This window comes from Lycium barbarum, chromosome 6 (genome assembly GCF_019175385.1).
Source record: "Lycium barbarum isolate Lr01 chromosome 6, ASM1917538v2, whole genome shotgun sequence".
NCBI classification, from domain to species: domain Eukaryota; kingdom Viridiplantae; phylum Streptophyta; class Magnoliopsida; order Solanales; family Solanaceae; genus Lycium; species Lycium barbarum.
In genome coordinates, this window is record NC_083342.1 from 95,888,751 (window position 1) to 95,960,839 (window position 72,089).

The 72,089-nt window shown below is 38.8% G+C and overlaps 2 protein-coding genes and 2 long non-coding RNA genes across 4 annotated transcripts; 2 read left to right on the top strand and 2 right to left on the bottom strand.

Moving 5' to 3' along the window:
• The first annotated feature begins 866 nt into the window (after positions 1 to 866).
• LOC132644895 (uncharacterized) lies at positions 867 to 9,453 on the top strand. The gene is made up of 3 exons (XR_009583939.1): positions 867 to 1,081; positions 1,519 to 1,578; positions 9,184 to 9,453. It is a non-coding gene; the product is annotated as an uncharacterized LOC132644895 (long non-coding RNA).
• Positions 9,454 to 10,079: 626 nt separating this feature from the next.
• LOC132644896 (uncharacterized) lies at positions 10,080 to 23,075 on the top strand. The gene is made up of 3 exons (XR_009583940.1): positions 10,080 to 10,287; positions 20,908 to 20,954; positions 22,595 to 23,075. It is a non-coding gene; the product is annotated as an uncharacterized LOC132644896 (long non-coding RNA).
• A 25,434-nt stretch (positions 23,076 to 48,509) lies between these two features.
• LOC132644897 (pectinesterase-like) lies at positions 48,510 to 50,766 on the bottom strand. Its single transcript, XM_060361558.1, has 2 exons — positions 49,526 to 50,766; positions 48,510 to 49,426 (listed from the first exon to the last, which is right to left on the bottom strand). Exons 1-2 carry the CDS (start codon positions 50,601 to 50,603, stop codon positions 48,732 to 48,734), a joined length of 1,773 nt encoding a protein of 590 aa, XP_060217541.1. The 5' UTR covers positions 50,604 to 50,766; the 3' UTR covers positions 48,510 to 48,731.
• A 19,432-nt stretch (positions 50,767 to 70,198) lies between these two features.
• LOC132644228 (uncharacterized) lies at positions 70,199 to 71,262 on the bottom strand. Its single transcript, XM_060360806.1, has 2 exons — positions 70,496 to 71,262; positions 70,199 to 70,223 (listed from the first exon to the last, which is right to left on the bottom strand). The coding sequence occupies exons 1-2, from the start codon at positions 71,260 to 71,262 to the stop codon at positions 70,199 to 70,201; spliced, it is 792 nt and encodes a 263-aa protein (XP_060216789.1).
• Between the last annotated feature and the right edge of the window lie 827 nt (positions 71,263 to 72,089).

Consider the following 72,089-nt stretch of genomic DNA (forward strand, 5'->3'; position numbering starts at 1 on the left):
AAAAAAAATTTCAAGCATCATGCTTTTTATTTAGAGAATAATAAATATTTTCAAGATATTTTATGAGATTTTGTTAAACTTAAATTAAAAAGAGGAAAGAGAGAAAGAGGAAGATTTAACCATTTAAAATTAATTTCAAACACTTTTTTCCTTTTATTCTTACCTCTGAAAGCTTGGATTATTTAAATGGTTCAATTAATTAATTATTTAACCTTTTTAACTCCTGATTCTTATAAAATAAGCATAATTGCTCTTTAATGTTTTGATTAGGCTAATTAATTAATTAAGTGATAATTATTACAAAATTTAGCCCTTTTATATAGATAAAGTTTCCTCTTTTTTTTTTTTTTTGCCTTGGTCATAATTAATTTAATTAGTCCTCCATTTAAAGAAATTAGTTTGTTTTGCAAAATCGACTGTTAGTATTTAATTTAAAATAATAGGTTTAGCCTAATTTTTAAAATTTTATTAAAAGGCCATAATTAAAATAAATATATTGGGAAAATTAATAAAAGTCATTTTTTCAGGCCCTTTAACAACATAGACGACTTTTTAAAATTATTTTTTATAAAGAATTTAGCGGCCCAATTTTCCCTGTGATTTAAATTTCCTCTAATTTTTAATTATTAATTGCTAGGAATTAAATATAAGCAGCGTATACACCGCGTATATATATATATATATATATATATATATATATATATATATATATATATATATATATATATGAAATATATGTGTATACACTTGGTATATACATGAAAAAGGCCTTTTTAATAAAAACTCGGATTAGACCGAGTCCAGCCCTATAAGTCCGACCCGGCCCAAGGTCCATCAGAATAAGGGGTAACACCTCCTTTTCATTTTTCATTTTTTCATACCAAACGCTACCCTAACACCCTCTCTCCTCCCCTCCTTTGCCCTTTACCCTAACCCTAGCCACCACCTCATTATGTTTCTCTGTCATGCCAAAAATGACAACGCTAGAGAAGGCACGAGGTTTTTGCATCCTTCATACGACCGTTTATATGATATAATTAATGGTTTTGTCCTTGTTTCTACCTTCCTCATTCCAAACGCGGTATTAATCACTCTCCTTTTAAGTTTTTCTTTAAATTTTGAGTCAAACATATGAGTTTATGCATTTTTATGATTGTATTGTGTTGTATTCACTCGAATCTCATTGGTCGAGTACAAATGGGACACATCGAGCTAACACAAATCTGGCCATGCATTCTTGATTGTAGTTAATCTATACTGTCGATTTTGTTTACAAAGATTATTGAATGAAAATTTGTTCGTCCCTGATTGGTATTCTTAGGTTTCTTCACAATTTTGGGGTTCTATACCTTCATCACAAAAATAAGTTTCAGAAGCCCAAAAAAACTAGAATTTAAGTCCGACTTGAAATTTAAGCTTAAAAGTATAGTTTTAGACTTAAACTCCCCTTTCAATTTTGAGTCCCTCAGTTAGAAATTTTTATTTACTTTGTTCTTTTCCTGTGTGGTTGAGTTCCAGAGTTGGGAGCACAAAGGAGCTTTCGAGTCCCATTCTTGACCAAGGCTATATTTAAAAAAGGTAAACACTTCAATCTTCTAATTTATTTTGTTCATATGATGATATTTGGTCTGTGTTGTTAAGTGTTCTGGGTGTTGATAGGTAGTCTTGTAGAATGATTTTGCCAAAGCATTATTTAAATGAATTTGGAATAAATTACCCCTAAACAGGATACCCTTAGTAATTATGTCCCTAGTCTGATATTTAGATGTGTGTAAATTAAAGCGATCTGGATTCATGTCAATCCTATGCAAAATGTGTGTGAGCTATTATACAACTGAAATGAGCCATGTTGAATAAGTTTTATGGTTTGGTAAGGGTCAACAGTGCACTACCAGTAATGTATTGGAATAAAGAGTTCACTTTGGCTTATTAGGGAACACATAGAGTATTATAGGACTGTTTGAGTATTAATTTAGACTGTATGACCTCTTGATGAAGTTGTCTTGTTCTAGAAATCTACATGACATATTTAGAGGGCCACTACTTTATTATTTGCCCTCTTAATGTAATAATATTTATTTTAAAAGGACTAGTGACTTAAACATATTTTTCAATGTTGTGTTATGATCTTTATTGTGAACTTTGAGTGTGTCTGTAACTTTCATCAGCCTAACCTATGATATTCCCCTTCTAAGGAGGTGAGATTGACATGCTCCCACCCTACTATTCCTAAGTGAGAATCACTTTAAAACTGTGTCTAAAGAATCCTTGTACAAAATGCTATGTTCACTCTTGATGTTTTCCATGATTGATACCGCATCATTGCACAAGTACCATGACTTGACATTCTTTATGATTTATTTCTGTTTTCTTATTGAGTTGTTAAGGTTTATGATGTGCAATAATTGGTTGACCTAGTTAAATATGATCGAGAAAAGGATCAGATATATATGAACTGATCAGGGATGCAGCATTTTAATAAGAGTCTTATGTTCTATTCAGAGCTTAGTCCAGCCTATTACCTCATAATAAAGACAAATCAAGCTAAAATAAGACCTGTAGATAATGGATGCTTTGTTGGGAAACTATAATGCTTAAAATCCCTATTTGGCCATGACTTCTGGACTGAGTTTGAAGAATGCAACTGACTTATTACTGACAACTTAAGTCTTGAATTGATGGGTATTGAATGAACCTAGCCTTAGTAAACTAGTTATTATTAAGTTAGTGTTGAACATCAATCAAGGACATAAACATAATAGGAAATAGTATTAAAAAAGATCTAAGTTAAGGTTGTTAGAGGAAAGGAGGGTGGACTAACAATAAACCCTTAGTTTATTAATAATAAGTTAGTTTGACAATGCTTTACAAAACTGATCTACTTCAGTATTAAAACAGGACGAGGTAAAAGGGAGGGGGTGAAACCATCTAAGCTAGTTTGAATCTTGTGTACATTAGTAAGAAGAACCCTACCTAAACGCAAGTTAGTAAGTGATTTGAGTCAATCTTTTAAAGAGGCTAGCCCTTTAGAACTTAAGTGGAAATCCAAAATGCATGCAATATAACTTTTTTTATGAAAATATCCTGCTATCTTTGCACCTACACCATGCATTTTGGGGATTCGTTTATTTGCCAGTTGAGTCTTTCTTTCTTTTCTTTTTTTCCTTTTCTGTGAATCTGGTTGTGTCAAATAATTAAACGTTTGATCATGATTATGTGTTAGAGTATCAATATTAGGAATCAGGGTTGGTCGAATGCCATTTGGTTGTTTGTTTGCTTAAAATATCTTTGAACCTTGTCTAGAGGTCTTGAATGCCTTAAGGTGAGAATCAAGACTGTGTCCTAATCAACGAATGGGATCATGCCATACCAAGGATTTGTAAGAGAAGTGAATCAGGTTGCTAATTTGAATTTGTATTTTAAATCATGAGATTCCCTGATAGTTCCATCTAGAATAAAACTGGTTCAAGATTCAAAAAATGGAAATTTACCTACTATCCTCCTTTTGAATCATTTGAGTTTGGGTCTGAGTTTTAATACTGCGTCTAGATATTTAGTTATCATCACTTGACTGACTGTCTCACATACATTTTGTATGACTTGGTCAAATGTTGTTTATAGTATGACATGACCTACTAAATGTTCAAGCTAACTTTAAATGGTTCTGTGAAGTTGAAATGAATTAAGGAACTTGCTAGTGACAATTTGACCTGCGCTATGACTCTGTATGAACTTTGTTAGGTCTTAATGGTGAGAAACGTCTCTAGTTCTAGTCTAAATGATCCTGTCTGCCTATGTGCACGTGCCTTTGAACTTGTTAAAACATTGGTTGTGAATAGTTTTAGTGTTCTTTATGATGAGAAGGGATTAAGAGTGAGCTAGAAATCACATGGCCTAGAAGAGCTTTTTTAAAAAGGTGCCTTGAGAGAGGATTAAGGGAGAACCAAGCATTACATAGTTCACAACACCTTTCCTCCACATAAAAGGCACTATGGCACTTTATAAGCCCATAGGGTGTATGCTGACTGTATAAATCTCTTAGAATCATATGGACCCTATTGCCAGAACCCAGAAACCTTGATTAGAATCAGACACACATTAATGAATAACTTATTGAAACCTAGTAATGAACCTAGGTGCATATATACATAACTAAACTAGACACAAAAGGAAGAGCTTAAAGGAAAACATAAAAGCTGAATAGTGTGGGCATTGAAACTGAATCATTAAAGACCATTAAGATCATATGTATACCTCTTTCAAGACTCCACCAATGAAACATGGATGATTTCTATATTCTTTCTATCTCTTCTGAGTAATACCATGTATAAGGCCTGCTTACCTCTCCACATGATGTTTTCACCTTGTTAAACTTGACTGGAGTCTGAACATCCACTTCTGTGCCATCTTTATGTGTCTAGGCCTGCCTGAAACTGATTTCCTTGTGTTGTACCTATTTGCTCAACTTGAATTTTCCCTCTTGCAAACATGACATGGGATGTACTTTCTCTTTAATTGGGCCTGCTCTAGTTTCCTTTTATATATGCAGTGTATATCTTTGACAGAAATTCTTATTAGAATCTGTCCATGTTTGTATATCTTCATGATTGTAACTGTCAAGCTCATTTGCAAAGATTACTTCCAATTTGTAATAATTTATAGTCTAATGAATATATTCCTGCCTCTTTTGTTGCAACTAAGTGGTAGCAATGGTACATAGTATGGTATTGTCCTTTATTTTGAAGTTTCTTTGCCTATTCCTTTATATCTCTGATTTGAAAGGCCAAGTTGCTCAATCATATTTGGTCTTAAGTGCCTCCTTGTGTTTGATTGTGGTAATGTTGAGGATTATTTGGGGTTGGTCTAACCTTCCCCCAGTTCCAGCCATGTCTGGGGTTCGTTGAACCCTTTTTGAATCTTGTGTGACACTAGGAATAAGGATGGTGACAACCACCCTAATTCCCATTCCAAAATACTCAGCCCACATATCACAAAAAAAATGCACTATGGATGAAATATTATGTTAGGAAAGCTTGGCCATTTTCATTATTACTATATATGTATACCTTCTATGTTATATGAAATTTCATAGTATCCAATCTAACTGAATTATGTTTTCTCTTACTTTTTGCACGGCCATTTAGGCCAATGATATAGCTTCCCTATTGGGCCAAAGGCCCAATAGAATAACTCTTTCACACCTTTATCGAGTCCGAGGAAAAGGAAGCTATCATGTATATTTATGAAAGCCCAATCATGAGTGAAAATGATAAGAAGGCCAAGCCATGGGTGAAAATGGTCAAGGCGTTTGGTAAATCCCAATTAATTTATTTACTACGCTTTATGATTATATGTGTTGTATCTGTAAAAATACGCATTATATTGGAACCTAATGGTTAGACTTAGTCGCTAGGAAAATGTTATCTAGGCCGTGTAATTGACTTTACGTCCCATCACGAGTTTTCCCCCAAGTTTCATTTGCCATTTTTACAAGGTTTAAAAGGTAGGTCAAAAAATGAATTTCACCAATAAACTAAGGCTTTTCAACAAAGAAGTACTCATTCTTAGCATGGTATCGATTTTTAACTGGGCACATCGATTATCTTCAACATGGAAAAAAAAAGTATCTTTTACAACCAGTGGTCAAATGAAGATCTTTTTTTTACACGAATCATGATCATAGTTTTAAAACATGTTGCATATTTCTTAGACAAACTGATGGTTGTATTTTCACTAAAGCCCACGCGCATGAAAAATAAAGTTTGGGGCCAACCCCACTTAAATCGACCAAGACACAAGTAAAGATTTTATCCCAGTCCCTATTCCTCTTTTTTTTAAAAAAAAAAAAATACTCCCTCCATTTCAATTCATGTGAACCCATTCGACTGGGCCCGACATTTAAGAAAGAGTGAAGACTTTTGAAACTTGTGGTTCAAAATAAGTCTTGAATATTTGTGTGGTTGTAAATCATTTCATAAAGTGAATCTGTTTCCAAATTAGGAAAGAGGTCATTCATTTTGGCATGGACTAAAAAAAAATAGGTTCACATAAATTGAAACAAAAGGAGGAACAAACAGGACACATATCTTTTACAAAATCCTTGCATAATTTTTTTTAAAACTAAACCAAACTTCCTTTCTATAGTCATAAGTTAATAACCTAGACAGATGTTTTAATATACATTCTCATATAATTGTTGACTAATCTCATGCTTTTACTGGTCCAATGCCAAACCCAAAAAGCAGACTCTTTTCAAAATTAAAATAATGAAAGGTTTTTTCCTTAATAAAAATCAAAAGAGGGAGGGGAGGGACATTCGTAATCGCAGAATAAATAAGGCGTTTTGACGTATACATATGATTAACCCGAATTGAGTGTGGATTAAGGCATGAACTGAATATATATATATATATATATATATGTGTGTGTGTGTGTGTGTGTGTGTACGTTGTTTTTACTACAAGAAGATGACTCTCTTTTTACAAAAACTACTTATCCTCATATATAAGAGGAAATACATTCTTTGGATATGATAAATTCTAAAGACCCATTTGGTCGTTATAGTCCTTCTGTCGTTTTCGCCCGTTCTCGAGCATTGATTAGCTCACTTTTGAACCAAATGGGTTGTTGACACGCTCCCCGAGGTGTGTAGACCGAATTTGGGCAACTTTGGTGAAAATATAGGATTGAGGTAAAAAGGGCTGACCCGAGGTTGACTTTTGGGCAAACAAATCTTCTTTGGAGTTCTATTCATTCTGAGAGGTTTGGATGGTCATTTAGAACCTGTATGTATGTTTGGTTCTGTTCCCAATGCATCTAGATATATGCCGAGACGTTGGATAGGAAATGAAAATTAAGGCATCGGTATTTGACTCAGTCAATGAGACCTCCATTGGGAATTATGAGGCCACAGGCGCATTCATAGCATATTTATATGGGGGACTAGGTATCTGGTATGTGAGTAAATAGCCTCGGGAGTTAGTCAAAAAATCGGATCGAAAGGAAAACTTGGGTCAAGCTTCTGGTGCCTAGTGCCCGTTTTGGCGGCACCAGCATGCAGCAGTGGCACCGCTAGGGCAGTAGACCTGGCACTGAAGTAGTGACCACTAATGCAGTCAGGCGGCTATTGATTCGGCGCCGCTGGGCGATCACAGTACCGCTATAGCGGGTGACAGGCAATTAAATTCATTAAAAGTGTCTTAAATACCCTCATTATTTTATATCTCGATATTGGAGCTTTGGGAAAACTGTTCTTGGAGACAAATTAAAGAAATTCTTGGAGGTAAAACTTTGTCTAATCCTTTACTCTTCCCTAATCACAAACATCTTAGATTTTCCCCTTCCCTTTTCAATCCATTAAAGATGGAATTTAAAGGAGGGTTTTGGGAGACTTTTCCTTAGGATTATATATGATAAATTAATGAATTTAATGTTAAAACTTGATGAATCTAAGTTTAGTAACCTAATATCTTTCACTTTTAATGTTGATTTCAGGTTTTGGAGAATTAGGGTTCATACCCAATTTGGGGGTTTTTATTTGGATCATAAATTGGACTAATCCTTGGGCTAATTCAACAAATTGTTGAGTTATGATTACCTAGGACTCAATTTGGTATTTTTCCTGTGAATTTTCTATTTTGCCCTTATGGGCCCATTTCCCCAATTTATAGGGTTAAAATGGATCGAATTGAAATAGTAACAATATTAATATCAATCTTTATGATTTCTAATATAGAATTCGATTATGCTTAGACTACTTTGGTTTCGAGGTTCAGCGGAAGAAAAAAGCAAAGGAGTGACTTGTTGGTGTTGCGGTGCAGCTGTCCAAGTAGGTTATGGCTTACCTCTAGTGAGACGATGCATAGCGAATCACATATTTAGAATATAATTTCGGAGATAGCATGCGAACCTTCGGGTATGAAGTAGGATTGGATTTTGCCTTTGTTTGGCCCTGGTGTGTATTGGAACTAGCCACCCCCGTTATGTGTGTTTATTATTCCATTTTGATGGTTTGATGCAACGAGTAGTGGTAGATAAAATAATCTGTGTTATTTTCTTGATTGAGATATGGTTGATATACCGTTGTTGGAATTGGCATTATGATACATTGTTGGCATACCTGTTGTTGGTACTAGTGATACTGATATAGTGTTGGCATACCATTGTTGGTATTGTGATATGAACCATTATTGGCGTACCCCTTCTTGGTACTTGTGACATTGAACTTGATTGTTGATACTTGATATACGCATTGCACGCAATCTCACACATTCATGATGCATGGCCGATACCCGATGATTATCCAGTATCATTGATTGAGTAAACTGATATTTGATAAACTTCATATTTGAGTGATTATAAAAAGGTCGATATTCGAAGATCCATTCCAGAATCGTTGATTATATGAAACTGATGTTTGATGAACTCTTTCACTTGAGTGATTGTGAGAAGGCCGACATCAGAGGTTTTCAAAATCGTTGATAAATGCATTGCATACATTCTCTCATATTCATGATGCATGGCCGATAATTGGTAATGATCCGGTATCGTTGATTGAGCGAAACTGATTTTGATAGACTCTTTTACTTGAGTGTTTATGAGATGGCCGATAACCGATGATCTATTTCGACATCGTTGTAACATGACCGATTCCAATGTTATCCCAAAATCATTTTAGTGCATGGACTACGCGTGTCTCCCAAGGTTGTGCCGGTAAGACTCCCCCGTGAGAAATTAGCCAGGGTTACGTCTGTCTATTGGGCAAAGCTCCGGGACGGGTGACTTTGCGAGTCACGCTAGGCTGTGCTATCAAGATGTCGATATTTCCTTTGTGCTACCGAGACATCGATATTTCCGTCCAGAGTACATGTGTACACCCCATTTTCATAGCATTACATCTCATCCATTCCACTATTACATTGCATTGCATTAAATTGATTGTTATTCGTAGTGATTGATTATGATGATTGGATCGGATATATTTTGCACTTGGTGTACTTGGGTCTAGCAGCTTTACATAGGCGATGACGAATCTTTGTTGTGACCATATAATCTAATACTTGTCGGATTCCTTTTTGTCTGCTTATTTTCTAAATTGTATTATCTATGCTTAGTCGCTGATGATTCCTACCACTATTGTGGTTTGTACTGACCTGTACTTGCTGCATTCTTTTATGAATGCAGAGCACCTGGTCGGATCTACTTCTCTGACCTTTCAGCTTCCACTCTAGTTTTCCAAGGTGAGCATGGAGACCGCTGGCCTTGAAGACTCTTTGATTACTTATGTCTTACTTTCTACTCTGAGACATGATTTGAGACTACTTATGTATTATTATTCAGACTTGTAGTATTTGGATTTTGATGCTCTTGTATGACCAAACCGTATACTGGGTTGGATTTCATTTACTTCCACACTAGTTGATATTATATTTTATTAGTGAGACTTACGTTATTTTTACCTTCTCCCGCTATTTCTGTTATTTAGGAATGATAAGTTAATAGTGTGCCAACCGAGGTGGAAAAGGTAGGTGCCCACATGTCCATGTAAAATGAGTCGTGACAAGTTGGTATCAGAGCCCTAGGTTACCCAATTTTTAATACAAAAGTGTGTCTAGTAGAGTCTCATGGACCAGTACAATTGGCTCCGTACTTATCTGCGGGAGGCTATGGAACATTTAGGAAATCTCGCTTTCTTTCTTTTCGTCGTGCTAATTTATTCAAATTGGTATTTGAGATCAAATTGGTATCTGACTCTTATCTCTTCTCTCACAGATGGTGAGGACTCGACCTATTATGGCCCGACTCAGGCCCTAGAGCCCGCAACTATAGCTGATACACTAGGGCGAGCGATGACCTGGGGGTGCAGCAGAGCGAGAGGCTGCCCCATCCAGGAGTAGAGCTCCGGCAGTAGGACAGCGCCGAGAGAGATCTCCGTCCCTCTAGCCTGAGTATGTGGCTCTTTCATCCGAGTCTTTAGCTTTCGTGTTTCAGCACTCAACTCCTCTTACCTGTTTCCCTTGTGGAGAGGTTGGGCATTTTTCCAGGAGATGTCCCCGAAGTAGGCGGGATTATCAGCCATCAAGGATTCCTATATAATCCGGTGGTCGAGGTGGGACTACTCATAGAGGCGGTGCTCAATCAGGCCATGGTGTTCTAGGGGTGGGTCCCAGCCAGCTAGAGGTGGCATTCAAAATACGAGAGGGGGATCCCAGACTGGGCGTGGTGGAGCCCATTATTACTCATTTCCTGGAAGGCCCGAGGCAGAGGCCTCAGATATTGTGATCTCAGGTACCATATCTGTTCGTCATAGAGCACATCTGTGTTATTTGATCCGGGATCCACCTATTCGTATGTATTTGCATTTTATGCTATTGGTTAAGATTTTCCATGTGATTTCATATATATACCTGTTCATGTGTCTACTCCGGTCGGAGATTCTGCGATTGTTGATCGAGTCTACCAGTCTTGTTCGGTTACTTTTTGGGGTATGACACTTGGGTAGATTTGATGATTCTTAACATGACGGACTTTGATATTATATTGAATATGTCCTGGTTTTCTCCTTATCATGCGATCTTAGACTGTCACGCCAAGACAGTCCCCTTAGCCATGCCGGGCATTCCTAGGCATAAGTGGAGAGATACTCCTAGTCCCGCTCCGAAGAAGATCATTTCCTTCCTTCGGGCGAAGAAGCTAGTGAGTAAGGGGTGTTTAGCGTATTTGGCGCATGTTCATAATATGACTGTTGCATCTCCATCCCTTGAGTCTATCCCTATTGTGAGTGAGTTCACGGAGGCATTCCTAACAGGTTTACAGGGTATGCCACCCGATCGCGACATCAATTTCTGTATTGACATGGACTCGGGCCCTCATCCCATTTCCATTCCACCATATCGGATGGCACCTGCCAAGTTGAAGGAGCTTAAGGAACAATTACAGGATCTATTGAGCAAATGGTTCATTAGACCGAGCGTCTCTCTATAGGGTGCTCCCGTGTTATTTGTGAATAAGACGGATGGAACTATGAAGATGTGTACACCACCAGTTGAACAAGGTCACCATTCGAAACAATTGTTCGATGCCTCGTATTGATGACCTGTTCGACCAGCTTCAAGGTGCTTCGGTGTTTTCGAAGATTGATTTGCATTTTGGCTATCACTAGTTAAAGATTAGGGTTGAGGATGTTCAGAAGACAACATTTCAGACGAGATATGGTCACTATGGGTTTTTAGTGATGTCTTTTGAGCTTACCAATGCCCCAGCTGCATTTATAAATTTGATGAATGGCATCTTTAGGTCGTTTCTTGATTCTTTCGTGATTGTGTTTATTGATGACATCTTGATGCACTCCAAAAGTAGAGTGTATCATGAGAGCCATCTCCGTACCATCCTTGGGTTGTTGAAGAAACATAGTTTATTTGCTAAATTTTCTAATGTGAGTTTTGGTTGGAGTCTGTAACATTCTTGGGGCATGTGGTGTCCAAGGAGGGGATAATGATTGGTCCACAGAATATTGAGGCTTTAAGGGGTTGGGCGAGACCCACTACCGTGATCGAAATTCGTAATTTTGTGGATTTGGCCAGCTTTATCGTCGCTTGCTGAAGGGTTTGCCGCCATTGCTTCGTCTTTGACCAGATTGACTCGAAAAATGTTCCCTTCCTGTGGACAGATGATTGTGAGGAGAGCTTTCAAAAGCTCAAGCTTCTTTTAACCACAGCCCCGATCCTAGCCTTGCCTGTGGAAGGCAAGGACTTCGCTGTCTATTATGACGCTTCCCGCATAGGTTTGGGTGTTGTGTAGATGCAGGAGGGTAAAGTGACAGCTTATGCTTCCCATCAGTTGAAAGTTCACAAGAAGAATTACCCTACCCATGATTTGAATTTGTTGGATGTAGTCTTCGCTTTGAAGCTTTAAAGGCATTACATATACGGTGTCCATTGTGAGGTTTTCATCGATCACCGCAGCCTTCAGAGTGTGTTTACCCTGAGAGATCTCAATTCCAGGCAGCGCCGGTGGATGGAGCTCCTGAAGGACTATGACGTCTTTATTCTGTACCACCCTTGTAAATCCAATATGGTAGTTGATGCCTTGAGTCATAATGTCACGACCTGACTGGGGGCCATGACGGGTACCCGGGGCTAACCGCCGAGCATCGCTCATACCATTACCCATCGTATACATCAGCGTTCATTTATTAACCTTGTACTCAAATCATAAGAAAAACCATTTTTCACTTTGAAATATAATAACCTTTATATACATAAGCCCTTCGGCTATCAAAATAATGTACATATAATAAGGACATCGTGAGACCATACTACCCACAAATACGTATCTACGAGCCTCTACTAGAGTACTAGACATATGGACGGGACAATGGCACCTCCTAAACAATGGAGAGCCCTCAAAGTCTGCTAGAAGCTCCTATGAATCTGGGTCGCCTCCCAGTCTACCTGTGGGCATGAACACAATGTCCAAAGAAAACGGACGTTAGTACAAGCAACGTACTGAGTATGTAAGGCGTGGATAATAACATGATAAGAGCATAATGAATAGCATAATATAAAAGAACCATTCATTTCTCATAATACTTTTTAAATGTTACGTACTTACCCCTTTATTCTGATAGAGATGCACTCGTTACATCCACCTGCTTACATATGCACTAACTTACAATGCAGTACATCCACCTACCTAGCCATATAGGCTTGGTATCACCCGTACTCGGCCCTTCGGGGACTCGATAGTATCCGTACTCAGCCCTTTCGGGACTCGATGCTATCTGTACTCGGCCCTTTCGGGACTCGATGCTATCCCTACTCGGCAGTGGGAGTGCTATGCATACATAAATACATATACATAAAAAATACATAAATGAAATCAACATCATCCTTAGCATTACCATACATCTATTATTAAAGCATACATTAGAACATTGAAGGCAACTATAGCGATGTCGGGGTGACATGAGATCTTGGATCCACGATTACACTATGGAGTAATCATAATCATCATATCTCACCTTGAAAGGACTAACGTTTTAAGGTGAATGTACACAAGAAAAAGCACCAATGGAACCATACTTGGAATTATTAACTTCATGGGCATCATATCTCACTTTAGGATTATTTAGACTTAAACTCATCATCATCATCCATTATCATACTCGTGTCTTATCTCTTTTCTTTATCTTATACATATGTAGCTCTTTATAGTCATAGACTCATAATTTCCGTTATGTAGGAAGATCATGGAAAAATGGGAAGATTCATGCCATAGGAGTCATGCCACAGAAGTAAAGGATTAGCCTTACATACCTCTTTCATTTAGCTATTCTATCGTTTGATCGTTCTTCATCGTTGCTCGCATTTCTACCTTCAAGAAAGTTCGTATCAACATTAGCTAATCGATTTTAAGAGTATGCTTACTAAAGCTAGAGAAAATTGGGCAGCATTTCCTTTGTTTATGCAACTTTCCCCATATTCCATATCAACTCCCAACCAACCATAACAACATTCTCAATATTATAAGCAACAATCATCATTCATCTACATTATCCACATTTCACAATTTCACTTCAATTCCTCCATAATCATGGCCATAGTTCACTATTGCATATTCTCACATATAATACTTATCCCATATTCTAAATGTCACTAACAGCATGCTTACAATCACAACATATAAATATTCATGACTCATTCCAAACTACTATTCACAATCTCATTATTCTCATCTTTGTGACCCATTTCCTATATCCTTTCATAATCTAAGTCTTTCAATCTCTCAATATCATAAACAACATGGAATGATCATAAAACTTACCTTAGATAGTGTAGGAATGAGCTTTGAGCGGAAATATTTCACTTGAGCCAAAACCCTAGTTCACTTCCAATGGAATTTCTTGACTTGGATGAACCCTAATAAGTTTCTTACACTTGATTCACTTGGTTTGATGAAGTTGATCATGAATTTCTCTTGTGCTCTTGTGGAAGAAGTGTGGAGAGCCTTCTAGAGTGTTCTTGAAGTGTTGGGTGAAAAATGAAATAAATGGAATGAGGTCTAAGTCCTTATATAAATTTTAAAGTTGTCCCGACTCAATTCTACGGACCAACATACGGTCCGTATCTTTTATATGGACCGTATGTCTGGCGTATCTTTGGGCCAGTGGAGGTCCCATTCTAGGATGAATATACAACCTCACATACGGCCAGTATGTTTTATACGGTCCGTATGTTAGACCGTATGTTGCCCAACTTTCCGGAATTCATTTTTGTCGACTCGTTTGATCTCCAATCCTTATGTAAGCTTCTTAACACATGTTTAACACCTCATTAACTATCTAAGGGACGTTATAACTCTTTTCCAAAATATCATTAGGTCATCATTACTCGGTACTCGTAAATCTTTCTGGATACATAACGTATACCTTGCCTTTCTTGGAAAACTTTCTTCTCTTACTTTGAATGTCTTCGAAATCTCAATTAGGATCATCAAATGCTATTTCTTACTTACTAAAACATCTTATACTTCGTGCCCTTCATTATTCTATTCACTTTATGTTAACGGGAAATTGTCGGGGTGTAACATTCTTCTCCCGTTTTGGAACATTCGTCCTCGAATGTTAAGCACTCGGGAATTCTATGAAAATTTCGCTAGAGTTTTCCCTATAATATGGCACTATAATCCTGTCACAACAGCCCATAATAATAATGCCTGATAGGGCTACAACGTCATAGCATTAATTTATGGCCACACACGACCCAAAACAGAAAGAGAAAGCGTACATACCTCAAAATGTTGACGTCTCATCTTGAGTCTCTTCCGGAGATGGAGATAGACGTATCTTCTTGGGCTTCGTACCCTCTTTCGTTTCCCATTGCATCTCTTCTACTTTGATATTTTTTTCTAATATCTTCATCAAGCTTACCATAGTTCTTCCCTTACCACTTTAAGCCATTTAAAAACAACAAAAAATTATCATAAAATCTTTCAAGAATCTTCTACCTAATTCTCTCGAAATGTATCGGTCTTTAGGTGCTGGTAGAGAACCAAGCATTTTGACAAATCTTCATAGGTATCTTATATGATTCCTTACTCTGCCACGCTTATTTCAGCTCTAAATTCCTCCTCATCCTTGAGCAATACCGCAGAATTGCCTCACACAAGTTTACTCCTTATTTCCTTCTTCATTCCCACTGCTCGCTTTCAATTTCTTGTCTAAATACATCTTACTACATTTACTGCGCTATGCGGCCTTAATTTTCCTTGCGTTTGAGTACCTTAAGCTTAAAATTCTCGCATAATCCATCAACTTTTTCTTCTAAATGACCATACATATATTTTCCTTTGAATGTAGGTTGCTACCTTCTAGTACTTACACGCTTTTAAATAATTCATTTCCATTTTGGCCCTCTCTTATTGCTAGTGCTGCACCTTTCCGTTGGCAAAGGCATTACTAAATTTTGAGTCAAGCACTCCGCCTTTAAGGCTTTCACTGTACAATACTTCCTAAATTGTTATGCGACATTGAAACTTCGCATCCATGTAACTTGCTCGCGGTGACTATTGCACGTGACCTCCCATCTCAATCCATCATCCACTTCCCCCCTTTTAGTCTGAAACTTACCCTAGTCACTTGCAACTTCTCGCTATAAAATCATTCGTATGGGCCCTTATTATATGGAAACACCAGTTTATTCTTGTCTACCTTACGCTTGAGCTAAAGCTGCGATACTCACACGATGTATCTCCTTGGGATTAATGTTGCTCTTCCGTCACATGCACATCTGTTAACTCTACCCCGTAATTTATTTATTATTGTATGATTGCCATGTTGGATTCTCTGCCCGTCTTACGTTCTACGGCCTATATCCTGTGTCATCTCATTCTTATGCCTTCGGCGGCCACATTGCCTCGAATAGTTAGAGGCTACTTCTTTGATGGTCTCTGTTGGTTACCCGTTTATTGCCACCACTATCAACTATAAGGGGATTGCCTTTAGCCCTATATTTCTTTTATTACTTCTATAAACACCCATAGACCATCTTGTATGCTTGCCATTTCCACTAATATAACTCATATCCACTTTATACTCTCTATACCGTATCGTCCTCAACTTAGCCTCTCTTAACTCACCTTTTTCTCAAAAAAATTTCTTTAAAAATTTCACTGCATAACTCACCGAGGACGCGACTCCAGTTTTTGCTGTCTTGACATATATGTAAAGTCAGTTCATTGATCATTCACAATCAAACCTTGTTTCTTCCTTTGTCTTAATTCTCATCATTTTTCTCAAATGATTTCATTCACAGGACAATAGTCCTAAACATTGAGTATCATTGACCCCCTTTTGATAAAGCTGCAACTTAAGATTCAATGTCGCTATTTGCATAATCTCCTCTGATCAATTCACACTGCCATAGAAGTACTATCCTCCACTACCTCAACATATTAATGGCAGGGTAATACATGGTCCTTTTAGAATTCTCCGAAAAGATGTTGTGTAAAGTCTAAGATGTCTTACTCGATAGTTCGTTCCATACCTCGGGTCATAATTTAATTAGCCACACCACTCTCACGGTTTGATTAAAAGTTTCAATTGCTTCACGACACATAATAACATTTCCTCATAGTATTAGGGGATCCGTAGGGTTTGATTCTCTTCCATCCTCCACTTATCGAGTTACTACTCTAGTGGCCTTCCCTCCTATTACCTCACTCTTATCTTTCCTTCCTTGTTTCTAACACTTCTACCACGTCCATCACATATTCCGGGCGTTCATCACTTGTCATCCTTTTGTTTTGCCGATCACTTTTATCTTATTTTCGCTTTTCCTCATATCTATAATAGCAATCCCTGTCGTAATATCACCTGAACCGATTCCTGGAGGTATAACTTAAACTATAACACATGACACAACCGCGATCACAAGGTCAACTAGTTACTAGGCAAAGCGTTTTTGTGAACACATCTCTTCTAGTCTCTTTTCTCAAAGTATCGCCAAGGTTATTAAGGTTAGCTTATAGTCACATGAATGTCTCTCCCACTCTATTCCTTAGGCAAAGCATAGCTTAATAATCTGATTCGATGCATCGTGCATCAGCTTACACACACACATCAAGTTTATCTCATAACTTAATGCTTCCCAAAGGCGAAGGGAACTAGCCAAACTTTCTAACTTACAACTTCTTCTGGAGTGCTTATCCCTTTAGTTCTCCTTAGTATATAAAAATTCTTTCTACCTCAAGCACACCATTTTCCATTTTTATGTTCTTTATTCCATCCTAACCTATTCATCCTTTCCTTAGTACAATACATACTTGCTATGTGTATCCCACATTTTGGTCACTAGCTCTGTCCTTCATCACTCGTTACTGACCTTCTTTTCTTTTCACGGCAATTCTGTATACAGTTCCCACAATTTCCTTTAGATTCTTGGGAGAATTTCGACAGAGTTTCTCTTGTAAACATAACAATCCCAAACCTGCACATAGTCCAGAGAACTTGTCACATGCCTTAATAGGACATATATCGGGACACACATAATATGCAACTCAACAATACAAGATCACTTACCATTAAAGGATATAAATAATAGAGCTTGTCTCATGAGTTTTGCCTGCACATTCGGTCTAGAATTCCAATAGATACACATACACATATTATTATAAATATTGTTTTTCTCAGACTGTCAATCAACTTACTCGTAAATCATAATTTTGTCTATCTCTAGGTCACCAACAAATATAGTCATCTCAAATTGTTGGGTTGGCTCAGATTTTTCACCTCAACACAATCATCACATCAGGAGTAATATATGACAGTGTAGGACCTGAATCAATCGGCACATACATATCATACGAGATTACTGAAAATATACCTGGGACAATATTAGAGGGATAATCAAGATCCTGTCGCCCAGCTAATGCATAGGTATGGCGCTGGGATCCACTCGGACTGGGCACTTCTCTTTGATCTCTATCACAACCTTCTACTATCTGTGGACTCCGCCTAGGAGGGCGTACTGATGAAGAAGAGCCAGCTACCACTCCCATAGATCGAACCTTATCTTTACTACGTAGGTATGGATAATCGCGCCAAAAATGGCCTAGCCGAGCATAGGCATAACAAATATCAGAACCCAAGCGGCACAGTCCAGAATATAAATTTCTGCATTGACTACATCGTGGTATGGGTAATCTCATCTGGCTTGAATCACCCCTAACTTGAGAACTAGGAACTCTGAGGCTTTGGGGTGGCCTAGAATAAGTAGATCCATCAAACCTGCATCCAAGAAACTATGGAGGAGCGCTAGTTGTTGAACGAACTGAGTGCCTGGAGAATTGTTGTCTCGGAGCGCCCCTATACTCATGATCAAACCTTGAAGAATTAACTCTCTTTCTTCGACCCCTGTTACCGTGGCCCACATCCTGCCGTTGAGCATAAGCGGCTACTAACTGAGTCAGTAAAAGAATGGCCTGCCTCATCTCTTGGCCCAAGGCATCTGGGGGAGGGACTGGGGGTGCGGGAGCTAAAGTTGATGCCCCCCTCTGATCCTCTAAAGTGGGCGAGGTACGGGAAAATCGATATAGGGCCTTATTTTGGGTTTCACTCTCCTCCATATCCATAGATGGCACCTGTTCAAGCCCTTCTGCAATCACTGCCTTGCCCTTCTGGGCTGCACTAGCTTTTCCTTTCATCAACTTTGCTGAAATCATAAAAGCGCCACTAGGAAGGGAAAAATCTTATAACATGGCTCTATAGCACAATCTAGCACAATTTGGATAATAACATGATAAGAGCATGAGGAATAGCTTAAGATAAAAGAACCGTTCATTTCTCATAATACTTTTTAAACGTTCGTCATACGTACTTACCACTTTATTCTCCTAGAGAAACGCTCATTACATCTACCTGCTTACATATGTAATAACTTATAATGCATTACATCACGTATCCGACCATATAGGCTTGGTATCACCCATACTCGGCCCTCCTGCGACTCGATAGTATCTGTACTCCGCCTTTTCGGGACTCGATGCTATCCGTACTCGACCCTTCGAGGACTCGATGCTATCCGTACTCGACCCTTCCGGGACTCGATGCTATCCGTACTCGGCAGTGGGAGTGCTATGCATACATACATATATATACATAGAAATACATAAATGAAATCAACATCATCCTTAGCATTACTATATATCTATCATTAAAGCATACATTAGAACATTGGAGGCAACTATGGCGATGTCGGGGTCACATGAGGTCGCCGACCCCCGATTACATTATGGAGTAATCATAATCAACATATCTCACCTTGAAAGGACTAACATTTTAAGGTGAGTGTACACAAGAAAAAACATCAATGGAACCATACTTAGAATCATTAACTTCATGGGCATCATATCTCACTTTAGGATTCTTTAGCGTTAAACTCATCATCATCATCCATTATCATACTCGTGTCTATCTCTTTTCTTTATCTTATGCATATGTATCTCCTTATAGTCATAGTGTTATATCCTGCATTTTGTACATTCGGATAATTCAAGAGAATTGCGAGAAGTTAAGAGCAAGGCTATGTTCTTGATCTTGTTTAGCACACAGGTTGTCTATGAAAATATTGATGTGGAAATATTGAGGAAGACAAAGGGCAAATTTGGAAATTAGGAAATTAGTTTTCATGTATTACAAAAAAAATTGTCATGAAATAAAATGGGCTTGGAAAAGAAGAGAAAAAAAAATTGGGCTTAAGTAAATGGGCCATGTGGCCGGCCATGTGGGGTGGCCCAAGGCCCACATGGAGGTCTAATATATATCCCCAAAAGATGACTAATTAGTCACAATTTTCATTCTTAATATTTGGAAATAGAAGAAGCTTGGAGAAAACTCCAAGCAAAGGCCATATTCGGCCAAAGGAGAGAAAAATTGGGACCTCCAAATTTGATCCAAAAATAAATATTTTCTTTTAGTATTCTTACTAATTTGAAGGTCCTCTTTAACGTGGTATAATTATTGAAGCAAGAAAACCACTCTTGGTGGCAAGTTCAAGATTCTAATCAAGTGGAAAGTTGAGGGAAAAGGTAAGAATTCATATTCTTTTATATGTTATGGAAGGTTTATATATGTTGTAGTAAGTAGAATTGAATGAAAATCATGGAAATAGTGTGTGTTGTGTGTGGCCGTGTGGGTGTGTGTGTTGAATGGTGGTCGTATGGTTGTTGAATGGTGGAGGAGTGGTGAATTAATTTTATTTAATATGTTAGTTGTGTTGTTGTGGACTCTATGATGCAAATGAAAGACTAATGGTTCAAGTTGGCATGGAAATTGGTTGTAAGAATTTATGTGATTTTTATATGGTTTATGTAATTATGAGAATGATGTTGCTAAAGTATGAATTGTTGTTGTAGTTTATGAATTTGGAAGAAAGAAAATGTGTTGTTAGCATTCTTGTGGAATTTGGACGGTCTCGGGTAAAGTAGTATATCGTTTGGGTTGTTGGGAATATTATGTGAATTGTTTGAAATATTCTTGAATTTTGCTTGTAAGGTCTTGGGCGAGTACTTGAATGCAAGATCATTGGTATTGGCTTGATTTCATGTGATGGGCTTGAATATAAATAAAATGTCGTGGAACGATGCGACAAGAGTTGTTAATGTTAGAATATATTTTGGATTGATTGTTGAAATTGTTAGTATGATTGTTGATATTGTTGTTGATATTTTGGCCGAGTTAAATTCTCGGATTGTTGTTGATAAAATTGGCCGAGTTAGATTCTCGGGGATGTTGTATTTACAGGGGAAATGCTGCCGAAATTTCGGTAGAATATAAGTGAATCCATTTGAAAGAATAAGACGAGTATATGTCGATGAATCTAATGATTATGTTAACTTTCTTGAATGTAGACTAGCAAGTTGGGATAAATAAGCGTAGCTAATAAGGTGTGGCACAGGTATGTAAGGCTTACCCTTTCTTTCTTTTGGCATGATCTTTATGAACGAATAAATGACGTATATGTATGATTCTAGAGAAATTCCTATTCTTAGAGCCACTAGGATGGCTAACATTCTTGATTTCCATAAGCTACTTCATAAGGTTTGACACGTACCCATGATTTCCGAAGCTATATGTGATCTGTTTCCGAGTCTGTCTACGACCCTTATTTGCCTAATGATATGAGCATACTTAGTATGGTTGAATTTATGGCATGATTGGATAATGAGCCAAGTATAAGAGTTCCTATTCTAAAAAAATGATTCTGCAAGTATTAATGTCTCGAACTTCTGCATACAGTCTTGGATCGGGCCGAACGTTCCTCGGCAGTAATATATTATATTTACGGATCGGGCTGCACGTTCCGCAGCAATACATAGTATGATGTTCGATGGGTATGCATCCATGAATCTGTTATATGCATATATGATATATGGCGTCGGTATATTGATTTGATCCATAACGGTAATCGAAAAATAATTGATATGACTAAAGTCTTGATTCTTCAAATGCTAGCACGTCCGACTATTCCATCGAGTCTTTGGTATACTTGATATGTACATATGACTCTAACTATTATATTTGATTTGATCTATACGATATCCGAAAGATACTTGATATGATTATTGCTTCAGTTTTCCAAAAGTGGCTTCTGAAATGCTCGTAGAAGGTTCTGTACTTCAAACGTCCGTAACTTTCTCATACTAAGTCGAATTGACCCGAAACTTGTTTCTGAGCCTTCAGGAGGCGGTAAGTATGCTTGTCTATCGAGTCTTGATTTGTGTGCATATGGTTTCGCATTATTCTGTTCGTGCAAGCCTTAGTTTGGATTTCACTGAGCCCGGGCCAGGATATGTTCTCGTGCGTACTCCTCTGCATTGTTCACCGCGTCCCTCTCACTTGCGGGCCGGGGCATGTTATATATGATATGATGACATTACGATATAATGACGGGGTGGTGGCCAGGAAGGCACATTCACCGCGTCCCGCAAAAGAGGGTCGGGGCACGTTACATGCATATATGATACATGACATTGGCATACATGATTTCATTCACCGCGTCCCGCACCCAGGGCCGGGGCACGTTATATGCACACATGATATATGATTCACCGCGTCCCTCACCAAGGGCCGGGGCACGTTATATGCATGCATGATATATGATTCACCGCGTCCCTCACCGAGGGTCGGGGCACGTTATATGCATACATGATATATGATTTACCGCGTCCCTTACGGGGAGGGTCGGGGCACGTTATATGCATATGTGATATATGATTCTAACATGCATGATCTGTGTTTGGAAAGTAAGCGTTTTGGCAGTCTGTACGTTCTGTATCCCTTCTGACATATGACATCATCTTTGTTTGGAAAGTAATCAATATGGTATTCTATACTTTCTGTACTCCTTCTGACAGATGACATCGGTATACATGATTTGTGTCTGGAAAATAAGCATTTTGGTACTCTGGATAACGTACTTACTTTTGTACTGTCTGTTCGGTTATGGTTCTGTTTTCTTTATTCAATGCTTTACATACTTAGTACATATTCCGTACTGACCTCCTTTCTTCGGGGGCTGCGTTTCATGCCACGCAGGTACACCCAGATAAGTGGAAGAAATTGCAGAAGATGTTCCAGCGAAGTTGGCAAGCTCCGTTTTGTTCCTGGAGTGTTGCGGAGTCAGAGTTTGTATGATATGCTTTATGGATTGATGTTAGAGACTTTACAGACAGAGTCGTGGGTATTGGTTGTCAGTTCTGTAAGCGGCTCCATCAGCCGATGTGTCATTTGCGTTATGATATATGTTCTATATGATTACAGATTTTATTTGGTTTGAAAGCAATGAAAAAGAATATTTCTGTAAATTGTGCTATACATTTCATCTTTATTGATTTAAAAATTCCAAAGATTATATATGTAATAGAAGTCAGCGGGTTCGCTCGGCCCTAAGTAAGGGTCGGGTGCCCATCACGCCCTAGGGATATTAGGGTGTGACACATAGACTCATAATTTCGGTTATGTAGGAAGATCATGGAAAAATTGGAAGATTCATGCCATAGGAGTCATGCCATAGAAGGAAAGGATTATCCTTACATACCTCTTTTGTTTAGCTATTCTATCGTTTGATCGTTGTTCTTCGTTGCTCGCGTTTCTACTTTCAAGAAAGTTCGTATCAACATTAGCTAATCGATTTTAAGAATATGCTTACTAAAGCAAGAGAAAATTGGGCAGCATTTCCTTTGTTTATACAACTTTCCCCATATTCCATATCAACTCCCAACCATCCATAACAACATTCACAATATTATAAGCAACAATCATCATTCATCTACATTATCTACATTTCACAATTTTACTTCAATTCCTCCATAATCATGGTCATAGTTCACTATTCTGTTTTCTCACATATTGTTAGGCCCCGTGTTTTCGTACAATTGGAAATCGAGAAATAATTATGACTGGGGTGTTAGAAGGACATAAATTAATTTTTGAGAATATGACTATGTTGGTTATGGAATCTTTAATGTCAAGACATCGGGAAAGGCCAAGGGTAAATTTGGAACTTCGTAAATTAGCTTCGGGGATTTCAAAACGGGGCATTTTAAGAATTGGGCCCAAGAAATTACAATGCAAATGAAGCCCAAACAAATGAAGGGGGGGCGGCCATAGTAATGGCCCAAGCCCATTTTTAAAGGGGCATGTGCTATGCACATGACCCCTAAAGTAGATATATACATGGATTACACTTGAACTTATCACAAAATTAGAAAAAAAAAATCAAGAACACCCCAAGATAAGGGTTCGGCCGAAGTTGAAAGAGAAAGGAAAAGAAAATTTCCAAGTTTGATTAGTGATCCAAAAATCTTGGTTTCTACATATTTGTGAAGTACTCAAGGCCCTCTTCAACGGGGTATAATTAGTTTGGCACGAGGACGACGTTTTCGACGAGTCGGGTTTTCAAGAAAAGGTGAGAATTCTTACCCTTTTATGTTGTAGAATTGATATGAATATGCTTAGGATTGGAAATAGATGAAAATCCCGTAACTTGGATGTTGAAAAAAAAAACGTGGGTGTGTGTGTATAGTGTGTTGGCCGTGAGCTTTGGGGTGGATAAAATGGTTTGAATTGATCTTGTTTAAGTTGGCATAATGTGTTCTTGTGATCTTTATATCGTAAATGACTGATTGTTGAATTAAATTGGCGGTGGAAAACGAATTCGGATATTATCGGAAAGTGTATATCCTTGGTATCTTTATGTATATCAATGTATATTTTGGGTGCTAGAGACTTTAGATATGACTTTATAATGATATTGATGAATTCGGAATGAAACGACGTTAGTTAGAATGTTCGTCGTGAATTTTAATGTTTTGAAGAATTATGGGAACTAATGGATTTTTGGTGCAATTTTGTGTATGTCTTAGATTGAATTTGGAATGTGTTTGACTAGTGTTGGATGGGTAAATGAATGCACTTATGTGAATATAGAATTGGGATTTTGAAAGTTTGAATGGAAGTTGCCAACTTAAGAAATTATGTAGAACTTTGAAGCTAGGGTGACTTGATTGTTGTTTATATGGTTTGGTTGATGTGTGGGCTGTTGTGGTTGGTTAATTTGAGCCGAGCTACGCCTCGGGGATGTTAGATTTATAGGGGAAATGCTGCCGAAATTTCGGCAGGCAAATATGGAATTAAAGGCAATTTTAAGCCTAAGAATCTCAATTGGTAACTTTGACCATTTGCAGATTTTTGACGAAACGGGACTGGACTTTTGGAAGAGCATACGACGTCTGTGAGGTATGTAAAGCTTCCCACTCCTTTATTTGGCATATCTTAGTATGTTAGGCGAATATGAGAAATTCCGGAGCATTTCTGCTCCTCGAAACCCGATCCACAGAAAAGTTACTATTCATTCAATTCGATTGAAGCCTAAGGGCTCTATTTTGGCTAGAATGCCACCACTCGTCCGAAACCTATCGAAGTGTGGTCGGGTAACCTAGAAACGACCATGTATGACCTTTGGCATATAAATGTTCGTAAAGATAAGTTCGCCACCCCACTTTGACTCGAGGTGGGCCCGCTACCCTGAAACGCCCTATTTGCCTTATTGGGCTATCTTTGTGAATAAAGTTGGATACGATACTTTCGATTGTGAAACTCCCTCCTATGAGATGTATTTTGAATATTATGATACGCTAAGTTACGTTTTGAGTTATACGTACTATTTGGGAATGTTTTGTGAAATGAAACTTTATATCGGCTAAGTATCCGACTATTTTGCATTATGATATGACTTATGCGTTTACTTCGTTTTGGAAAACTATTTTGAAGTACGAATTGCATTGGTTTGCTCACGACTCCGCTCGTGCCTTATTATGACTTCGTTCACCGGTTCCCGGGCCGGTTATGATTCGTGCGCCTTACAATAATTCGGTCGTATGCTGTGTTACGGTTCCCGAGGCTTCGCCATAGGGTCGGGTTCCGTTTGGAGTTATGCTGTGATATGGCTCGTGATGCGATACGCTCACCTATGATTATGTTTGTGTTCGGGGATGTACGGAGATTTGAAACCTTCTGGTGTTATGCTGTGTGTGGCGCCAGCGTCGGAGTGGCGACCACGTTCCTAAGCTTTTGCATGATTCATTGCATTATGTATACATATTATGATTTCGATATAGATTTTGATCTACCCATTTGTACTCCACTTTGACATTTGATTTGCTTTCGGTTTTGATCCATATTTCTGTACTCCGTGCTTTACATACTCAGTACATATTTCGTACTGACCCCCTTTCTTCAGGGGCTGCGTTTTATGCCCGCAGGTGCAGATATCGGTGATCCTCCGCAGTAGGCTTCACTTCTTGCTTTTCCGGAGTACTCCTATTTGATCCGGAGTCCACTTTTGGTACAGACTCTTTTTGCTTTGTATATATTCGGTATATTTGACTATTTGGGTACGGCGGGGCCCTGTCTCGCCATATGTTTTTGTTTTGAGTTCGTAGAGGCCTGTAGTCATATATGTGGGGCGAGGGTCCTATGTGTGTTTGTCTGATTCCGTTTTCTGGTCTTAAGGCGGTCTGTTTGTTATGCTGGCCCCAAATGGCCCTTATGCTTATATTTGCACTTTTGACCGGCGATGTCCATTCCGCCGCTCAGTTTGTACTTGATATGATATTTTGATTTGGCACGACCGCTTAAGACATATTTGATATCAATTATGTTCGATATGATTTCGAAAAATTATGAAATAAGTTTGGAGTTGAAAATGAATGTGTGATTCGGTCTGGGTACCCAGGTAGGGTGCCAGTCGCGGCCCACGGGGCTGGGTCGTGACAAAAGTGGTATCAGAGCGGTTTGTCCTCGGAATGTCTACAAGCCGTGTCTCGTAGAGTCTTGTTTATCGATGTGTTGTGCACCACGTCTATAAGCAGGAAGCTACAGGGCATTTAGGATGTTACTTTCTTTGTAATCTTAGATCGGGCGATAGAGCTGAGCTATTAGGATGATTTTGATCTGACTCGCCTTCGTGTTTGCAGTGATGCCTCCGAAGAAGGCAACGGCGGCCCAGAAGGGCAAGGCGAGGATTGGAGAGACTAGCCAGGCACAGCGAGCTACCCGGGCTCGTGTCTATGATTTTCCTGAGGATGTGCCTCATTCTGAGGGGTCTGCTACACCCCCACTAGTACAGCCTGGAGCAGGACCTTCAGCAGCTCCAGAGGTCCGTGTACCCGCACCTGAGACTCCAGCTCCTCAGCCAGGGGCGGAGGATAGGACCCTGAGGGAGGCTGTACAGCTGTTGACTACACTGGTAGCAAGACAGGCTCGCAGGCGCGGGCGGAGGGACGACGATGATGATGACAGGCGGGACAGCCTGAGAGTTCGGGAGTTTTTGCTATGTGGCCCTCCAGAGTTCTTCGGGTCTAAGCCCGTCGAGGACCCCCACGACTTCATTCGGGGGATGCGACGTTCACTGGACTTGGTCAGGGCTTCAGAGACCGAGTCAGTTGAGTTGGCTTCGCACAGGCTTCGAGATGTGGCTACCCACTGGTACGAGACTTGGGAGCTGTCTAGAGGAGAGGGTGCCCCTCCAGCCACTTGGGATCAGTTTGTGACAGCATTCACCCGCCACTTTTTGCCACCAGAGTTACGGCGGGCACGGGCTGATCGATTCTTACGTCTGCAGCAGAGGGGTCGGAGTGTTCGCGAGTATAACCTTGAGTTTGATTCTCTGGCCCGATATGCACCGGCCGTGGTAGCAGATATGTCCGATCGGATGCACAGATATGTTATGGGATTGGACCGGTATTTGGTTGATAGTTGTATGGCAGTGTCATTGCAGGCAGACATGGACATTGCCCGACTTCAGGCCTATGCGATGGGTATGGAGGACCGTCGCAGGTCGGATCCGGCTGGCAGAGATCGAGATAGGAGGCCGCCCAAGAGGGCTAGGTTCGCAGGTTATGCTGGAGATTCTCGAGGCGGACAGCCTCAGCAGCAGCCGTCAGACAGGCATTTTCCTCCCTCCGGCCGGGGTACTCAGTCAGGCAGCCGGAGATTCGATAGTACAGGACCGTCTGGGGCCGGTCAAAGCTCCAGAGTGGCAGGTTCACAGGTACCCAGGGGTCCCAGCCAGGCCAGACCACCCAGACCCCGTTGTCCTCATTGCGGGAAGTCTCATCCCGGGGAGTGTTACCGAGCAACTGGAGCTTGCTTTTCGTGTGGTGGTCAGGGCCACTTTATGAGAGATTGTCCATTGGCTAGCGGTTCTGGTAGTGCTGCTCAGCAGACAGGGTCAGCCGCCGGTTCTTCTTCTGCTCCATCAGTTGCACGCCCTGGAGGCCGAGGTATTTCAGCACCGGCAGGACGCGGTCGAGGCCGCGGTGGCACTTCAGGTTCTAGCGGTCCCTCGAACCGCATATATGCTTTGGCCAGCCGCCAGGATCAGGAGGCTTCGCCAAACGTCGTCACAGGTACATTGCTGGTTTTCTCCAGATCTGTATATGCATTGATTGACCCTGGCTCTACTTTATCATATATTTCCCCGCTCGTTGCTAGTAAGATTGGGATAGTGTCTGAGCCTATAGAACCGTTTGAGGTAGCTACGCCAGTTGGGGATTTTATTATAGCGAGACAGATTTATAAGGATTGTTCTGTGACCATTTATGATCGTAGCACTAAGGCTGATTTGATAGAGTTAGACATGCTGGAGTTTGACGTCATTATGGGCATGGACTGGTTGTCTTCCTGTTATGCTAATGTCGACTGCCAGAAAAAGGTAGTCCATTTTCAATTTCCAGGGGAACCAGTCATAGAGTGGTTCGGATCTACTGCATCGCCGAGGGGTAAGTTTATTTCATACCTCAAGGCTAAGAAGATGATCCAGAAGGGTTATATCAATCATTTGGTTCGTGTGCACGATACTGCCGCGGAGGTACCTACCCTTCAGTCTGTTCCGGTCGTCAGCGAGTTTCCAGATGTTTTTCTTGACAACCTTCCTGACCTTCCGCCTGAGCGGGAGATTGATTTTACTATTGAGTTGATGCCGGATACGCAGCCCATATCTATTCCTCCGTACAGGATGGCACCAGCCGAGTTGAAGGAGTTGAAGGAGCAGCTGAAGGATTTGCTAGATAAGGGTTTTATCAGGCCCAGCACATCACCCTGGGGAGCGCCGGTATTGTTTGTTAGAAAGAAAGATGGGTCGTTGCGGATGTGTATTGACTACCGGCAGCTGAATAAGGTGACTATTAATAATAAATATCCTCTTCCCCGGATTGATGACTTGTTTGATCAGCTGCAGGGTGCTAGACACTTTTCAAAGATAGATCTACGCTCAGGCTATCATCAGGTGCGAGTACGGGAGTCAGATATCCCGAAGACTGCTTTCAGGACCCGGTACGGGCATTATGAGTTCAGAGTTATGTCTTTCGGGCTGACTAATGCTCCAGCGGTGTTTATGGATCTGATGAACCGGGTATTTCGGCCTTTTCTGGATATGTTTGTTATTGTATTTATTGATGATATCCTGATTTACTCGCGATCAGCCGAGGAGCATTCAGATCATTTGAGGACGGTACTTGGCATTCTCCGTCAGCAGAAGTTATATGCTAAATTCTCTAAATGCGAGTTCTGGTTGACTTCTGTGGCATTCTTGGGTCATATTGTTGGCGCAGACGGTATTCGGGTCGATACGCAGAAGATTGAGGCTGTGCAGAATTGGCCCAGGCCTACTACACCGACGGAGGTGCGCAGTTTTCTAGGATTGGCTGGGTATTATCGCAGGTTTGTGGAGGACTTCTCTTCCATTGCAGCACCACTGACGAGGCTTACCCAGAAAGCAGCAAAATTCCAGTGGTCAGATGCCTGCGAGCGCAGCTTTCAGATGCTGAAGGAGAGATTGATTACAGCGCCAGTTTTGGCTCTTCCAGAGGGGTCTGATGGGTATGTCGTATATTGTGACGCCTCTGGTATTGGGATAGGATGTGTATTGATGCAGCACGGTCGAGTTATAGCCTATGCTTCCCGGCAGCTCAGACCGCACGAGAAGAACTATCCCACTCATGATCTTAAGTTGGCCGCGGTGATTCATGCTTTGAAGATTTGGCGGCATTATTTATATGGGGTCCATGTGGATATCTATACGGACCATAAGAGCCTTCAGTATATTTTTAAGCAGAAGGAGCTAAATTTGCGGCAGCGGAGATGGCTTGAGCTACTAAAGGATTACGACGTTGATATTCTGTACCACCCAGGGAAAGCCAACGTGGTAGCTGATGCGCTTAGCCGCAAGTCCGTAGGCAGTCTGGCTGATGTTCCATCTGATAAGAGGGATTTGGTTCGCGATATTCATCAGCTGGCCAGCCTCGGAGTTCGTTTGGTGGATTCTGGAGATTCTGGGATTTCTGTTCGTCCAGTTGCTGAGTCATCTATTATTCAGGAGGTAAAGCAGCGCCAGTTTGAGGATCCTCTTTTGATTCAGTACAGAGATATGGCCCTTAATAAAGCAAAGACTCAGTTTGAAATCTCGCCTGAAGGAGTATTATTGTCTGACGGCAGATTCTGTGTACCGGACGTTGCGGGCTTACGGCGACAGATTATGGGCGAGGCCCATAATGCACGGTATTCTGTTCATCCTGGTTCCACTAAAATGTATCGGGACCTCAGGTGTTTGTATTGGTGGGACGGCATGAAGAAAGATATTGCTGAGTTTGTTAGTCAGTGCCCGAACTGCCAGCAAGTTAAGATCGAGCACCAGAAGCCCGGTGGCTTGTTACAGGAGATGGAGATTCCAGCCTGGAAATGGGAGATGATTAATATGGACTTCATTGTTGGGTTGCCGCGTACTCTACGCAGGTACGACTCTATTTGGGTTATTGTGGACAGGCTGACAAAATCAGCCCATTTCCTTCCGGTCCGGACTACATTTTCGGCTGAGGACTATGCCAGATTATACATCAGAGAGATAGTCAGACTTCACGGGGTCCCTGTATCTATTATTACTGACCGAGGTGCTCAGTTTACAGCTAATTTCTGGAGGTCATTCCAGGAGGGATTAGGGACCCAGGTGACCCTCAGTACAGCTTTCCATCCTCAGACCGACGGGCAGGCCGAGCGCACTATCCAGACGCTCGAGGATATGTTACGGGCTTGCGTTATTGATTTCAGGGGCAGCTGGGATGATCATTTGCCGCTTATAGAGTTTGCTTACAATAACAGTTATCACTCCAGCATTCAGATGGCCCCGTATGAGGCCCTTTATGGCAGGAGATGCAGATCTCCTATTGGCTGGTTTGACGTGGGCGAGACTAAGCTGATTGGGCCAGATGTGATCCAGGAGGCTGTGGATAAGGTGAAGCTCATCCGGGAGCGATTGTTAGCTGCTCAGAGTCGACAGAAAACGTATGCTGATAGGAGACGTCGACCGTTGGAGTTCCAGACTGGTGACTGGGTATTCCTGAAGGTGTCGCCTATGAAGGGCGTTATGAGATTTGGCAGGAAGGGTAAGCTGAGTCCGCGGTACATCGGGCCATACCAGATTGTTCGGAGGATAGGCGCAGTCGCCTACGAGCTAGACTTGCCATCCGATTTGGAGTCCGTGCACCCGGTGTTTCATGTGTCTATGCTGCGGAAATGTATTGGTGACCCTTCCAGGATATTCCCAGTAGATGATCTTCAGGTGACGGAGCGGCTATCTTATGACGAGCAGCCGGTATCTATTCTGGATCGTCAGTTGAGGAGATTGCGCACTAAGGAAGTGCCTTCTGTCAAGGTTCTGTGGCGCAATAACAACCGGGAAGAGATGACTTGGGAGGCGGAAGATGAGATGAAGAAGAGATTCCCCCATTTATTCCCTACGCCTCCTATAATCTAAACTTTTGTATTTGTTGTACCAATGAACGGATGGACCATGTGTGCTATTTATATATAAAATGGTTTTCCCGTTATGCTTGTGAGCCTTCATAAGATTTGTTTAACATTCGGGGACGAATGTTCTTAAGGAGGGGAGAATGTTAGGCCTCGTGTTTTCGTACAATTGGAAATCGAGAAATAATTATGACTCGGGTGTTAGAAGGACATAAATTAATTTTTGAGAATATGACTATGTTGGTTATGGAATCTTTAATGTCAAGACATCGGGAAAGGCCAAGGGTAAATTTGGAACTTCGTAAATTAGTTTCGGGAATTTCAAAACGGGGCATTTTAAGAATTGGGCCCAAGAAATTACAATGCAAATGAAGCCCAAACAAATGAAGGGGGGCCGGCCATAGTAATGGCCCAAGCCCATTTTTAAAGGGGCATGTGCTATGCACATGACCCCTAAAGTAGATATATACATGGATTACACTTGAACTTATCACAAAATTAGAAAAAAAAAATCAAGAACACCCCAAGATAAGGGTTCGGCCGAAGTTGAAAGAGAAAGGAAAAGAAAATTTCCAAGTTTGATTAGTGATCCAAAAATCTTGGTTTCTACATATTTGTGAAGTACTCAAGGCCCTCTTCAACGGGGTATAATTAGTTTGGCACGAGGACGACGTTTTCGACGAGTCGGGTTTTCAAGAAAAGGTGAGAATTCTTACCCTTTTATGTTGTAGAATTGATATGAATATGCTTAGGATTGGAAATAGATGAAAATCCCGTAACTTGGATGTTGAAAAAAAAAACGTGGGTGTGTGTGTATAGTGTGTTGGCCGTGAGCTTTGGGGTGGATAAAATGGTTTGAATTGATCTTGTTTAAGTTGGTATAATGTGTTCTTGTGATCTTTATATCGTAAATGACTGATTGTTGAATTAAATTGGCGGTGGAAAACGAATTCGGATATTATCGGAAAGTGTATATCCTTGGTATCTTTATGTATATCAATGTATATTTTGGGTGCTAGAGACTTTAGATATGACTTTATAATGATATTGATGAATTCGGAATGAAACGACGTTAGTTAGAATGTTCGTCGTGAATTTTAATGTTTTGAAGAATTATGGGAACTAATGGATTTTTGGTGCAATTTTGTGTATGTCTTAGATTGAATTTGGAATGTGTTTGACTAGTGTTGGATGGGTAAATGAATGCACTTATGTGAATATAGAATTGGGATTTTGAAAGTTTGAATGGAAGTTGCCAACTTAAGAAATTATGTAGAACTTTGAAGCTAGGGTGACTTGATTGTTGTTTATATGGTTTGGTTGATGTGTGGGTTGTTGTGGTTGGTTAATTTGAGCCGAGCTACGCCTCGGGGATGTTAGATTTATAGGGGAAATGCTGCCGAAATTTCGGTAGGCAAATATGGAATTAAAGGCAATTTTAAGCCTAAGAATCTCAATTGGTAACTTTGACCATTTGCAGATTTTTGACGAAACGGGACTGGACTTTTGGAAGAGCATACGACGTCTGTGAGGTATGTAAAGCTTCCCACTCCTTTATTTGGCATATCTTAGTATGTTAGGCGAATATGAGAAATTCCGGAGCATTTCTGCTCCTCGAAACCCGATCCACAGAAAAGTTACTATTCATTCAATTCGATTGAAGCCTAAGGGCTCTATTTTGGCTAGAATGCCACCACTCGTCCGAAACCTATCGAAGTGTGGTCGGGTAACCTAGAAACGACCATGTATGACCTTTGGCATATAAATGTTCGTAAAGATAAGTTCGCCACCCCACTTTGACTCGAGGTGGGCCCGCTACCCTGAAACGCCCTATTTGCCTTATTGGGCTATCTTTGTGAATAAAGTTGGATACGATACTTTCGATTGTGAAACTCCCTCCTATGAGATGTATTTTGAATATTATGATACGCTAAGTTACGTTTTGAGTTATACGTACTATTTGGGAATGTTTTGTGAAATGAAACTTTATATCGGCTAAGTATCCGACTATTTTGCATTATGATATGACTTATGCGTTTACTTCGTTTTGGAAAACTATTTTGAAGTACGAATTGCATTGGTTTGCTCACGACTCCGCTCGTGCCTTATTATGACTTCGTTCACCGGTTCCCGGGCCGGTTATGATTCGTGCGCCTTACAATAATTCGGTCGTATGCTGTGTTACGGTTCCCGAGGCTTCGCCATAGGGCCGGGTTCCGTTTGGAGTTATGTTGTGATATGGCTCGTGATGCGATACGCTCACCTATGATTATGTTTGTGTTCGGGGATGTACGGAGATTTGAAACCTTCTGGTGTTATGCTGTGTGTGGCGCCAGCGTCGGAGTGGCGACCACGTTCCTAAGCGTTTGCATGATTCATTGCATTATGTATACATATTATGATTTCGATATAGATTTTGATCTACCCATTTGTACTCCACTTTGACATTTGATTTGCTTTCGGTTTTGATCCATATTTCTGTACTCCGTGCTTTACATACTCAGTACATATTTCGTACTGACCCCCTTTCTTCGGGGGCTGCGTTTTATGCCCGCAGGTGCAGATATCGGTGATGCTCCGCAGTAGGCTTCACTTCTTGCTTTTCCGGAGTACTTCTATTTGATCCGGAGTCCACTTTTGGTACAGACTCTTTTTGCTTTGTATATATTCGGTATATTTGACTATTTGGGTACGGCGGGGCCCTATCTCGCCATATGTTTTTGTTTTGAGTTCGTAGAGGCCTGTAGTCATATATGTGGGGTGAGGGTCCTATGTGTGTTTGTCTGATTCCGTTTTCTGGTCTTAAGGCGGTCTGTTTGTTATGCTGGCCCCAAATGGCCCTTATGCTTATATTTGCACTTTTGACCGGCGATGTCCATTCCGCCGCTCAGTTTGTACTTGATATGATATTTTGATTTGGCACGACCGCTTAAGACATATTTGATATCAATTATGTTCGATATGATTTCGAAAAATTATGAAATAAGTTTGGAGTTGAAAATGAATGTGTGATTCGGTCTGGGTACCCAGGTAGGGTGCCAGTCGCGGCCCACGGGGCTGGGTCGTGACACATATAATACTTATCCCATATTCTAAATTTCACTTATGTCATGCTTACAAGAACAATATATCAATATTCATGACTGATTCCAAGCTACTATTCATAATCTCATTATTCTCATCTTTGTGACCTATTTCCTATCTCCTTTCATAATCTAAGTCTTTCAACCTTTCAATATCTTAAACAACATGGAATGATTATAAAACTTACCTTAGATAGTGTAGGAATGAGCTTTGAGCGGAATTATTTCACTTGAGCCAAAACCCTAGTTCACTTCTAACGGAATTTCTTAACTTGGATGAACCCTAATAAGTTTCTTACACTTGATTCACTTGGTTTGATGAAGTTGATCATGAATTTCTCTTGTGCCCTTGTGGAAGAAGTGTAAAGAGCCTTCTAGAGTGTTCTTGAAGTGTTGGGTGAAAAATGAAATAAATGGAATCAGGTCTAAGTCCTTATATAAATTTTAAAGTTGTCCTGACTCAATTCTACGGACCAACATACGGTCTGTATCTTTTATATGGACCATATGTCTCGCCGTATCTTTGGTCCAGTGGAGGTCCCATTCTGGGCAGAACATATAGCCTAACATATGGCCAGTATGTTTTATACGGTCTGTATGTTGCCCAACTTTCCGGAATTCGTTCTGATCGACTCGTTTGATCTCCAATCCTTATGTAACCTTCTTAACACTTGTTTAACACCTCATTAAAAATCTAAAGGATGCTACAACTCTTCTCCAAAGCATTTAGGTCATCATTAACTCGGTACTTGTAAATCTTTCCCGATACATAATGTATACCTTGCCTTTCTTGGCAAACTTTCTTCTCTTACTTCGAATGACTTTGAAATCTCAATTAGGATCATCAAATACTATTTCTTACTTATTAAACATCGCATACTTCATGCCCTTCATTAGTCTATTCACTATATGTTAACGGGAAATTTTCGGGGTGTAACACACAAGGTAGTGAGTTTGGGGAGTTTAGCTCGATTGATTATTTTCGAGCGTCCGTTGGCCATGGAGGTTCAAACTCTAGCCAACAGTTTCATCCGTCTTGATATCTCAGCCTCGGGTAGGATTTTGGCTTGTATAGAGGCGAGGTCATCGTTATTGGATCGGATTGAGGCTCATCAATTTGAGGATGCTCAGTTGAACAAGATCCGAGTTAGGGTGTCGAGAAGGGAGGCCAAGAAAGCTGTGATTGATTATGATGGCATTCTGAGGATTAGAGGACGCATGTGTGTTCCTCATGTTAGTGATCTGACTCAATTGATTTTATCTGAGGCCCATAGCTCTCACTATTCCATCTATCCGAGAGCGACTAAGACGTACTGTGACTTGAGACAACACTATTGTTGGCGTCATATGAAGAGAGATATAGTTGATTTTGTGGCTAAGTATGGAAATTGCCAACAAGTAAAGTATGAGCACCAGCGACCCGGTGGGGTGCTTCAGAGGATGCCCATTCCCGAGTGGAAGTGGGAGAGGATTACCATGGATTTTGGCACGTGTCTTCCGAAGACCCTTGGCAAATTTGACTCTATTTGGTTGATAGTGGATCGGTTGATTAATTCCACTGACTTTGTTCCGGTTCAGGTTTCCTATACCGCGGAAAGGTTAGCCAAGATGTATAATCGGGATATTGTGGGATTGCACGGGATCCCTATTTTTGTTGTATCTGATCGAGGTACTATCTTCACTTCCCGAGTCTGGTGGTCATTTCATGAGGAGTTGGTACCTGATTGGACTTTAGTCTAGCTTTCCATACCTACACCGATGCCCAATCCAAACGGACCATTCAGGTGCTTGAGGAAATGTTGAGAGTATGTGTTATTGACTTTGGTGGTCATTGGGACCAGCACTTGCCTTTGGTGGAGTTTTCATACAATAACAGTTATCACTCGAGTATTGGCATCGCGCCTTTTGAGGCTTTATGTGGTAGGAGGTGTAGATCTCTGATTGGTTGGTTCGATAGGTTTATGGCCACCTGGGAGCACGGATCTATTGAGAGAGTCCCTTAATAGAGTGAGAGTTATTAAGGCTAGGCTCGTGGGAGCTCAGAGTCAGCAAAAGATGTATGCGGACCGAAAGGTCCGAGACTTGAAATTTGCTATTGGTGATCAGGTTCTATTGAAGGTTTCTCCCATGAAGAGTGTTATAAGGTTTTGTAATAAGCGCAAGTTGAGCCCCAGATACATCGGTCCGTTTGAGATTATGGATCGTATCGGTGACGTAGCTTATGAGTTGACATTGTCGCCAGGCTTGGCGGAAGTTCACCCTGTCTTTTATATTTCGAGCAACGGTTCAATTAGTATCTGATGTAACGACCCGTTTGGTCATTATAGTCCTTCTGGTGTTTACGCCCATTCCCGAGCATTAATTAGCTCACTTTTGACCCAAGGGGACTGTTGACACGCTCCCCGATGTATATAGACCGGATTCGGGCAACTTTGGTGAAAATATAGGCTTGAAGTGAAAAAGGGTTGACTTGAAGTTGACATTTGGCCAAATGGACCTTTTTTGGAATTCTGTTTATTCTGAGAGGTCTGGATGGTCGTTTAGAACCTGTATGTATGTTTGGTTCGGTTCCCAATGCATTCGGATGCATTCTGGGACTTTGGATGGGAAATGGAAATTAAGCCAGCGATGGTTGACTCGGTCAACGAGACCTCTGTTAGTAATTCCGAGGACACAGGCGCATTCGTAGCGCATTTTTATAGGGCACTAGGTATCTAGTATGTGACCAGATTGTTACACCCCGCACTTTCAGAAAATGAGAATGACATGTACATCACCGTAGCAACGAAGTATCGGAGATGTCCCATGATGTTTTGGAAGATACAGGCCATGGGAAGTATGTAACAACAAAATAAAAAGACAAATTACGATCTCGTAAGTCGTAATCGGGAAAGAGTATTTTGAAACACGAGAACATGGCCATTATTAGTATAATAAGTGATAAATATCATGTATGGAGAGTTTCGGAATATTTCGAGATCGAGCGAATTGAAGAAAATAAGTTCGACAAAAATTTGAGAAATGCTGGAAAGATTTTTAGTCAGATTTGGAGGGGTATATATCCATGTATATTTGGAGTTTTAAGGCGTTTCAAAAGCCTAAAATGAAGTTCATCGAGTCTAGTTTGTAATTCAACAAACCTCTTCTTGATAAGACCTCGGAGTAGAGAATTATAGACGTTACAAACTGAACTGTCGCGCAGAAACAGCACTGCTACAGTACCGCTACAGTACTGCAGCAGTACTGTAGCTACAGTACCGCCGACCCAATTATAAAAAGGGGTTAAAACCCCATTTTTCTTCATAAAAACCTTCCAAAATGCTCTGAAAATTTCCAGAAAATTCTACACAAAAAGGGGGCTTAAATCTCTCATAAAATTGAGGATTTTGAGTGAAATTTGAAGCTACGAAGTACTAATCGAAGTCCGGGCAACGCATAGTCACAAATATGATTTCATTTTGGAGTTGGAGTGGCTTGTAAACGAGTAAATTTTGAAGATTTGGCTACTTTCATGAAAAACAAGGTATGAATTGTTGAATCTCTATCTCTATCAATATGAATTAAGAAATAATGGCAAGAATAAGGTGATAATTTGTTGTATTGATGTTGTTGATTTGTGGGTTGAGATTTGAAGAGGAATTGGATGAAAATACACACATATATATCTTGTAGGATGTTAGTATTAATTTAAACTTCTTTATGGAATAATTTGATATGGGAAATGATTTTTATTGATGTTGGTATTGTTATTGTTATTCTTATGAAGTTGGAAAGATTTTGGGTGGAATGATATATTAGAGGGCTATTTTGAAAATTGTGTGGATCGTTTAAGGCATTCTTGAATTGATTATTGAAGTTATAGCATGGTTATTGGTTGGGTTGTTGTTGAATTGGGCCGAGCCATATTCTCGGGGGTGGCATATTTACAGGGGAAATGCTGCCGAAATTTCGGCAGACAAAGTGTTACCTTAAAGAATCAACTTCTAAAGGCTCTAATCAAGTTTTGGTAAACATGACCAATTTGTAGATTTTGGCGGATTGGCGACTTGAATTCGGGATAGCATACGGAGCGGCAAGAGGTATGTAAGGCTTCACCCTTCATTCTATGGCATGTCTTAGGCATACTAGGCTGGATACGAGCCTCAAGGACAACTCCATTCTCCGGAATCCGCACCTAAAGTTTCCCCTTTTTCCTTCAGTAGAATTGAACTAAAAAGTGTGCAAATGATGGAAAGACCTCTCAAACCCCTAGAACTTGTATAAGTGGGACCCGATTACCCTAGGACCCTCACAAGTAATGACATGACACGTAATATATGTAAATCATATACGTCACCCCATCCGGCCCGAGGTGGGCCCGCTACTCTCGGATTTTTCCTTACAGTCTTGCTTGACTTACTTGAAGTGAATCCAAAGGGAACCTTTGATCCCGATTTCGTTACCAAATGATAAATACTATGACTCCTCTAACGAGGGAACTTCCATGACGATAATGATAACAATGATGTTAGATAAGAAAATATGCCTATGATACGTACTACCGGAACGACTCTATGACTAAGATGACTAAGCTAAGTATCTTATATAAACATGAAAATGATAAACTAATTTTTGAATCTTATTTATATTTCCTAGCTATGACTTTATTTTCTAAAAGATTTCAAAGTCTATGAACTGTCATCTATGATGCCCAGATTTCATTCTACGTTTACTTTAATATTATTCCCCGTTGGTAGTCTCACCTTAAAATACTCGTTCCTTCAAGGTGAGACAAAGCGATCACGAGTATTCTATAATATAATCGGAGGTCACTGACCATTACGTCACTCCGATGACTACATGATTCTTCTTTGGGCTTTCCTGCGTGCCTATGAGACATATGTATATAGGATACGTAAATGCATATAAGACATGTAAATGTATGTAAGATATGTGTATATATTTTTAAAACATGCACATGACGAAAGAGCTAGAGCGCTATAGACGCTGATACATGCACATGATACACGTATATGTATATGATAAAAGCACCAGAGCGCTATAGACGCTGATGTACCTACACGACACACGTATATGTATATGATAAAAGAGCTAGAGCGCTATAGACGCTGATATATGTACATGATATATGCATGTGTATACGGGGAAAATGGAGGTAAGGGCAAAGCGTTATGAACGCATATCCACCTGATCAGTTGGCATTACATGATATGATATCGTCCCGGACGCGGGATGCCCGGACGCGGGATGTGTATATTTATGGTTAAATGGATCGGCTGCCGACGCCTCGGCAATATGAGATGTCCTATTTTATATGTATATGTATATGAACAAGGAAAGATTCTTAAAGGAAAGCTAAGTACGCATAGCACCTGCCAAGGGTATATATATATACAGGTTATGTTTCTACCTCAAGACATGTGCTATTATTCTCTTATGTCGTTATTTCCGTTTTATACTTTCTGTATGCTACTATTCATGCCTTACATACTCGGTACACTATTCGTACTGACGTCCCTTCTTGTGGACGCTGCGTTTCATGCCGCGCAGGTCAGCAGACAGGCGGATTTGATCCTTAGGAGCCTTACCAGCAGTGTTGACATCGCTCCAGTTATTCCGGAGTCTCACTTCTGCGGTACTATTTTGTGTATGTATATTCGGGCACGGCAGCACCCGACCCTTTCTATGTATAAGTGTACTATGTCTAGAGGCTCGTAGACAGATATGTACAGTCAGTTAAGTACAGTTAGGTATATGGTGTTTTGGCATGCTAATGTTGATGTATAAGTGATAACGAAGTTTATTAGTCTATGTTCAGAATGACGCCGCTAATGTTAATGTTCAAAAAAAAATGGCTCTGTTTACATAGCTTGCTAAGAGGTAAAGGTAAAACGATAGACAAGGGGTGCTCGGTACAAGTATCGGGTACTCGTCACGGCCCCTAGTCGGGTCGTGACAGCAGATGGCCACAGGAGTTAGTCCAAAAATCGAATCGAAGGGAAAACTTAGGCCAAGCTTCTGGTGTCTAGTGCCCGTTTTGGCGGCACCAGCATCGCAGCGGCGGCACCGCTAGGGTGGTAGACCTACCGTTGAAGTGGTACAAGCCAATTAGGCTTGATTGCTGATGCAGTCAGGAGGCTGCTGGGGCGTCCACAGTACCGCTACAACGGGTGACGGGCAGTTAAATTCATTAAAAGTGTCTTAAATACCCTCATTATTTCATGTCTCGATATTGGAGCTTGGGGAAACTGTTCTTGGAGACAAATTGAAGAAATTCTTAGAGGTAAAACTTTGTCTAATCCTTTACTATTCCTTAATCACAAACATCTTAGATTTTTCCCTTCCTTTTTCAATCCCTTAGAGATAGAATTTAAAGGAGCGTATTGGGAGACTTTTCATTAGGATTATATATGATAAATTGATTATGTTAATGTTAAAACTTGATGAATCTGAGTTTAGTAACCTCATATCTTCCATTTTTAACGTTGAATTTTGGATTTGGAGAATTAGGGTTCATACCTAATTTGGGGGTTTTTACTTAGCTCAGAAATTGGACTAATCATTGGGCTAATTCAACAATTAATGGTTGGGTTATGATTACTTAGGACTCAATTTTCCGTGAATTTTCGATTTTGCCCTTGTGGGCCTATTTCTCCAATTTCTAGGGTTAAAATGTATTGAACTTAAATAGTAACAATATTAGTATCAATCTTCATGATTTTTAATATATAATTCGATTATGCTTAGATTACTTTGGTTTCGAGGTTCAGCGAAAGGGAAAAGCAAAGGAGTGACTTATTGGTGTTGCGGTTCAGCAATCCAAGTAGGTGATGGCTTACCTCTAATGAGACTATGCATAGCGAATCACATATTTAGAATATAATGGCGGAGACATCATGCGAACCTTCGGGTATGAAGTTGGGTTGCATATTGCGTTAGGTTAGGCCATGATGTGTGTTGGGACTAGCCACCCCGTTATGGGTGTTTATTGTTCCACTTTTATGGTTTGATACCACGAGTAGTGGTAGATAACAGAATCTATGTTATTGTCTGGATTGAGATATGGTTGATATACCGTTGTTGGTACTGGCATTATGATACATTGTTGACGTACCCTTTGTTGGTACTAGTGATATCGATATAGTGTTGGCATACCATTGTTGGTATTGTGATATGATACATTGTTGGTGTAATCCTTCGTGGTACTTGTGCTATTGAACTTGATTGTTGATTCTTGATATACACATTGCATGCATTCATAATGCATGGCCGATACCCGGTGATGAGCCGGTACCATTGATTAAGTAAACTGATATTTGATAAACTCCTTATTTGAGTGATTGTAAAAAGACCGATGTCCGAAGATCTATTCCGGAATCGTTGATTATATGAAACTGATGTTTGATAAACTCTTTTACTTTAGTGATTGTGAGAAGGACGATGTCCGAGGTTCAATTCCGGAATAGTTGATATATGCATTGCATACATTCCCTCATATTCATGAGGCATGGTCGATAACCGATAATGATCCAGCATCGTTGATTGTGCGAAACTGATTTTGATAGACTCTTTTACTTGAGTGATTGTGAGATAGCCGAAGACCGATGATCTATTCCGGCATCATTGTTACATGGCCGATTCCGATGTTATCCCGGAATCGTTGTTAGTCCATGGACTCCGCGGGTCCCCAAGGGTAGTGCAGGTGAGACTCCCCCTGTAAGCAATGAGCTAGGGTCCCGTTGTCTGTTGGGCAAAGATCCGGGACGGGTGATACTTAGACTTTGCGAGTCACGCTGGGTTGTGCTACCGAGACGTCGATATTTCCGTCCAGAGTACATGTGTACACCTCATTTGCATGGCATTACATCTCATCTATTCCATTATTGCATTGCATTGCATTGCATTGACTTGATTGTGATTCGTGGTGATTTATTGTGATGATTGGATCAGATATATTTCAGACTTGATAGACTTGGGTTTAGAGGCTTTACATAGGTGATGGCAAATACTTAGTTGTGATCTTATTATCTTATACTTGTTGGATTCCTTGCTATTTGCTTATTTTCTGAATTGTGTTTTCTATGCTTGGTCGGCCGATGATGCCTACCACTACTGTGGTTTGAACTGACCTGCACTTGCTGCATTTTTTTATGAATGTAGAGTAACAGGTCGGATCTACTTCTCTGACCCTTCAGCTTCCACTCGAGTTTTCCATAGTGAGCATGGCGATCGCTGGCCTTGAAGACTCTTCTATTACTTATGTCTTACTTTCTATTCTGAGACATGATTTGACACTACTTATGTATTATTATTTAGACTTATAGTATTTGGATTTAGATGCTCTTGTATGACCAGACCAGATATTGAGGTGGATTTCATTTACTTCCGCACTAGTTGATATTATATTATATTAGTGAGACTTACGTTATTTTTACCTTCTTCCCCCATTTCTATTATTTGGGAATGATGAGTTAAGAGTTTTTCTACCGAGGTGGGAAGGGTAGGTACCCACACGTCCTTGTAAAATGGGTCGTGACATAAATCCAACCTAAAATAAGCCCATAAATAAGGGAAATACACTCAATTCTTCTAGAAAACTTCATATGCAATAAGAGGACAGATTTTATAAGTGCGGGAAGTTTACACTAAATAAACAGTTCATGCAAATACCCACACATTGGTATTCGAAGGTCAACCGTATAGTACGAATCCTTAATACTAGGGTGCCTGACACCTTCCCTAGGGGACCACAGAACCCTTATCTAGACCTTTAGATTAAGAAGGTTTTTGCACGGTGTATGAATAAACCCTTCAAAACTGGTTTTTCTAATTTCCTAAAAATTAGGTAGCGGCTCTTCTAAACAGAAGTCCGAAAGAGCACCAACGAGTTCGAAGTTGTTTTTCGAGCGGTAACCCCGCCCCCAAAAATACGAACCGTTACAGTGTAAATTGTATCAAATTGATTTCTTTTTTTATTAAGAAATGATGATTGTTTTACTTGATTTTCAAATGGATTTAGTTGTCTTCGGGGTTGGCTTTCTTATCGGTGGGTAAATATAGGCGCCATCATTACCTTGCATTTTGGCTCGTGACAGATTCGAGCTTAAGCCATGAAAAATAATGAATTGACCCCGTCAATTCGCCACGGCAGTCACAAGGATCGCCATGGCGGTTCTCCACTTAAACACAGGTTCTCTCACCATAGCGGGCAAGACTCCGCCATGGCGGTCCTAGGCTCACCATGGCGAGAACACCAGCAACCAGATTTTGTGATTTTTCCCACATGCCTATCCCGAAATCCCGACATCAATTCGAGACCTCTCGGGCACAAACCAGATATGCACCCACACTTAAAAATACGCTGCGAATTCACCTATTGCCTCGGAATTCCCAACGAAAGTCTAATTCACCAAGTCAACCCTCAAACAGATAAAATTAAGTTTCCACCAAGTACCCAAAATGCAACAAAATGCCTCGGGAAGTCGAACCATCCACCCCCACCAAGTCATATCGACCCTCTGGACCTCACGAAATCCACGGAATTCTGAAAAATTCCATTTACCCAAATCAACTATTTGTCAAATTTTTCCATTTAAGAGCTCTAGTTTCCCAAGTTTTGCTAGAATTGCATGATACCCTCGGAATTGGATCGACAGGGGTAAAATGGCAAAAATGCATGTAACGACTGAACATGTCGTTACAGCCAAGCCACTTGGGACATTGCTACATAAATTAGCGTTGGGCCAAAGGCCCAATAGTCTTCTTTCATCAAGTCTGAAATGATGTGAAGACCCAATCATGGGTGAAAATGGCAATTGGTGGACTTCGGTAAGCCCAACAGGCTAACTCTCTCATTTTATTTCTTATTTCCATGTATATGTACATGTATATGACTTGTATGAATATTGGAACCCAAATGCGTTAGAATCTAGGAAACTTGCGTAGACGTCAAACATTCTTCCCAAACGATTTTACCAAATCAAATGCTGTTACGATAATCATTGCATGATAAAATCAGGATTTTTGCAAAGTCTTTTAGTTATCCAAACTGAAAGAAAAAACGTTGTAAATGTATACATGTATGGACAGTTTTGAGCAAGGAAAAACTAAATTTGTTTTGGGTCTTTAAAGCCCCTTCAAAAACTGGAAATAAACAGATCATTTTTTACTTGAATAAAAAACGAATTTTTCAAACTTATGGACTTAAGGTATTTTAAAGGAAAATTTACTTGTTATAGCGATGTCTAAGATCTATTTATTAGTATTAACTATCTTTTTTCTATTTATTATTAGTAGCTTAATTATTTATCAAATTATCATCTATAACTTGTTTTTATAAATGTAGTGTATTTTTTCAAAAATAAGGTACCTCTCTCTCACTTACTCACTATCTCTTTTCTTTTTTGAATATTTTCTCTCACATCCTAAATTCTCTCTATCCAATTTTTACTCCCGCTGTTCTTCACCATAAGCACGATTTCTCTCACATCTTAGCACGATTTTTACTCCCATTACAAGTAACAAATTTGGTAAATTTAGTGTTTTTGTTTATGTTGTATTTCTCCTCACCATAACAGTGTATTTTTTTTAAAATATTTGAATGTGTTCATCTTTTTTGGTGGAAATATAATGGTATTTTTTATATTTTCGCTTGTATTTTTTTTGTATAAAGTGTATTTTATTATATTCACTTGTATTTAAAAATACAGGTATTAAAACTATAAGGAAATACAAACAAAATATTTAGCCCCAAAAAATAGGAAAAAATACATGTATTTAACTATGAGGAAATACAACCGAAATATTTAGCTCAAAAAAAAAGGAAAAAAATACATGTATCAAACTATAAGGAAATACAGCCCAAATATTTAGCCCAAAAAATAGGAAAAAAAATACATGTATTTAACTATGAAAGAGAAAACTAATGAGTTATGGAGGATATGGTAAATACGTGATTTGTGGGGTGCATCCATTATTAGAAGATTCCATAATTAATGGGGCACTAAAGAATCGTCCAAAAAATAAAGAAGGTCGGGAAATACATGTATTTTTACAAACGAAATACAACAATAAAAATCTAAAAATCAGCTATATATGGTAAATATGAAAAAGTAGCTATAATATGCAAGAAAATCTCAAAAATATGATGATTTATGTAAGTTTCTCTATTTTAAATTCTTTTGGGCCCAAAGCCCAAACCTTAATGCATAAAAATAAGATACTTAAACGTATATTCATTTTTTTGCGCGGATTTCCCTTCTTTTGGGGTGGTCTTTAAATTTTGCCTTTCAAATTTGTGGTCTTTAAATTTTGCCCCTCATATTTGTGGTCTTTAAGTTTTGCCCTTTGCTTGGAAAGGTGGGCGAATACATGAAATTCTGGGTTCGAACCCCTGCTCAGGCATAAAATAAAAAAATAATTTCGCAAGGCAGGCTTGGGGGAGTGTATGCCGGATCCAGCATACAATCTTTAAGGAAAAGCTAAAGTTATGCCGGATCCGGCATAACTAAAAGTCTGCCCATAAGGCAGAATTTTTCCTAAGACATAGTTTAGTTATACCTTATGGGGCAGAATTTTAGTTAAGGCATAACAAAATTATGCCCCATAAGGCAAGAACTTTTCTTAAGGCATAGACTTTGCCTTATAAGGCGAAGTTTACGTTACGCCTTAAGGAAACGTTCCGCTTTATGGGCATACTTTTAGTTATGTCTTTGGGGCACACTTTTTAGTTAAGGCATAACTAAAAGTTTAACTTGAAAAGTAAAATATATATATATATATATATATATATATATATATATATATATGCTTCAAGGCAAAGTCTGCCGGAGGGGGCAGACTTTTAGTTAAACACAACTAAAAGTCTGCCGCCTCCGGCAGACTTCTAGTTAAACATACCTAAAAGTCTGCCCCCTCCGGCAAACTTCTAGTTAAACAAACTAAAAGTCTACCGGAGGGGCATAGCAAAATTTAAACTTTGCCTTATAAGGCAAACTTTTAGTTATGCCTTAAGGAAAACTTACGCCTTATGGGGCATACTTTTAGTTATGTTTTATGGGGCACACTTTTAGTTAAGGCATTACTAAAATTTTACCTTGAAAAGTTAAAAAAAAAATACATATATATGCCTCAAGGCAAAGTCTGCCCCCTCCAGCAGACTTTTAGTAAAACATGACTAAAAGTCTGCCAGAGGGGGCATAGCGAAATTTAAACTCTGCTTTGCAATTTTTTTAAAAACATTTAACTGCGCGGGGGTTCGAACCCGGAACATATGGGTTTAAGTCGAAGGGCAAAATTTAAAAACCAAAAATATGAGGGGTAAAATTTAAATACCACCCCCAAATTTGGGGTAAAGGTTTGAAGTTAGAGTATGGTTGACCTTAAAACTTGGACAAAGATGAATAAATTTTGTCACTTACCTATGATATGATTACAAAGGAAATATACTCACTCTTTTCAATAAATTTATAAAGGATTAAAAGCATAACATTTGAACCAAATCAAGTTGGACCCTACTTAAGAGAATCTTACGTTTTCTTGGTTCAAAAATGGAATGACTTTAAGACTTTATGTGCTATTTAAGAAAAATCAAAAAATTTCTATCAAGTAAAGATTTTTGCCACAAAAAATGAGTTATGATAGACCATGACAAATTTATAAGAAAGAAAACACTTTTTAGCAAATAATCACAATTAATACCACATTGAAGCTCGAAGGTCAACAGTATTCTATGGATCCTTAATACTAAGGTGCTTAAAACCTTCCCTAAGAAATCACCAGAACTCTTACCTAGAACTCTAGTTTTTAAAGGATTTTTCTCTTGTTTGAATAAACCTTTTAAACTTAGTTTTCCCAATTTCCCTCATAAATTAGGTGGCGACTCTAAAAATACAAAAATCTGAATACAGTCCACAACCTATTAGTAGCTTTTATACACCGGCACAAAAGCGAACCGTAACTATGTATTGTCTCAATTGAGTTTTCCTGGTAAGATTTTTAATGAGGCAGCTAGCACTCAAGGCGTATTAAAAAATGTGTGTACTATTTTTTTCCTTCACTATGTATCTTCCCATTGGGCTTTCCTAGTATGATTTTAACGAGACACATTGTCTTTGAACAATGGACATCCAAGGGTGAGTATTATGAATTCAGTGAATTTTTAGATATCCATAAACTCATCCAAGAATCATTTTCATTATACATGAATATATTTATTATGCCCCATTCATATCTTATAAATTTCAATGGAAATGTATTCTATGTATACGGTGCTTTCTAGTTCTACAAAGATATATCAATAAGAAATATTATGGTATACTTGAAATAAGAAAGCTTTAATTTCTCTCTCTATCTCTTGTCTATATAGCTTGTTTTATATTATTTCATTAATCAGCCATCAATTTACAACAAGAAAAAGATTTTACAACTATATATTTTATTTTTGTAAACGTAGTGTAGCCAAGCGTACAAAATCTGTATCCCTTACTTCAATTGTTTTTTTCTTTAATATGTATATGCTTATCTATAAGTTAAAAATCGTGCCTTGAATGCAAGGCATACCAACTTATTAATCCTCTATCTACAATTTTGGAGCAGACTTGTCATTCAGTAGATAATGGAGATCGCCAAGATTTCGCGAGCCATTGGGAATTACTCCAATTTCAAGACCTTGGACCGAACTGGTATTGATATATTGATATACTGATTCAATCCGAGCTTTTTTATTGTGATTTTAAATATTACTTTCTCCGTTTCAATTTATGTGAAACTCTTTCCTTTTAATTAGTCCGTCCCAAAAAAAAGGCATCTTTCTATATTTAGTGACAATTCAACTTTGAATTTACGTTTTTATCCTAATGAAATGATTTCTAACCATACAATTCATTTTTACGGACTCAAACCTCCACGCAGATCTTTAGCACGAGATTTTGAGTTATTCATTGTTCCTTACTGCTATCTTAAATAGAAAACAATTCGTGTCATTCATGTAATACGTTAAAAATGACGATCAGTAAGTAAGAACAAAACTATCCTGAATGTGTAGGACAATTAAAAACAACAAATAACATTGAAATGAATGCCTTTATTATAAAACATTTACATACACAAGAATGAAATATGTTGTGTCATAAATATATAATTCCTCTAAAACAATAGTAATTATTTTTTTCATAAAAAAGATGCTAGCTTCTCCAACAAAAAAGAATCCCATGCAAAAAGCATGTACACATAGCTAGGGGGTTGAGAAGTTAGGTAAATCAAAGTGGGAATGAATGTTGTTTGCTCTATTTTCCACCAAGACCAACGTAGTAAGGTGCACTGGTGCCAGGCAACCATTCATTAGCATTAAGAAAAGTACCAACAGTGTATTTAGTTGCTTCCTGTGGGCTAAGGACCTTGTAATTCTTGAAGACTTTGTTCCTTGCGTTAGTCGCAGCACCAGGTCCTCTGTTGCCATACTCATACATAAAACATGTTTCGTGGAATTTTGCATTATCCCATATCATAAATCCCTCGGGCCTAATGAGGTCACCGATCTCATTTTCCAGGAAAACATTGGTCGAGAATTTCTTCCACGGTCGTGCTAAGTAATTTTCCAGTTTCAACCTATCTGGGTAGTATTCTTTGTCTGCTACGATCTTGCAGTTTTGGATTACCACCCCACTGATTTTGTCCGCTAATTCCTTCCCATCAGCTGTGACGCAGTTCTTCGACTTAGGCCTTCTTAGAATGATCTCACTGTTCTGGATCACACATGACCCACTCCCGAATATGAAATCTATAGTACCTGAGATCACGCAGTTGCGGTAGAATTGCCTGCCTGTTTGGTAGTACAACGTGTCTTGGAACGCCTCCATGCTGCAGTCGAATACTGCCGCCATATCTCCGGAGATCCTAAGTGCCACCGCTTGTTCCCCTGCTGGACCAGCAGTGTTACGGAATGTAATTCCCTTCGCTAGGAATCCATCGCTGTTAACACCTGCAAACATTGTGATTTGAATAATTAATATTTACTAATTTAGTTGTACACACTGGCTAACCAACAAATAGTGTACGTATGTATGTAACGAATACTTACCGACTGTAGCACAACCCGTGGTGCTGAGTTTCATTAGTTTAACATTTTTGTCACAAGTGATGATAGATTTCCCTGCGCCGTCACCATACATGAACACGTTTGGTTGATTTTTGTCGATAAGTACCTGTTCCTCGTAAACCCCAGCCTTGATGTAGACAATGTATCTGCCTTGATGATTTGGTGGGTAAGCTCTGATAGCATCCTGAACGGTCTTAAATTTGCCGCTTCCATCCTTGGCAACCACTGCGTGAGGAGTTATTGGGCCAGAACCGATAGGAGGAAGTGGAGCGCCCCCTCCTGGAGCAGCACCACCTTTTCCTTTCTTTTTCGAGGGTTTTCCCAAAAGCTTACGATCAGCAGCGGGGAACCATGTTGGGTAACCGTCCTGATCGATCTTGTTTAATTCGAGGAGACGGCGGTGAGGAGAGCTGTTGGTGCTATCGAGGAGCCCTTCGGGGATTTGAATGTTGAAGGATTTCAAAACCTCCGACATCTTTGCTATGATGTTGATCGCGTTGTTGGTGAGCTGAGTAGCGTTCGTCAAGCCTTTTTCCATAACGGATTTGTACTCGGGAGTTGTTAGTTGATCAAGGCATATGGATTGGTAGGAGTAGACAGTGCCAATCCAATTCAACAGATCATATGTATACTCATGGAGTGACTCAATGTCCGTCTCACCGACCAATGCGAGCGAGTCCTCGAGCTCTTCGATGGCGAATTGCAAGAACTGCTTGCAATCATCCACCGCCATGTGATTGTAAGGGTCGGTTTCTTTGTTAACCGAAGTTTTCCTAGCCTCCTCCATACCCTTTTTCACTTCTTCCACAGTGTTTTGGAAGGCAGCCATTAGGTAGTCCTTTATTGTAGCGGACTCATTTTTGGCTACTCCTTCGAGCGACTTGGCACATGCGTCTTTGAAATCAGCGGCCTGACAGAACTCGTGCACTTTCTTCATTTGGACTTTGGTGTTTTTATCTTCTTTGTGATCCCCATTTTGGTGGACAACGACCACCACTCCGATTATCACACCAACTAAAAGAACTAACGATACTAACGAAACCACTATTTTGCCCACCATCTTTTCGATCTTTTTCTTGCCCTCTTCTCTTAATTTTTTTTCTTTTTCTTTTTCCTTTTTTTTTTTTTTTTTTTTTTGATAATATTCTTTCCCTCTTTCCTATAGAGCACAATGTAGAAGGAAAAAAGGAAAGATAGTAGTGTTCAAACAGAGGAAGCTTCTCTCATTGGTATTTATAGTGTTATTAGAAATCGAAGAGAAGATGGATGATTGAAATGAAAGGATAAGGAGAAGGAGAGATGTGACCTTAATTTGCATGGCAACACGAGCATGTAGGAGAGTTGTTTGAAGTATTCTACGAAAATAACCTCTAAAATCATGGAATCACCAATAAGTTAATGCTGATATGAGTGGCTTTGAATGTAACTAAATGTGAAGAAACTGAGAGGACCTGGTGAGAGATTTCAATGTTAACCGTTAAAGTAGTACGTAACTTCTTACAGCAATATTCGTTAGCTATAGAATAGAATCGATTGTCAACAAATATATTTGTCAAATTTTGAAGAAATATAAAAAATTAGAAACCGTTAATATTCTTGTTTATAGGTAAAGAGCTACTGCTAACTGCTATACACTCCCTCTGTTTCAATTTGTTTGAACCTATTTCCTTTTTAGTCCGCGACAAAATGAATGACCTCTTTTCTAATTTGAAAACAAATTCACTTTATGAATGATTTACAGCCACACAAATTTTCAAGTCTTATTTTAAACCACAAGTTTCAAAAGTCTTTCCTCTTTCTTAAATGTCGTGCCCAATCAACTGAGTTCATATAAATTGAAACGGAGGGAGTATATGATAGAATAGTTGTTAACCTGTCCAAATGCGGATCGAATTGAATACTTCAATTTTGCTTATATATGACATAATAGGAGTCAAGCCAACCCCAACACACACACCCCTTAGGCTCACAACCTAATGGTGATACCTTATATTATTAAATATATATATATATATATATATATATATATATATATATATATATATATATATATATATATATATATATATTGGATACTTCAATCCGATCGAATTGGTATTAATATATTGATATACTGATTCAATCTGAACTCTGTTGATATTGCACTAGATTTTAGTTATACATTGGCCTTCCCTGCTATCTTAAATGGAAAACAATACGAGCCATTCATGTTATACGTTAAAAGATGAAATATAAGCAATAGTTGGGATACAATAGATGTATATATATATATATATATATATATATATATATATCCTTTTTAACATCAGGATACAATCACTATTGATCCTCCCTGTAACTTCCATAATGTAAACATTTCTTCACCTTTTGATTTAAATGACTTGTTATTTCCGAAGAGAGTGGAAGCCGAAATAAGACCTTTTTTATTTTAATTTACTTTTGTGACTCCATTGTATATAACGAGATGAAGTTACATTTTTTTAATCAGTTGGATCTTTTCACGAGCTTTTTATCTGATTTCGTTATTGGTTCCAGAAGTATACGCTTAAATGCCTGCTTTCTGGTGCCTTTATGTAACTGCAATGTGAGAATAAGAGCTAGGAAAATAGACTGAATTGGTGTGTGGATGTAGATATAAGAAGAATACATTTGCCTGATTTCTGGTAATTGTTGTCAAGCCTAATTTATAAATCTGGAAATGGAATGTGGGACGAGCTAGGAAAATCCTTTACAGGCTTTAGAAGTTACTGAATGAAAACTGGAAAGCTGTCTTTATCAATCTTATTCCGATTTTTCAACAATCTTAATCTTAACACTGGAAATTGTTGTGAATTTTGCTGTAAAATTTTGGGGCTGTAAATTGATATTAACTCCTTGTCCACCATTAGGAAATGTTCAGAGAGGCCAAAAAACACTTAATATTATTTCTTTTTATTTGTTCAACTCTTGGTGCAAGAGTTACCCGATATGGGAGGTAGCATGTACCGTATGGAATTAATTTACGTGCACGCAAGTTGAATCAGACACCAAAGTTATAAAAAATGTAAATAAAAAAACTAAAAAAAAAGAGTTCTGAGCATGGCCTAACCAAGAGTTCAAAAGCATCACTATGCAAGGCCACACACTACTAAAAATAGAGGTTTTTTCCATCGATATTTGGTGGGAGATTTGTGTTATAAAATATGATTTCTCACCTTATTCCCATCGAATCAGCAACCGGCTCACTGGAAAAATGCACGATGAGAAACAGGTTCTCATTGAAACACCGAGAAACTTCCTAAATTTTTTCACATGAAGACACTATTATTTTTTCTTTTCTTACTGATACAATCAAAATATCTAGTGGGAATAACCACTGATTGAAAAATTTCAATGGGAAAATAGTGATTTTTGTAGTGACATGACCTATTTAAAGGGTGTAAGTTTCCCTTGTGTTAGCTCTGCCTATTTTTGGCTTTATGTCTTATGTTATTATTATAATTAAAGCTCGTTATATCTTATGCGATTTCTTGTGTTTTCCTTCGTGCCTGTCTTTAAGCCATGCGCATTTGTTTCCTCTAATGTGTCTACTCTGATGACAAATTATTGTGGAATGTTTATTCTCACTGTCCCGAAGGTTAACCAACAACAACATATCCAGTGAAATCCCACAATATGAGGTCTGAGGACGGTAAAGTATGCGCAGACCTTACCCCCACCTTGGAAGGTAGGGAGGTTGTTTCCAAAAGACCCTCAGCTCAAAAGAAAACAAAGGAAAACAAGGCAAAAGAGTAGATAACGACAAACATATCAAAGCATTTGGAAAATGAGAAATAACAAGAGCGGAGAAGTCATGATAAAACAGCCTGGAAAGACAGGACCCAACAAATATAAGCAGGAATCAAAGGACAATAAATGATAGAGAAAAACTACAACTACTAGTGTGAAAGAAAAAGCGAGACTACCAACTAGCCTTCTATCATAATCTGAGTCCTCCACAACCTCCTATCTAAGGTCATGTCCTCAGTAATCTGAAACAGCGTCATGTCCTATCTAATCACCTATCCCCAATACTTCTTTGGCCTACCTCTAACTCTCCTAAAACAGTCTATAGCCAACCTCGCGCACCTCCACACTGGGGCATCTGTGTCTCTCCTCTTCATATGCCCAAACCATGTCAGCCTCGCTTCCCGCATCTTGTCCTCCACCGATACCACTCCCACCTTGTCTCGGATGTCTTCTATCACGACCCAAACTGGAGGGCCAGGACGGGCACCTGACCATACTAGTCAAGCACACCTGACATACATCTGTAATATCAACATAAACATAGGTGGGCCGATAGGGTCATCATATGACTCTCTATCATATGACTCTCAATAAACTCATAAGGAACATGCATGTATTAATCTATTCTGGAAGACTCATCTGATTGTACATCATCTGACTATACTGGACATCATCTCACTGTACATAACTGTCTACAAGCCTCTACTGGAATACATAACACAATGTGGCCGGGACAGCGTCCCGCCATACCCATACACACACACACACGACCATGCTGACTCTTGGCATCTCCGAAACAAATGGAGTGCATCAACCTCATCCGCTGAGCTTACATCCTAATAGAGGGATCACCAACCTGTATCTCAGAACCTACAGGCATGAAACACATTCACATCTCCCCTCCCCCCCCCCCCCCCCCCCCCCCCTCCCCAAGAAATAGAGGAGTCAGTACGAATAATGTACCGAGTATGTAAGGCATGAAAACAGCATATACGTAAGAATCATGAAAAGCATCGGAGATGTATGAGTTAATCTGTATATCTAAATGTATCTGTGTAACTGTATATCTAGAAATTTCTGTGTAATTCTGTATAACTAGAAGTGCCTCTGAGGGCATATAACATGCATGCTTTCTTTCAAAAATCATATACACGGGTCATAGTATAATTGTTAGTGTTGTGGAACGTATAGCCCAATCCATAATGTTAGTGCTGCGGAACGTGCAGTCCGATCCATATATCATATCAGCCCCTCTATGGCATCATCGTCATCATCACTATATACCACCTGATCCGGTGGTAATGCGTATATAACGCCTATCCCTTTCCCCACACCTCATATGCATATAATATACGCATATATAACGCCTTCTGGTTATAAGTCAATGTGCATATGTATAAATGAATGCAATGCATCAGTAAAATGAATAAATAGAACTCTCGGAGTGACATAAAGTCGTACTACCTCCGATAGACATATTTTTAGCTAATATCATCAATATACGTAATCTCAAGACCCATGGACAGAAGGAATAATCATAAAAAGGGGTACAGGAACATCAAAGACTATAGTACTCCTAATGCTTCTAAGAGTAGAGTAATATGGAAGCTCGTTCATTCGTTCATTCATTCATATCATAAGGGTCATGCCAAAATGAAAGAAAGGATAGTCTTAACATACCTGTATGATCTCCTCCTTAGTCTATAATTAAGCTCGCAGAATCTCCTTGTGTCTACAACAAGATAAATGATGTCGTCATCAACAAACAGTGTCGCAACTATCATACTTTACTAATCTTATAACCTATAGAAAATCGGGCAGCACCTCTCCTGTTTATACTACATCCCAAAGGACAAGGGTCATCAACAGCCTAAAAACAATCAAAAATAGCAACAACTACAATATAATCCAATATAAACCTCTTCGATTACTTTAAGAATCATATCAAGCGGCAAGCTCGTTTAACAAATAACAAAGTGTCATTCAAACCCAACTCTCCTTTCATAATTTAGTACACACCCTTCATAACATTATACTTATGTTTACAATATATTTTTCCACCCAAAAACATCATAAAGATAATCTCTAAATAATCCATATGTTTTAACTCTTTAACCTTTACTTCTGAGTCCTAGCTTTACATGTTTTCCGTTTTCACTTCCTTCAATTAAAATATGAATAATCTTAACAACAATAGCCAAAATATAGTCAGGTTATATTCCATAATTTTCAGCAATTAGAAACCATATTTACATATTCAAAACAGTCCAACAACATGACAATAAGTTACTAGCATTTCACGATGAGCAACAAGCTCGGATTGGAACATATATAACCCGTATTGCCTTTTGTAAGTTCCTTTCTTAACTTAATAATATTCTCAACATGATAATGAAACCATTTATTATAAATTCCAGCCTTATACCGTAGGATTATAACAAGAAAATAGTCCGCAAAATCAACTACATCCGAATAGCAATTTTATTCATAAGTTCATGCTTTTCTCGTCAATTCACATCAATCAGCATCAAAATAATCATAATTACAACCAAAAAACAATATATACTCACCTTATACAGTATCCCCAAGTTGAATCCCAAGCTTCCCTTAGCTTATATTCACCTTCAACAACAACCCAATACGATAAAAGTGATTTCCTTTCACTTAGGCTAACTTTCAAGATGTAACTTACATAAAATCTTTGTGTTTGGTTCTTGAATCCATGGGAATTGATTATAGAGGATTTGGGAGAGTTTAGAGGGAGTTTAGGGTGAGAAAGGGGTAGAAAATGCTGCAAAAATCATATTTCCTGTTTCTAATATTTCTGATTTTTACTGTTCATCTTGCATTATTGTTCATCCAGTGGAATTATTTCAGGGACTCAATTTATCCATCGTTTTTCACGGATGGTCTCATTCCCGAGCTTACATTAACCAACTTACGATATAGATGACGCAAAAAAAATTCTGAGGTGTAACATTCCCCCCTCCCCCCCTCCCTGTCCGTTAGGAACATTTGTCCTCGAATGTTAAAGTAGTATCACAATTCATCTTTATATCACTGGCGCTAACATTGCTCTCGTACACTCATTGGTTTCTGTTTAGCCTATGGCGATGATCTTGCTTAATCTTTGTACCCAAGTCATAATTAACCTAATCGCCTTACATCTGTTGTCGCCTTCATTCCAATATTTTACCTTTTATTATTTATTAACTCATGATCACGATCTCGTCTTACAGGTTTTCGTCTTTGCCTATTATTCCTTTCCTCTAATAATCCTTCTCTTTCTTTGATCTCAATCCGTATTATTACATGTTAGCCGTAATGTCACTCTTATTAGAGTTTCTTCTTCTTCACACACCTAATTAATTTATTCAATTCAAATTGTTCTCTTTATTTTGCTTTTCAGTTCTACCTTCTACGAATCCCTCTGTTATGCTTACATACGTACTTCTCATCTCGACGTACGCTTACCTCAGAGATTTCATCTCTGCTACACTTAACGAAGTTTTACTTTCCATAATTCTACTTTAACTCTTGTTCTTCACATGACATTTCCCATTGAGCTAAATCCTAATTATTTATAATTAAGGTTCCCCTTGACTAAGGTTCCTGTTGCAGTTCTGCTTAATATTCATGTTTTAATTAAAGGAAGTGAAAAAGGAAAACATGTAAAATTAGGACTCGGAAGTGAAGGTTGAAGAGTTAAAATATATGGACTGTTTAGAGATTAGCTTTATGATGTTTTGGGTGGAAAAAGATATGGTAAACATAAGTATAATGTTATGAAGGGTGTGGACTGAATAATGAAAGGAGAGTTGGGTTTGAATGACGCTTTGTTATTCGTTAAACGAGCTTGTCGCTCTATATGATTCTCAAAGTATCGAAGAGTTTTATATTCGATTATATTGTAGTTGTTGCTATTGTTGATTTTTTTTTTGGACTGTTGATGACCCCTGGTGTCTTTTGGGATGTAGTATAAATAGGGGAGGTGCTGCCCAATTTCCATAAGTTATAAGATTAGTAAAGTATGATAGTTGCGATGTTGAGGACGACATCATTTATCTTGTTATAGACACGAGGAGATTATGCAAGCTTAATTATAGCCTAAGGAGGAGATCATACAGGTATGTTAAGACTATCCTTTCTTTATTTTGGCACGACCCTTATGATATGAACGAACGAACGAATGAACAAGCTTCCATATTACTCTACTTTTAGAAGCATTTGGAGTACTCTAGTCTTTGATATTCCTGTACCTCTTTTTATGATTATTCCTTCTGTCCATGGGTCTTGAGATTATGTATATTGATGACATTAGCTAAAAATATGTCTATCGGATGTAGTACGACTTTATGTCACTCTAAGAGTTCTATTTATTCATTTTACTTATGCATTGCATTCATTTATACATATGCACATTGACCCATAACCAGAAGGCATTATATACGCGTATATTACATGTATGTAGGGTGTGGGGAAAGGGATAGGCATTATATACGCATTACCACCTGATCAGTCGGTACACAATGATCATGATGATGATGTCCATAGAGGGGCTGATATGATATATGGATCGGATTGCATGTTCTGCAACACTAACATTATGGATCGGTTTGTACGTTCCACAACACTAGCAGTTATAATATGACCCATGTATATGATTTTTGAAATAAAGCATGCATGTCATACGCCCTCAAAGGCACTTCCAGTTATACAGAGTTACACAAACATTTCTAGATATAAAGTCACACAGATACATTCAGATATACAGATTAACTCATATATATCTCAGATGCTTTTCATGATTCTTACGTATATGCTGTTTTCATGCCTTACGTACTCGGTACATTATTCATACTGACTCCCCTATTACTTGGGAGGCTGCGTTTCATGCTCGCAGGTTCTGAGATGCAGGTTGGTAATCTATTTATTAGGATGTCAGCTCAGCGGGTGAGGTTGATGCACTCCATTTGTTTCGGAGATGCCAGAAGTCAGCATGGTTATATGTACATATATATCTATGTATGCACATGTGTATGGGTATAGCGAGGCCCTATCCCGGCTATGTTGTGTTATGTATTCCAGTAGAGGCTTGTAGACAGTTATGTATAGTCAAATGATATCTAGTATAGTCAGATGAGTCTTTCAGAACAGATTGATACATGCATGTTTCTTGTGAGTTTATTTAAGAGTCATATGATGGCCCTGTCAGCCCACCTATGTTTATGTTGATGTTATAGATGTATGTCAGGTGGTGCTTGACTAGTATGGTCAAGTTCCCATCATGGCCCTCCAGTTTGGTTCGTGACATCTTCATTCCTAATCCTAGCTCTCCTATTGTGCCCACACATCCACCGTAGCATTCTCATTTCCATGACTTTCACCTTCTGCACATGAGAGTTCTTAACTGGCCAACACTCTACTTGTACAACAAAGTCAGTCTAACCACCACTTTGTAGAACTTTCCCTTAAGTTTTGGTGGCACTTTCTTGTCACACAGCACTCTGAAAGCGAGCCTCCATTTCATTCATCATGCACCAATACGATGTGTAAGATCATCGTTAATATCCCCGTTTCCTTGTATAAGAGACCCAAGTTACTTGAACTTCTTTTCTTTTGGATGAACTGTGTACCAATCCTCACTTCCACGTCAGCCTCATGAGGTACGCCACTGAACCTGTACTCTAATTACTCTGTCTTGGTCCTATTCAACTTGAATCCTTTAGATTATAACGTCTGTCGCTAACCCTCTAGCTTAGCATTAATTACGCTATGAGTTTCGTCAATCAAGACTATGTCTTCCGTGAACAACATACACCATGGCACCTCACCTTAAATTTGTCGCATCCATCATGCTAAGAGCTAATCCCTGGTGTAAACCCATCAGAACTTGGAGGTGCTCCAAGTCTCCTCCAACAGTCCTTACCCTGGTCTTGGCTCCATCATACATGTCCTTGATCGCTCTAATGTATGCCACAGGCACACCTTTAGCCTCCAAGCATCTCCATAGAACCTCTCTTGGCACTTTGGCATAAGCCTTTTTTAAGTCGATAAATACCATGTGCAAGTTCCTCTTCCGCTACCTATACTACTCCACTAATCTCCTAACAATATGAATGGCTTTAGTAGTAGAGCGCCCCGGCATAAATCTGAACTAGTTCTTTGAAATATATACACTTCTCCTCACCCTCATCTCTACCACCCTTTCCCACACTTTCATGGTGTGGCTTAGTAGCTTGATACCTCTATAGTTGTCATATAAATGAAATGACTTTGAAGGTTAATTCGAATATATTTAGTAACTAAAATTAGAATCCCTCTTTTGTAAGACCTTCTATACAATTTAAGAATGCCTAAACACATATAGAGCAAAATCGCAGCGGAATAATAGATCTACGTATCTCCAGCCATTATTATGAAACGGTGTCGGCATAACCGTCGGCTTTCTTCTAACTCCTCCGATGAATCTTCTAGGCACTCAGAATATCTCACTAGATGGTGTAGTATTTAGAATATGATTTTATGTGCTTAGGGACCCAAACGGATGCCGCTATATATAAACTATTCAACCATCAAGAACAGTTTTTGGGAAGCAGTTAACCAGTTACTTAGTGGCCTAATGGGTTATAAAGCAATTTCAAAAAGTGGGAAAGGGAAGTTATTTGATCCAAAACATACAAACCATCTAAAGAAGTTCAACTATTGAACTTTTTTTAACATTCTCCTACTTAGTCCGTCTACACAATGCTCATTATCATAACTTAAATAGATTCATAATATATGAATCATGGCGATAGTTCCTCTGCAATAGTTCCTCTAAGAGTGAGTAGTATATATCACATTGTATTATGCCTCTAAGCCTTAACCCATATTACTTAATAAATAAACCCAATGTTTATTCCAGGTCCATACTTTAGTGATATCTCTCAGAACAAACTGAATGTGTAAACAGTAACAAATACGAGAAATAACATATAAAATAGAGTTTCAACAATATTCGTTGTTATAATGAAAATTTACATAGTTGAACTAAGTCCCATTGCGACTACATGATCCTTAAATTTCTGTGGTGGCATGCCTTTAGTTAAAGGATCAGCTAACATCAATTCAGTGCTAACGTGTTGAATGACCGCTTTCTTATCTTTAACACGCTCTCTTATGGCTAGATACTTGATGTCAATATGTTTTCTTCGATTACCACTTTTGTTATTCTTAGCCATAAAAATAGCAGTTGAATTATCACAATAGAACCTTAATGACTTAGATATAGAGTCGACAATTCTAAGCCCAGAAATGAAACTCTTCAACCATACACCATGTGAGGTAGCTTCATGTCACGACCCAGCCCCGTGGGCCGCGACTGGTGCCCTATTTGGACACCCAAACAGACTTACGTACCAGATCGACATATCAGAGATTTATTCAAACTTAACATACGTTATTTTAAACAGATACTGAAAACAAATATCATCTTAAGCGGTCGCCCGTACAGAAACATCATATCAAATCCGGTAGGCTGGCGGAATACACATCGCCCAGATATACAAACATATACAAACATATGGGCCGTTTTGGCCATAATAGCAAACGGGACCGCATTAAGGCGCAGATCATAAACATAAACGAACAAACATGACCCATGACCCACATATATGACTACAGGCCTCTACAAACCATGACGAAAACATATGACGGGACAGGGCCCCGTCGTACCCAAATAGTCAGATATACAGAACATGTATAACAGAAGATACGTACCAAAAATATGAGCTCCGGATCAAAAGGAGTACTCCAGACAGCAGAATAAGTATCCTATACTGGGGGGTCACCTTATCGAACATCTGCACCTGCGGGCATGAAACGCAGCCCCCGAAAAAAGGGGGTCAGTACGAAATATGTACTGAGTATGCAAAGCATGAAATACAAAAATCAGAATCATAACTGAAGTGAGGAGTACAGAAAATGGATACAGAATTAGTATATCAAAACCTGTGCTGAAAATATATATGTAATGCCAATAAAAATGATGCATGGGGCTCAGGAACGTGGTCACCACTCCGACGCTGGCGCCACAACACATCATACTCCAGAAGGTTTCAAATCTCCGTACAATCCCCGAACATATCGTATCATCAGAACATATCACATCACCAGAACACATCATATGTCATGTCACATCATAACGCCGTATATAAGCGGTACCCTGCCCTACGGCGAGGTCTCGGGAGCCTTAACACATCATACTGCCGAATATAACATAGTGTGCACGATCACAAAACCGGCCCGGGATCCGGCGAACGATGTAATAGTAGTATGCACGAGCGGAGTAGTGCGGAAACCATATGCATATAAGTACATAAATATATTTCAAACTCGATAGCCAAATATATTTACAAACATCTGAGGGCTCAAAAATAAGATTCGGGTCAATCGGAAGTAGTATGCGAAAGTTACAAACTTTTGAAGTACAGAACTTTCTAGGAGCATTTCAGAAGCCTTTTTGGAAATTTCAAGTAGCAATCATATTAGGAAACTTCCAACTATCGCTAAAAAGCAAATCAAATGGGGTCTTAGAATCATATGTACATATCAAAATACATGTATCCAAAACTTTAGCCATATCAAATATTTTCCGGACATCATTCGGAAGTATACCAACTAGAATCTTTCGAACATCATAAATGCGTAGCAAACCATATGGAACAGCTTATGGAGATCAAAGACGTCAGCCATCCTAGTGGCTCTAAGAATAGAATTTTCTTTAGAAGCATACACATATGTCATTCGTTCATTTCATAAAGGTCATGCCAAAAGAAAGAAAGGTAGGTTTTACATACCTCAATCGCTCGCTACCAAATCTCGATCACTCGCTAACCAAATCCCGGCTCAAGTCTCGGGCTCTCCAATATCTACAATAACATTATCAATTACCAAATATTAGCTACAAGTACTTAGAAATCCAATTCTAAATAGTACTTGTCTACAGAAATTTCGGCAGCATCTCCCCTGTAAATTCAACATCCCCGAGAATTTAACTCGGCCAAATTCATCAACAACCATACCAACAATACCAACAACCATACCAATAACATCAAGAATCAATTAGAACGCATTCTAACATTAGTAGCCTTCTTTTCTACATAGTCATCAACATTCAATTCCACCACGTACGTTCAAGCCGATATCGACACTTACATATTCACTACTAATTCAAGATTATTCAAATACAATTCAAAAACATTTCATACAATTCTACAAATATTCAACAATCCCACCAAAAACCATACTTTACCCGAAACCTCCAATCTTCGACACGAACATTCACAACACATTTTTTATCTTCCAATTTCATCAACAACAACAATTTGCACCTTAACAAATCCATTCCCATAATTACCTAAAAATATAATAAAATCACATAATTTCCTACAACAACTTAACAACCAATTTTCATGCCAACTTGAACTATTATTCTTCCATTTACATCAGAAGGCCACAACAACACAATTAACATAATAAATAAAATTTGTTCATCCTTCTCCATCAACAACAATACACGGCCACACACACACATACCCACAACACACAAATTTCATACTTTGCATTCATTTCCATATACTACAATATATATGTATAATTCTTCCAAGACAAAAAGGATAGAATCTTTACCTTTTTTACAATTTTTCCACTTGCCAAAAAAAAGTACTTTCTTGCCCCAAAAATTATACCATGTTGAAGAGGGTCTTGAACTTAGTAGGAATTCAAAAAGAGATGAATTTTTAGACCAAGGATTAAGGCTCCAAGATTTTTTTTTTTTCTTTCCCTTTCTATTCGGTCGAATGGCCTTGTTTTGTTGCTCTCAATTTTTGCTTTTCTTTTTCTTGAATGTTCTAGAGTAGAAGACTAATGGTCCCTCCTTCTATTTATTTGACTTGAATTTTTAATGGGAACATGGGCTTGGCCCATTATTTTTCCTCCATGGCCGGCCACACTTGTGGATTGGGCCTTTTGTTTTCTTTTTTTTTTTCATTTCTTTTGAGCCCAATTAGTTATGGGTCTTATTTTGTAATTCCCGAAATCAATTTCCAAAGTTCCCCATTTTTCCCTTGGCCTTCCTCCATATTTCCACATCAACATTTCATGAACCACACATATATATTAAATAAAAAAAATCAAATATGGCCTTATTTCTTACAAGTCAAAATAATTTGAATTTTCCGAATATGCAAAAATACGGGATATAACACTTCAAAACAAGAAACGAACTCAACCTCTATAGTGGAAGTAGTAATTAGAGTCTGTTTGGCACTCCTCCAAGATATAGCTCCACCGGCTAACATAAAAATATATCCTGAAGTTGATTTGCGTGAATCAACACAGCCAGCGAAATCTGAATCAGAGTAGCCAATGACTTCCAAATCATCTGATCGTTTGTACTTAAGCATGTAGTCTTTTGTACCTTGAAGATATCTTAAGACTTTATTTGTAGCTCTCCAGTGTTAAAGACCTGAGTTACTCTGATATCTTCCTAACATTCCAACAGCAAATGCAATATCAGGCCTTGTACAAACCTAGGCATACATCAAGCTTCTAACAACTGAAGCGTATGGAATATCTTTCATTTGTTCCCTTTCAACATCATTCTTCCGGCGCTGATTCAAATTGAACATATCTCCCTTCATAATGGGAGATACACTTGGTGAACAATCTTTCATATGAAACATCTCTATAATTTTATTGATATAGGCTTCTTGAGATAGACCTAAGATACCTTGATGTCTAGCTCGATGAATATTAATGCCAGTGACATAAGACGCATCACCCTTATCTTTCATATCAAAATTCTTAGAGAGAAATTGTTTCACTTCATGTAGTATTCCCTTATCATTGGATGCAAGCAAGATATCATCCACATACAGAACTAAGAAACAAATTTTACTCCCACTGACCATTTGTGGGTATTTCATTGGATATGCTGAAAGGTCTAAGGAATACAGATTTTACTGTCCCATTTTGAAGGATTTCTGCAAACTTCGAGAAATAAACAAGGCAGAGGTAAAACCATGCTTTGATGCCAAATGTAAGACATTCTATCTAATTTAAGAATGTCTAAACACATATAGAGCAAAATCGCAGCGGAATAATAGATCGACGTATCTCCGGCCATTGTAATGAAACGGTGTCGGCATCACCGTCGTCTTTCTTCTAACTCCTCTAGTTAGTCTTCTAAGCACTTAGAATATCTCACTAGATGGTGTAGTATTTAGAATATGATTTTCTGTGCTTAAGGACCCAAACAAATGCCTCTATATATAAACTATTCAACTATCAAGAACAGTTTTTTGGAAGCAGTTAGCCAGTTACTTAGCGGCCTAATGGGTTATGGAGCAGTTTCAAAAAGTGGGAAAGGAAAGTTATTTGGTCCAAAACATATGGACCATCTGAAGAAGTTCAAATATTGAACATTGTTTAACATCTTTCACTTGTATGTTACGGTTTTTACTTTTTAGCATAAGAAATATGTATATAGTTCCCAACAAACAAACTACATAAGGATTTTTTTTTTTTTTTTTTTTTGTGCACCGGTAGAAATTGGGAAAATAGAATGAGGTGTCTCTAAAATGACATGGAAGTAAGTTACTTAAAAGTTGTACTATAATCTTACAAAATCTATGCAAATTTAGCGGAAGACATAGTGATTCATGAAGCGAAAGATTTATATAGCCAATACTAATCAGTTGAGTTCAAAGTTGAAGCAAAAGATTTATATAGCCAATACTAACCAGCTGAGTTTAAGGCTAATTCTAATTATGACGGTTCTCTTACATTAGATTCAGGCCTATTTTTTTGTATTAAGATTAAGACATCTAAATGCATATATGAATGATTAAGATGTTGTCTCTAGATCTTAATACTAAATTATTAAGACTGGTAGTTTTTCAATATCTGAATATGCATAGTTTATTAATTTAAAACATAATAAATATATAATTAAAGTTAAAGTAATTAAATAATAGAAAATATATAAATTTAATAAAATAAAACCATTATTTGTGTTGTTCTAAATAGTTATGATGGAGATGGTTTGTGGTGGTGGTGATGGTTGGTGCTAGTGGCTAGTAATGGTGACGATGATAGTTGTGATTATGGAGATAGTTGGTGTTGAAGTGACCAACGTAATAATGGCGGTGGTTGGTAGTGGTGGTTGTGATGGAGGAGTTGGTTGATGTTAGTAGTTGGCAGCGTTGATGGTGGTGGCTGAAGAATGTGTGGTGGTTGACAGTGGTACTAATGGTAGTTTCCGGTGGTGTTAGTCGTGACGGTGGTGGTGGTAATTGTTAGTAGGGATTGTCCCAGTGATGGTAATAGCTGATACTGATGACGACGGTGGTGGTGGCGTTGAATATAATTATAATAATGGAGGTGATAGGTGTGGAAGTGACTAAAAATAGTGGTTTACAGTGGTGGTGGTTGTGACAATAGATGTGCTTAATGGTGGTGGCTCGCGGTTAGCAAAGGTGGTGGTTGTTGACCGTGGTGGGATGAAAGTACCGGCAGAGATGGTTAGTGGTGGTTGTTGGTAGTTGTGGACAGAGCAATGCTGAAAATTATCCACACATCAATACAATTTAATATGATATTAAGATTTTGTTCTAAATTTTAATGATTAGAATTTATTCAGACCAAATAAACACTTAAATCTTAATGTAAATAAATGCACTGACCTAAAATTTGAACCATTCTGATTTAAATCTCCATTAAGTATAAAAAAGTAAGGTTTCAGCCCATTTAGTTCATGTGAATGTCTTAATAGATAACCTTAGAACAATACTGGGAATACTAAGTAATGAAATGGAGCATTGAATTTCAAATGGGTCCAAAATGGAGCCAAATGTATAATCTCAAATTGAATACAACCTTCGAATTAGGAAATCCTACTAGAATTCACATGGGTAATCCTTAAATATTTATATAGCGGATTTCAATTAATGTATATTTAGGTGTAATTGGCATTGTTTTAAAAATTAATGCAACTCTACTAAAACTTTTTCGGAGTAAAATTAAACACTGCCAAAATGAATGTGGGACGTGCTGACCAACCAATATGTATGTTTTACATGATGCATGCATCATTTTGCTACTATTTATTATCTTAGGCTGAAGTCATCGACAGACTCTCGAATTTGTCCGTGAAATCCATTTAGGCTCTTCAACGGAGACTCCTACCATCTGAACCCTTCAAAATCACTTTTAATGTGTCACTTGGACACAATTTGTTGAGGTGACATAGTGCGTGCATTACAAATTTTTTTTTTTTAATTAAAGTCCACTAGGCTTTTGGCCTAGGGCTAATTTTATAAATTTTATCAAAAAATACAGAAGTCTGTACAACTGTAGCTCAAAAAGCTAATGCAAAAATACAAAATTTAAACTAATGATCAAATTAATACTTATAACTTGTCTTAATTTGATATTACAAATTGTTAAAAAATTACTAATATAATGAAATTTGAAATAATTGCTCCATAAAGAACTTCTGTTTCTATATCTCACATGTTCTATATTTGGCCCTCTATATGCACCAAGGCAGTACATTTTCTAACTAGCGACCAGTTCTCAGTAGGATGAGCATCTCGGGGTGCTAATACCACCAACTAAGAAACAGCCACTAAATAGAAACTGTATGCCCATGTGTACTCAAGAGGTCTGTTGTGTTCCATGTGCTCAATCATTAAGACCAGTAATTCCACTTCATGTCATTTGTCAAAAGTGCCTCCAACCAGTTGCAATTTATGCTGGTAAAACTTCTCAACATCCTGATTACACTGTGTTTCGCTGCTTGTTGGTATTCCTTCGGTGTGGTTGTTCTGTGGTACCTGTTGAATTAAAAATCCTCCATTTATGTTAGTTTGTGTACCTGCAACCATTAGCAAACAGTTAGTGTAAAACAAATCCTTCACATTCTCCTCCCAAAGGATTTGAGTGTGAGGACCTCTTTTTCTCCCACCTTCCCCCTATCTTCAGTCTCCTTAACATGATCTAATTCTTAGATAGGGCAGCTGTAATTTGTCACTGTTCACAATTCTTTTACAGTGGCTCTCCATGTCATGAAAGGAATTGAATTGTATGTCCCCAGTGTCCAAAGCTAAATTAGCCAAGTGATCTGCTAATTTGTTTCCTTCCCTATAAATATGCTCTATCACCACCATTGTTTCCTCACTTATTCTCCAAATTTCTTCCACCATAGTAATGATTTGCCAGGGAATTTCCCATGTCCTTTGAATAGAGTTCTTCAACAAAAGTGAATCTGTCTCTATCCTTATTTGATCCCATTGACTGTCTTTTAAATACCTGAGAGCCTGTAAAATGGCTAGGGCCTCTGCCTCGGTGTTAGTGCTTTGAAGATCCTCTATTTCTCTGGCCTGTGCTTGTATCACATCTCCCCTTTCATCCCTTACACAAAAGGCCCATGAACTCCTACCCGGGTTTCCTCTTGAGGCTCCATCAGTATTGACTTTTATCCATCCAATATCTGGAGTTCTCCAAGTCACTGGTGTTACTCTTATCTTTGGAGAATATCTCTGTAATGCCTCAACAATCACACTCCAATTATATTGTGCATACCTAAAATTTCTCCTTCTCACCTTCATGAATTGAATCAAAGTATGCATCACCTGGTAAATGAGTTTTGTGATTGACACCTTCCCTTCATGTCTCATAGTGTTTCTCCTCTTCCAGAGTTCCCAAATAATAATAGCAGGGACAGCTTGGTTGATGCATTTGACATGTAGTCTACTAGGCATATCCCACCATCTGTTAATTATTTGGGTAACTTGCAGATTCTCAATATTTATTCCCACTGGTCCACAAAAATACTTCCAGATGGCTTGAGCTGTTGGTGAGTGTAAAAAGACATGGGAGGTATCTTCCACTTCTGGATGTTGACAACAGTAGCATCTGGAAGGGAATTGGTGTCCCCATTTCTTCAACTTATCATCCAGTGGTAGCTTGAACTTCCAAAATCTCCAAATAAAAAAAGATATCTTTATTGGTAGTCCTTTAATCCACATCTGCTTAAACAAATTACTGGGGTCTTTTCTTTGTCTGAGCAATTGAAATGCAGACCCAACTGTGAATTTCCCCCTCGAATCTAATTTCCAGAAAGCCTTATCTGTTTGGCCATTTTCATTTGGTGGATTAATGTGCTGCACAATATGGTCTGCTAGATCCTCAGGAAGGATTCTTCTTAGCAATTGTTCATCCCATTGCCCCACTTCTGCAGTTTCTTTTACAAGGATGATTGTGGGATCACACTCAAAATCTGGTGGAGTAATATAGTATAGGGCTCCCAGTCCTGTCCAATTATCAAACCAAAAATAAGAATTACCTTGTTGAAGCTTCCACCATATCTCATGTTCCATCTCATCTCGGTATTTAATCATCTTCTTCCACACATAAGTACCTGATCCGCTAGGGGCTATCACAACATGAAACTTCTTTAAGTACTTATTACTCATGAAAGTTCTCCATAAGGATTGTTTGGTTCTCATGTTCCACCACAGTTTAGCAAAGAGGGCTTTAGATATATCTTGTAGGCTTCTGAATCCCATGCCACCTTCTTCTTGTGGGTGACATAAGGTTGTCCAAGTTGCCCAGTGCTTACTTGAATTTCCCACAGAGTTGCTCCAAAAGAACTTAGCAAACAATCTATGAATCTGAGCGAGTATAGCACTAGGAGGGTCACAAGCGGATAGTAGGTGTATAGGCATGCTCTGTAAAACATGTTTAATCAGTGTTGTCCTTCCTCCAATAGATAGCAACTTATCAGTCCATGAGCTCAGTCTATTCTGAATCTTTTCTATTATCTCCTTGTAGTGAATGTTCCTTCTTCTCCCATAGTAAATTGGTACACCCAAATATGTGAATGGAAAATCTTTTTTAGGAATCTGAGTGACAGAAAATACCAGCTCCTTAATGTTATGAGATGTCAAATGATGCATATAAACAGCATTTTTCTACTTGTCGATCTTCTGACCACTCACCTTCTCATAATTACTCAAAGTCTTCATCACTAATCTCATAGACTGTTCATTAGCAGAGGTGAAAATGATAGTATCATCTGCATATGCCAAATGATTGACATATGGACTCCATTTTAGCATCCCATATTCCTTGTACTCATCCTCAGTATGCAGTGCATTGAGAGCCCTAGACAAACATTCTGCAGCCAAAATGAATAAAGTAGGGGACAGTGGATCTCCTTGCTTTACTCCTCTAGATGATTTGAAAAATCCATGAGGTTGCCCATTAATCAAAATGGAATACCAATTATTTGAGATAACTCTAAACACCAGATCAATAGTAAATTCACCGAACCCCATTCTCCTCAGGACTTTAGTTAGAAATAACCATGATACCCTGTCATAAGCCTTTTCCATGTCAAGCTTAATGACAATATTTGCAGGCTTTTCTCTAATCCTAATATCATGTACAATTTCCTGAGCTAACAGAATGTTTTCTACAATACTCCTGCCTTTAACAAATCCTGATTGCTGAGGTGAAATGATTTTAGGCAGTAGATATATCAGCCTTTCATGAATGATTCTTGAGATAACTTTGCTAGTGATGTTACTCAAGCTGATTGGCCTCATATCAGAAAATGTATTAATTTCTTTCTTCTTTGGTATCAAAACCAAATTGGTACAAGTTACATACCTTGGGAGTTCATGCCCACAGAAGAATGATCTCACCATGGTCACCAAGTCCTTTGCAATAATTTCCCAACAATCTTGGAAAAATCTCCCTGTGAAACCATCAGGACCCCCTGCACTGTCTCCATTTAAACCAAAAACTGCTCTTTTCACCTCTGCTTCATCTGGCATTTCATAGAGTTGTTGATTTTGTTCTTCTGTAACCATTTTAGGAATCTTATCAAGCATAGAGAAATCTGTAGGGATATTTTCCTCTTTGAATTGGTCTGAGAAAAATCTGATTGCTTCCTGCGCAATCTCCTCTTCAGTGTCCAGCCATGTACCTGTATGATCTTGAATTCTCTGTAACTGTAGCTTTCTTCTCTTTCCATTGACATGAGCATGAAAGAATTTTGTGTTCCTATCTCCATCCTGAAACCACTGCATCCCTGCTTTTTGTCTCCAAAATTTTTCTTCAATAGCATAAAACCTGATCAGATTAGCTTGTACCCTTTGTAGCCTTTCCCTGTTAAGCCCTGTAGGATTCTGTTCAAATTCCAGCTCATGCACCTGCATCACTTCCTCCAGAGTTGCAATTTGCTTGAAGATATCACCATAAGTGTCCCTACTCCACTTAGAGAGAGCTCTTCCCACCTTTTTTATCTTATTATGAAAGTTAAAGAAGGGGTCTGAGCCATAAGATTCCACCCAATTTTCTTTGATTACATCTAGAAAAGATTCATGCTCCACCCAAAAATTAAGAAACCTGAAAGATTTCCTAATTGGTCTACTATCTGCTCTCATATTTACCAGCAAAGGGGAGAGGTCAGAACCTTGTTTAATGAGATGCTCTACCTCCAAATTAGGAAAACAATTCTGTAGAGCCTGATTTCCCAAACATCTGTCCAGTCTTTTAAATATACAAGCCTCATCAGATCTCCCATTCCACCATGTGAACATACTTCCAGTAAAACCAAGATCCATCAGTTGGCAAATGTCTATACATTGTCTAAAATCCTCTGTTTCTGCAAACTGTACAGGAAGACCCCCAAATTTCTCAATGTCATCTGTAATGACATTATAATCCCCACCCACAAGCCATGGGATGGTGATGTGTGAAGACATGTCATATAGATCCTCCCATAGAGTTATTCTCCCACTTCTATCAGTACTTGCATAAACAACTGTTAGCACCAACTCTTGCCCATCACCCAAATGAGTGAATCTACAGGATAACAGTTGTTCTGTATCTCTCATTATTTCTACTTGAATTTATGCATCCACAAAAATCCAAATCTTCCCATTCACATTATGCCATGATGTCCCCATATTTAACCACAATTTGTACATGTCAATATGTCTAACATGCTGGAAAGGCTCTAGTAAGGCAACATAATTAAAATGTTTCTGTCTATGTAATAGTACTACCCTCTCAAAGGCCTGTTGAGTGTTTACAGACCTTATATTCCATATTAATGAGCTATTCATTGAGAAACTCCTTTAGAACATGCCATCCTTGTTTGTACTCCTCCCACTGTCTTGGGAGGAACACTTTTATCTCTTGCCTTGTGACCCTTTTTAGTTTTTGTCAAGTGTTTAGGGGAAATATCTCCTTTATTGTTGCCCTCCATTAAATCAGAACTAATGGTTTCACCTGCTTCCTCCTCTCCAATATCTATTTTATTCTGATTCACTTCTTCTTGTGCTGTGTTTTCATGATCTTTGGCTACCAGTTGATACTTATGATTGCTTTTGAATGCGTGAACAATTTCAAACTATGATTTATTTATTTTCAACTTGGAAATATGTTACTATAAATAAATAACTGTAGACATCGAAATTTGAATTGAATTAATCCATACAAAATTTGTATTGAATTCTACGTTATTGACTTGTTGACCAAGTTAAATTTTGGTTAATAAAGTCGGATTAATTATTTAAGTAAAAAGTACACGACTTGAATGAAATCCCAATTGCATCTGGTTTAGTCCATTAAGTTGACAAGATAAGCCCAACCCATGTTCTTCAAGCCCAAGGCCCGCTAGAATTACTTGGAGACCAAAATACCCCAAGCTCTAGCTCAC

Coding starts and splice junctions, on each gene's coding strand:
- LOC132644228 (XM_060360806.1), bottom strand. CDS start 71,262: ATGAGAGATACAGAACAACTGTTATCCTGTAGATTCACTCATTTGGGT. Junction 70,224..70,495: donor GTACAAGCTAATCTGATCAG/GTTTTATGCTAT, acceptor AAATGGTTACAG/AAGAACAAAATCAACAACTC.
- LOC132644897 (XM_060361558.1), bottom strand. CDS start 50,603: ATGGTGGGCAAAATAGTGGTTTCGTTAGTATCGTTAGTTCTTTTAGTT. Junction 49,427..49,525: donor CACGGGTTGTGCTACAGTCG/GTAAGTATTCGT, acceptor CAATGTTTGCAG/GTGTTAACAGCGATGGATTC.